This window comes from Erinaceus europaeus, chromosome 1 (genome assembly GCF_950295315.1).
Source record: "Erinaceus europaeus chromosome 1, mEriEur2.1, whole genome shotgun sequence".
In the NCBI taxonomy this organism is placed as follows: Eukaryota; Metazoa; Chordata; class Mammalia; order Eulipotyphla; family Erinaceidae; genus Erinaceus; species Erinaceus europaeus.
The window spans coordinates 38,653,926-38,722,906 of record NC_080162.1 but is presented as its reverse complement, the minus strand read 5'-3'; the positions used below and the strand labels follow the sequence as shown (position 1 = coordinate 38,722,906).

Below are 68,981 nucleotides of genomic sequence, written 5' to 3'. Positions count from 1 at the left end.
ACATTCTGGAAATGAAATGACAAATATGACAGTAACAGGTCAACTGGCTGTTGTGGGCTGAGGGTAAGTGGGATGTTAGGGTGTTGACAGTGCTTTCTGGCAAGACTGTGGTGATGACCCATGTGACCTTATTTGTTAAAGCTCAGAGAATTGTATAGTTACAAGGGGATTTTACTGTGAGCTAGACCTCAAAAAAAAAAACAAACAACCAACAAACTTTTAAATTATGTAAATTATGATAGTCTGTGAGAAGTAGCAGTGAGCTAGAAAGATAGCAAGAAGCAATAGTTATGCAAGAAGACTGTCATGCCTGGGGAACCAAAAGTTTCCAGATTCACTATAAACCAGAGATGAGCAGTGTGCTGGTTAAAGATGAAAAAATTATAACCAAATCCATCTCATTTAGATAAAAATGTGTTACTATTAAATAATTTTTCATTCTAGCATATGAAGACTCTTCCCATAATTAATTTCTGGTGCTCCATAGAATCAAACATTTATTTATTTATTTATTTATTTGCCTCCAGCTTTCTCTCTGGGGCTCAGTGCCTGCACTATGAATCCACTGCTCCTGAAAGCCACTTTTCCCATTTTGTTGCCCTTCTTGTCTTTATTGTTATTGTTGTCATTGATATTGTTATTGTTGGATAGGACAGAGAGAAACGGAGAGAAGAAGGGAAGACAGAGAGGGGGAGAGAAAGATAGACACCTGCAGACCTGCTTCACCACCTGTGAAGCCACCCCCGCCCCCCTGCAGGTGGGGAGCCGGGGGCTCGAACCAGGATCCCTACATTGGTCCTTGCACTTCGCGCCATGTGCACTTGACCTGCTGCACTACCAACTGGCGCCCCCAAACTTTTAAAAAAATATATAAGTATGTGTTCACATCCCTCCATGCCAGATGAGGCAATGCTGCTTGTCACAATTGACACAAGACTAATTTTTAGGGGTCGGGTGGTGGCACACCTGGTTGAGTGCATGTTATAATGCATAAGGACCCAGATTCAAGCCCCTGGTCCCCACCTGCAGGGGAAAGCTTTGCAAGTGGTAAAGCAGTGCTGCACGTGTCTATCTCTCCTGGCTGTCTCTGTGAAATCAACAAAGATAATTAAAAAAAATGTTTTTTTAAAAAAAGACTAATTTTTAAGAAGAAGCTGTTCTTTTGTACCTTTCAGCAACTTTCCTATTACTAAATTTCCACTCTGGAATGAATATCACCACTTCTTCCTTTTTCTTTTTTTTAACCAGAGCACTACTCAGCTCTAGTTTATGGTGGTGCGGGGGATTGGACCTAGGACTTCTCAGAGCCTCAGACATGAGTCTCTTTGAATGATCGTTATGCTATCTACCCCCACCCAAACTCACTTCTTAAAGTTATCACTTCTTGAATGTGTAATTGGATTCTTTGGGATACTTTTTCAATGCATTAGCATCAATATTTGTAAGATCAATTAACAGTCAGCTTTTCCCCTTTTCTGAACCAGGTCTGTCTGTGTTGACTTGAGCTGCAGTCTCTTGCTGACCCAGGACAAAACCAGTTTGCAATGTGGGACAAATGCATCGCCAAGCTGTCTGTGCTCTGCGTGACACCTCGACTCAGCCTGGACGTGACAGTGCAGGCAGCAGGTCCAGAATCTTCTCTGTCTCCCCCTCGGCCCTGGGTGACATTCACTCGCAGTCACACAGACTCCTGAGCATGAGTATGCAAGTTGCAGAAAATTCCACAGCTTGGTCACATGTCTTTTCAGAGGTACTGTCCCCTTCCATTCTCCCTGGGACAAAGACCAGCAGAGAGATGCTGTGTGACTCTTTGGAGCAAAGCTACCTGGAATGAGATGCAAGAGATTTCCTAGTGACTGAGAAAAATCTTGTCCCCCCCCCCCCCCAACACACCAAACATTCAGGAAGGCAGCACAAAAACCCATTCTGATGAGTGAGTGACCCCAAGCGGGTCACCTCATCTGGATGACAGGAGGAAGTGAATGTCAGGTAGGCTGTATGAAAGGTTGACTGTACAGAAGGTACAACTGAGGCTGCAAGAGTAACCAAGTGGCTGGCACAGTGCATAGCGCAGCGACAGTGACTCCCTGCCAGCAGCCTGTGGGTGCTCTGCAAGATGCCCTGGGGCAGGGCAAACCAGCAGAGGATCAGTGTTGCTTGTGGATGTGTGGGGTTATCTCCCATTGCTGTAGATGGGGCAGGCTAGGCTGGGCCCTCCGTCTGTCCATGCCTCTGATCTCTCCCCACACACCAAAGCCTCAGCCTGTTCTTTAGGGGCACTGGAACCCCTTTTCTGGGCTCTCATTCTTACACTCTGTCATGGCATTGACAGCAGGTTGGCAGAGATGAGATGGATTCACACAAGTGATATTGAATAGATTGTGTCTTTGGAAGCATGTTCTAAAATCCAGGTGCCCAAAGTGGGAAAGGCATGAGGTCAATGATCACGACCATTCAGCGGGGACATGGCTCAGGTTCAAGATGAAGACCATGATCCTGTGGCTGCAGTGTCTCTCCTAGGGTAGGGGTGGGTGTGGGGGGATCTGTTGCAGTTTCTGACTTCTCAGTGGGGCATTGCAGTTGACGATGAGGTTGTCCAGCCTTCTCCAAAGACTCCTGCCTCCTATTCAGAGCTGTTTAGGGAGCCGGACAGCAGGCTGGCTCCCGAGGCTCTGAGGCTGGAAAAGGACAGCCACATGCCAGTCATGCACCAACAGTGAGTCTGGCTGTATCTGTGTACTGAGTCCTTTATTGTTTCTGCTTAACACTAATTCCTCAACTAACAAAATAATTGTTTATCTAATCAAGATACTATAGAATCCTCTCCCCTTTTTTTCTGTTGTCATCTGGGCTTCACTGATCCAGCCTAATATTTTCAAGTAAAGAAAGAGAAACCAGAAAGACACCATTAGCACCAAGGCTTCCCTAGGTGGGGTCAGAATTAAACCCGGATTGTGTGCATGACAAAGTAGGAACACGATCCAGGTGAAACACATTTCTGGCCCTCCCTTTTGTCTTTTTATTTTATTATTTATTTATTTATTTTTATTCTTTTTTAAAAAATTTTTTATTTAAGAAAGGATTAATGAACAAAAACATAAGGTAGGAGGGGTACAACTCCACACAATTCCCACCACCCAATCTCCATAGCCCACCCCCTCCCATGATAGCTTTCCCTTTCTCTAGCCCTCTGGGAGCATGGACCCAGGGTCATTGAGGGTTGCAGAAGGTAGAAGGTCTGGCTTCTGTAATTGCTTCCCCACTGAACATGGGCGTTGACTGGTCGGTCCATACTCCCAGTCTGCCTCTCTCTTTCCCTAGTAAGGCGTGTCTCTGGGGAAGCAGAGCTCCAGGACACATTGGTGGGGTCTTCAATCCAGGGAAGCCTGGCCAGCATCCTGGTGGCATCTGGAACCTGGTGATTGAAAAGAGAGTTAACATACGAAGCCAAACAATTTGTTGAGCAATCATGGATCCCAAGCTTGGAATAATGGAGAGGAAGTGTTAGGGAGGTACTCACTGCAAACTCTACTTCTGCTTTCCGGTATATATTTTGCAGTAGTTTATGGATACGTGTGAACATAAGCTCTCTCTCACAGAAACTGGTGTATATCTAGGTTATGGGACTTTGTTAGAAAGTGAACTACCTGAGATGAAATTAGAGTGTACTATAAAAGGAAAGGTCTCACCCGAGTAATGAAGCCAAAGGGTTGTCATTCCACATGTGAAGTCTCTGGACGCAGTCTGAGGTGAAGCATGTTGAGGTGGCAATCGTTGCGCTGGTTAGGTTGTGATCGGCGGATGCAATATTATTTGGTTTGGATTGGGAGAGGCATACGGGAAAGTGGGCCCTGTCCAAGGGTTCCAGGACTGGGGGAAGTAGGGGCTCTATAGTGGAGATGTGAGGTTCCTGCTGTCTTAGGGTTCAAAAGACAATCGATAGTTAATGTTATCATCACATTATTTGGTAATTGGGTTAACTTTGAAAAGTCCTTTTGTTATGGTTTGCTGTACAGTATCCAGTATCTTGTATATAGCTGTGCTATTGGATGCTTCTAATCTACTTGGTCTAGGCTTTTGAGAGAGTCCGCATATCAAATACACAGCCTATATATTAAAAAGATTCAGTTTGTGTTTTGAGAAACTTTGAGACATACAACTGATTTTCCCCCTCTCATATTAATTAACTACTGATTTATATGTCTACATTTTGCTAGGAGTGTACATACACACCATTCCCACCACCTAAAGACTGTGACCCATCCCTCCCACCCACTCCCACCCCCCACTGGCCCAGGAAGATGCATGTCTACCCCTCACCACAGGGTTTTTACTTTGGTGCCCTACTTACAATTTGATCAGGTCCTGCTTTTAGTTTTTCTTTCAGATCTTCTTACTCAACTTCTGTTGATGAGTGGGATCATGCCATACTCATCTTTATCTTTCTGACTTAGTTCACTTAACATAATTCCTTCTAGCTCTGTCCAAGATGGGTCAGAGAAGGTGGGTTCATTGTTCTTGATAGCTGCATAGTATTCCATTGTGTATATATACCACAGCTTTCTCAGCCACTCATCTGTTGTTGGACACCTGGGTTGCTTCCAGGTTTTAGCTATTATGAATTGTGCTGCTATGAACATAGGAGTACACACCTCTTTTTGGTTGGGTGTTATGGAGTCCTTGGGGTATAACCCCAGGAGAGGAATTACTGGATCATACGGAAGGTCCATGTCTAGCCTTGTGAGAGTTTTCCAGACTGCTCTCCACAGAGGCTGTACCAATTTACATTCCCACCAGCAATGTAAAAAGGGTTCCTCTGTCCCCACATCCTCTCCAGCATTTGTCGCTGCTGTCCTTTTTGATGTATGCCATTCTTACAGGAGTGAGGTGGTATCTTAGTGTTGTCTTAATTTGCATTTCTCTGATAATCAGTGACCTAGAGCAGTTTTTCATATGTTTGTTAGCCTTTTGGATCTCCTCTGAGGTGAATGTTTTGTTTATATCCTCTGCCCATTTTTGGATGGGGTCATTTGCTTTTTTGGTGCTAAGTTTGCTGAGCTCTTTATATATTTTGGTAATTAGTTTCTTGTCTGATGTCTGGCATGTGAAGATCTTCTCCCATTCTGTGAGGGGTCTCTCTGTTTGTTTAATAGTTTCTTTGGATGTGCAGAAGCTTTTCAATTTGATGTAGTCCCATTGGTTTGTTTTTCTTTAGTCTTCCTTGCAATTGGGTTTGATTCATCAAAGATGTCCTTGAGGTGTAGGTGGGAAAGTGTTTTACCAATGTTTTCCTCTAAGTATTTGATTGTTTCTGGTCTAACATCCAGGTCTTTGATCCATTTGGAGTTGATTTTTGTTTCTGGTGAGATAAAGTGGTTCAATTTCATTCTTCTGCATGTTTCAACCCAGTTTTCCCAGCACCATTTATTGAAGAGAGTCTCCTTCTTCCATTTAATCCTTTGGGCCCCCTTATCAAAGATTAGATGCCCATAGGTGTTGGGCCTTTTGTCTTTTTAATTCTTTTTCTTGAGAGATTGAGATAGAAGAGCACCAGTCCATTTTAGGAAATGCTGGAGTTGAACCCAGATCTTCACACATGCAAGATAGGAATTCTACCACTGAGCCACCTCCTAGGCCCTTAGGTTCCCTCTTAACAATGTTTTGTGAAAATTCACAGAGGATTTCAGCACTGCAAGCTCATTGATTTGCCTATTTATTTATTTTAACTAATGCCATTGCTCAAGCTGTGACTTATGATGGTGTCAGGGTTGAGTTTGGGGATTTTGAGCCTCAGTCATGAGTCTTTTTGCATAACCCTTAAACTATCTTCACACTCCTCTCAGTGGGTTTTTTTTTGCAGGGGGGTGGGGGGGACAATTTACATGCTCTGTAACACTGGGTGATGGGCTTCTCCCCCCAAACAAGAACATGGGAAATTTCAAAAGGTTATTAAGTGAAAACCTTCCCTGGAAAAAACTAGCAGACTTGCCTGTCAATATAGCGATGCTGAGTATTGACTCCAAGTGACTGATTGTCTAGTACTCTATCTTCTGTTCTTGCTTTATAATTTCAGGAAGTACAGGCCATGGAATAGAATAATAATCATTGTGTGTATGTGGGGGTGTCTGGGGGGATCTTTTACTAAGTGACCTTTAGGCTCATATACAAGCCATTATCTTCATTAATAGCATGTGGCAGCAAAGTACAGGCCCAGCTCACTTGGATGCTCTCAAAAGGAATGGCTCATGGTGACAGCTACTGGCAGCCTCCCTGATCGTCACTGGGGTTGCTCCCAGTCATTGTGCTTCAGCTGCAGAATTTATCTTCTCACACTTTTTGTCTCTGCAAGCATAGGGAATGGAAGACTCAGTCTTCCTCAGAGCCAGGGTGATGGCTGAGTGATGCAACATTTGACACACCACAGGTCCCAGGATCAATCCCCCAAGAGAAGAGGAATGCTTTTAACACTCTAAATGTTTGGAGCACATGGATAAGCTAGAGAGTGAACTTCTAAAAAAAAAAAAAATCAAAATAATTTTAGGCATACTTTGAAACCAGGACAACAGGTAGATTGCTGGGCTGGAAATCCTGAAGTTCTAGTTTCAAGCCCTATTCTCCCAGTTTGATGTGATTAAAGCTGGGGTCTGGGAGTCCCAGCCCAGGGTAGAGGGGGTCCAGAAGGTCGAGCGAGTCAAGAAGGTAGAGGCCCTGTGGGTGCACCCAGACTCTATGACATTTGTGACTTGCTATATCTGCGGATACTATGTGGACTCTGAAACTGCTCAGAAAAATAGGCATTTGTGTGCCTTGAAAGTGACAGTAAAGCACACTTTCTACAAAAGACAGTGATTTATGGAAATGAGATTTTTAGTCCAAGCTATGTCTCAGAAATGTTACAAAAGCAATGAAAGCAAATGTGGCTGCCACTTGTGATTTGTTTTTTCATCTTATACCCTCAATTAATAATAAACTGTACTAAAAGGAAGGGGAAATGTAGACAACTGATTCAATTAGCCAAATGTCCTAAGGTGTCATTGAACCAGTTTAAGACTAGAAAACACTGCCCACTAAAGATTGGTTATCACAAAAAATACATTCACAGGGTCTCAACAGTGGCTATGAGGGGGAAAAAAGTCTGTTTATATAGGAAATAATATTTGGAAAAGAACTCATTCTTGCTATTTCCAAAAAGGTAGGCAGTCAAGTTTTGTAACAGAAAGGGCTTTGGTTTCATCAAGATTGGCCCATAGGTCTCAGTCAACCTTTTAGTGACCTACCTCAAACAATAGAGCCATCAGTGAGGTCTCTGGGTTGTTTAAAAACATCCTTTATATAGTATAACTGTTGTCAAACAATAGTGTAATTTAAACACCCTCCTCCCTAAACAGAGACGTTAAATTGTGCAAGAGGTATGCCCGCCAAAATTATTTCCTGTTGGATCACAAAGCTATTTTAAACCAAAGCATTCCAAAGGTGGCTCACTCCCCAGGCATTCTGGAACTCAGAACCCACAGAACGCACACTCCTAACAGGCTTTGTCAAGAATGATTACTGACTTAGTAGTCTCCACTGCAAGCAATCATTCTATCACCATGAAAGACAAACCAAGTTGTGTTTATCTTATTATTTACGAAGTTAATAAAAACTTAATCCTAACTTGCCAAGTTTTGTTCCACCTCGTTCTTATTATATTTTCAAATAGCTGGGCATGTCTGTCTCCATGTTCAAAAAGGAAGCAAGGGCCTCCCTCTTGTGGACATCATTGTCATTGCATTAAGTGTACTTAACACTCTTGCTCTTGGGGAACAAAGGACTTCCTCTTTTTTAGCCAGGTGCTTGTTAATAGTCTGGGGACAAAACAGGATCACAGTCAACCATCTATCTACCTTTCATCTTGCAAAATATCTCATCCAAGCATTACACATACAAAACTGTGTATTGCTATAAATAAATAACTACTTTGATAGGTTTGCATTTTAAAATGCTTTTTGTTTAACTTTTTTTTTGGTAAGAAATTTAATCATAGAAAAAAAATTTGTTGTTGTTGTTGTTATTCCTCATCCCTGAGGTCTCACCACTCTGGGTTGACTTCTTCAGACAGAGAGAGACAGAAACAGAGACAGAATTAGAGGCAGAAGACACCACAGCACTGAAGCTTCCTTCAATGTGCTAGGGATCGTGCTTAAACCTGGGTTGCACTGATGGCAAAGCAGGTACACTATTTAGATGAGCTATATTTTTGGCCCTACAAAATACAACATGAGTGTATGGGCCATCAGCGTTAAGTATATTCACAGTGCTGTGAAACCCATCTCTGGAGCTCTCTACCTTATAAAAACCTTTCACTTGAACCTGTTATACACCGGCTTCTCATTCACTGCCTTCTCCTTAGGCCCCAGGAACCACCATTCTATTTCCTATCATTATATGCGACTACTCTATGGACCTCATATAGCTGGAATCCAAGAGTGTTTCTTATTGTGACTGATCTCATTTTGCATGATATCCGCACAGCTCATCATCCATGATATAGCAGTGCTAACATTTCCCTCCCTTTCCAGGCTGAGTAATATCCCAGTGTGTGGCTAGATTATGTTTTGCTTACCTGCTCACTAACTGATGGACATTTGGATTTCAAATGTGGGTTGTAATAAATAGTGTTGCTATAAACACGGGTGTGCAAATACCTTTCTGACACTGTGCTTTCAATTTTTTTCAATTATATCCTCATATTTCTGGATCATATGATACTCTATTTTCTGAAGAAATGCAGTTTCTGTTTCCCACAGAAGCTGCACCATGAGCAGGGGTAGATAGCTTAATGATTATGCAAAGAGACTCTCATGCCTGAGGCTCCAAAGTCCCAGGTTCAATGCCCTGTACTACCATAAGCCAGAGCTGAGCAGTGCACTGGTAAAAAATAAAAATAAAAAATATAAAAAAGGAAGCTGCACCACTTTACAAGCCCACCAACAGCCGACATGGGCCTCCATTCTTCCACATTTCTCCCAGACAGAAAAGACACATTTAAGAACCATCACTGACATATTGCAAGGATATCAATTGAAATCATTTCATTTTATTGAGATATGCAAAAGATCTTTAAACAAGGCAAAGATTAAGAAACTATTATAAGAACTCAAATAGTCACAATGACAGCATACAACAGGCCATAGAACCTAAGACTTACGTGAATTCAATGAATTTGCTGGCCTGAGAGGACTAGAGTGCCCTTCCTGCTGGGAAGTTAATTTCTCATATTCACCTACTATGGGGAGTCTGGACTTGGAATATTTTTTTAACAGCAGACTAGCACTTGAAGAATTTGAATCTAGTTAACTGGACAGGAAGGAATCCTTTCACAATGTAAATGTACATCAAATCACTGGGAAGTACAGTTTAGGTATCTTAAAAAAATGTTATTGTCAATGTATATTTAGGACCTGTAAACAATTTTTAAATATGGGGAGAAAAACTGACAGCAAAAGCAGTTGTTCTCGGAAAAAGAGGGAAAACGACTCCTTGTAAAGAGAGGCACTAGTCAATTTTAAGGACTACCAAGGTTTTTCACAGACTGCTCAAAGATGGCAAAAAATCTCACCAACTAGGAAAAGAAATAGTTACTAATTATAGGCAGGGCTATAAGAAAGAAAAAAAAGATCAGTTCCTTATATGTACATTTCATCATCAGATGTTGTGTTTCTTCTTACTCTACAAATTATTAAAAATATAAAAGTAGTTTTGGCAAAGCAAAAGGGCGATGGACAAAGTAATATACATTAGCAGTCAGGGGATAGAAGCAGGGGAGCATAATGGAGAAGGGATACGAAAGGCTAAAAGCAAACCCTGCTCATCTGCCAAAGTCAAACAGAGTCGGCATTATTTTTCTAGCCTCACCTAGTGATTTTTTAAGCAGTTATTTTCATAAGCCTAAGACCTTTTATCCTTGTATTCGGAACTAATTAAAAACATTCTGGTAGCTTTAAATTTTATGGAAAATTCATTTGTATAAAAGAGGATACAAAAATAATCTTTGCTATTTAAAAGTCCTAATATTAAAAAATATCTGGGGAGACAAGCAATTCAAAGCTTTCCAGCCTTGACTGTTTGCTGAAACACTATATTGGCTACACTGCTGCTAAAGTGGCTTCTACCCCAAAAATAAAAATCATCACTCATTCATGTGGTCCCCCCTGGCCAGTATCAAGTGAATACAATTCATAGATTTGAGCTCTTTCCCTCCAATTCAAGAATTAGAACAACACCTTTTAAACAACACCTGCAATGCTTTGTGAAATGTCTGGTTAAAAGTAAGCGAACAACTCATAAACTCTGGAGTGTGTGACCATGGTCATGAACTCAACTGCCTCAAAGAAGAGGTGAAACTAGACCCGATGGACTGCTGCAGAGTGAAGTGCTGGAGCAGGGAGCCTGGCATCACTTATCCATCATGTCAAGGATCATCTCGCAGGTCATGTTTTCTTCCAGGTCCTGGTCTCCGGCTGGGGCTTCCTGGAAGTGGACGAGCCCCGTCTCCCCTGGGAACTGCTCTCCCCTCCCTGCGGTGGCATCCACAGTAGCAGTAGCAGTTGCATCTTAGAGGGGTGGGGGTGGGGGGGGAAGGTAGAAGGTGAGCTGGTTGAAAACAAAGCTGAGGAATCAGAATGGATCAACAGCAAGTGTGTTTGGAAGACCATCTATAGCCCAGCAACAAGCATTTTAGGACACCGCCTTTCTATCTGGAGGTTAAGACAGACATTCTGCCCCCACCCCCACTGTGTGCTATGAGTCACGGGTGCTCAGCTTCTGTACTCCAGACACTTAGGGCTGGGCACTGCAGGGCCTGAGCTGTGCATTGGAGGGTATTAATTTGTCTGAAGCCAGGGCCTCACACATGCATAACTTCATCTCTTCCCGTCACTTTTCCATTCATCCATTCATCCAGATAGAGATACACAGAGACAAAGAGGGAGAGACAGAGACAGACATTACAGCATTGGAGCTTCCTCCAGTGCAGTGGCCCCTCTCATTGTGGAGCTGTGGCTCAGGTAGCTGTGGCTGAGCCACGTGCATGGAAAACATACACCCTACCCAGTGAGCTATCTTTCTGGCCCTGGAGGTTGTTGATTCAACAGCATCCCAACCTCCACCCACTGCTGACAGGAGCACACTCCTCTTTCCTGTTGTTTCCCCCATGTGACAAAGTCTGACCTTCCACCTTCTGAACCCCATAACAATGCTGGGTCCATACTCCCACAGGGATAAAGAATAGGAAAGCTTTCAAGGGAGGCGTTGGGATACGGAGCTCTGGCAGTGGGAACTGTGTGTAATTGTAGCCCTCTTATCCTATGGTCTTGCCAATATTTCCATTTTATAAATAATTTTTTTAAAAAGCATGAGGACTGAAGAGAGCTCACTGGGTGAGGTACAAGACTTGCCACACTCTGAGTGGAGTATGCAGCCCTGGCACCACGTGAGAGGCACCATGGCATGAAGAGAAGTTCTGCTTCTATCTTTCCTCCTTTCTGAATGAAAAGGCATCCTGGGCTGATAAGATAGCTTACCTAGGAGGGTGCCTATTTTACCATGACCACAACCCAAGTTGGAGTCCTGGGCCCACCACATTGGAGAAACTTCATTGCATTGCTGTAGTCTCTCTCTCTAATATCTGTAATAGTTGGCCTAGAGTGATGGCATCATTGCGAAAAAGAAAAAGAGGGGAAAAAATGTATGGGGAGTGGTGAAACCATGCATGAGTCCCTGTTTCTTCACAAAAATAAATAAATGAATTGAATTTAAAAAAAAAGGAGTATCTCTAGACAAGGCCACATGTCCTCCGGGAGGCAAAACTGTTCCACAGGGAGAACTGGCAGCACAAGATGAACTCAATCCTGCAGAGCTACCTAGGACCCAACTGCTTGCCTGTCTTGTTCTGGTGCCCATGGAATGACACTGGCACATGGAAGAAACCAGCTGTCGTGGCACTCACCACTCTGTCAGCAACACACACAGAGTCAGTGCCCAGGCAGGCATGTTCTGGGCACACAAGGAGCCGTGCCTGAGCCATGCCAGCCCTGCCCACCCTGTGGAGACTACAACACCTGGGGCTGGGAGGGGAGTTGCTCAGAACAGAAAAGAACTGCAAGTGGACCCATATTCAATCCACTATCTATTTTCCAAACTGCTTCCCAAGAACGACCACAAACTTCTTCAGCTGCTCCTGGGAAACAGGCAGAGCTTGACACCCAAGGATGAGTCCAGCTTGCTTCAGCTCAAAGTTGATGATATCCATGCTTTTGGTTAGCTCATGGAAGAGGAGAAAAACTCCCATTCTCACATGTGGGACATGTATACGAAGGTCCTAGGCATAAATCCCCAAACAGAACCTTGCAGAGATCTGCCCGAGAACTGGCAGGTGACCTGGGCTGATCTCCAGGAAAACAAAAGTGAAATGAGGCAATCATCTGGGTGAAGTCCATTAAGCAGCCCCCAACTGCAAACTGAACGGTATCTTTGTAGAATATAAGAGGGTTACTTGTCTCAGTTCACAGTCTGCTTCAGACCCAGTAGCTCATCATGGGAGGTAAGAAAAAGGTCTCGCGCAGGTGGCGCAAAGCACAAGGACCGGCATAAGGATCCCGGTTCGAACCTCGGATCCCCACCTGCAGGGGAGTCGCTTCACAGGCGGTGAAGCAGGTCTGCAGGTGTCTATCTTTCTCTCCTCCTCTCTGTCTTCCCCTCCTCTCTCCATTTCTCTCTGTCCTATCCAACAACGACAACAACAATAATAACTACAACAATAAAACAACAAGGGCAACAAAAGGGAATAAATAAATAAGATAAATATTAAAAAAAAAAAAAAAGAAAAAGGTCTCACTGTCTCCTGGCTCACATATTCACCCTGGGAGTACGTGCCACAGACTGGCCTGTTCAGGACCCCTCCATGGCTTCATCTCAAAGAAGGTTTTTTTACCAAGGTGTACTGAGTGAAAGGGGGGAGAAGAGTAGAATGGGACCACCTTAGTGGGTCAGCACTATTTTATTTATTTATTTATTTATTTTTTGGCACCAGGGTTACCACTGGGGCTTGGTGCCTGAATGACGAACTCACCACTCCCAGTGACCATTCTTTTTTCCCCTTATTATTCTTCCTTCTTTTCTTTTATTGATAGAGGCAGAGGGAAGAGATAGACAGACAGACAGACAGAGAGTGAGTCAGTCCTGGGCGGTAGTGCACCGGGTTAAGCACACATAGTATGAAGTAAAGTGTAAGGACCCGTGCAAGGATCCCAGTTGGAGCCCCTGGCTCCCCGACTGTAGGTAGGTCGCTTCACAAGCAGTGAAGCAGGTCTGTAGGTATCTCTCTGTCTCTCTCCTTCTCTATCTCCCCTCCTCTCTCATTTTCTTTCTGTTCTATCCAATACTTTTTTTAAAAAGACCACTAGGAGCAGTGGATTCATAGTGTTGGCACCCAGCCCCAGCAATAACCCTGGAGGGAGGGAGGGAGGGAGGGAGGGGGAGAGAGAGAGAGAGAGAGAGAGAGGGAGAGAGACATGGCCCTACAGCCCTGCTTACCATTCACAGGGTCTGTTCATAGTACTTGGGGCTGCAGAGCCCTTTCACCCCTCTGTCCTCTCCAGCAGGTGAGCTCACTCTGTACTGGTTCTGCCCTTACTCTGGGCCTTGGGGGAGGTGCAACCAGGCCCACCTTTAAGGGGTGCATATGCTAAAGAATCAGTTATACATGATCCCAAGTGTGTGGGGGGCAAACCAGAGGCACCTGAGGGAGCTGGTAGAGGAAGAAGGATTGTCAGAACTGAGCTGCCGGGGATCCATGAAATTTCCGGGGAAAGGAGGGGGGTGGTCTGACCTAATAAGGGCTGAAGGTTGGTGTCCAGGGCCTCAGTGGGTGGGATGTGCCTGACAGTCCAGAATCTTGGTACATGGACCTGAAGATGAGGATGCAGGGGCCAGAGATGGGTGTGAATGATGCCTACTGGGAATGGAACAGTCAGTTGAATTAACTTGTTTTCATGCACAAGGACCTGGGTTTAAAACTCTGGTCCCTACCTGAAGAAGTAAGCTTTATGAGCAGTGAAGCTGCAGGTGTCTCTTTTTCTCCCTCCCTGTCTATCTCCTTCTCCCTTCTCCATTTCTCTGTTTGTATCCAATAAAGAAAATAAATGTATGGGCAGAGGGTAGATAGCATAATGGTTATGCAAAGAGACTCTCATGCCTGAGGCTCCAAAGTCCCAGGTTCAGTCCCCCTCACCACCATAAACCAGAGCTGAGCAGTGCTCTGGTAAAATAAATAAATAAATAATTAAATAAATATATGTATAAAAAGGAAGGTGCCTACTAGCTCAGGGGTGGGACTGCCAGGGTGTGTCCTGGGTCGAGTGGAGGATAAGGAGGGAACCTCAGTTCAAGGGCTCATGTCTCCAGTCAGGCAGCTGTCAGATGTGTCAAGAAGGAGCATCTCTGTGAAAGGAGGTTTCATAGCACAGCTGTCTTATGGGTCAGAGTCACAAGCAAACAGCCTGAGGGAGTTGATGGGGGCAGCACAAGACCCTAGTATCTCAGTTTTGGATGCACTGGAGGTAGTTAAGAGGGCAGTCAGCTAAGGACTCAACATGAGACTGCAGAGGCCAATTGGGGGCCATGGCCCCAGATCACCAGATCCCCACCTTGGGAGGACAGATCTGTGTGCACAGGTGTGGGTGTGGGCACAGGTGTGGAGTGGGTGCAGCCCTGGGTGTAGTACAGGTGTGAACAGGGCACAATGATAGGCTCTATGGCCTCCTAGAGAAGTGAAATACTATGGAGGAGACAGGTGGAAGCTGTGGCTGAAGAGGAGGAAGGAAGGATTGATAGAATGTATAACCGAACTGAAGGAGGAAGCATTACAAATGGCAGAGGAAGGGAGTTCAAGTAACGGAGCTTCTGCAGAGCTGGGTGGCACACTGGGCAGGAAGCCAGGAAGGGCAGGGGTACAGGTATAAGAACACAGGAGGCTGGGCAGTGGTGCACCCAGTTACGCACACTTAGTACTATTCACAGGGACCCACCCAAGGACCTGGTTTGGAGCCTCCGGCTTCCCACCTGCAGGGAGGATGCTTGACAAGCAGCAAAGCAGGTTTGCAAGTGTTTATCTTTCTCTTTCCCTCTCTGTCTCCCTCTCCCCTCTCATTTCTCTCTGTCCTATCTAAAATAGAAACTAAAAAACAAATAAGTAAATAAAATAGAAACTAAATAAATAAACAAACAACAGGTATAGAAGCACAGGACCGGTGGGGCCAAGTGCTACAGGTGTCTGCAGATCGCTTATTTGAAAACAAGGCTGTCAGGATGGAGAGCATCCTGGGTGTCCCAGGTAAGCCCTAAATCTAAAGGTTAAAAGATTTCATAAAAGATGGAGAAAGGATACAGATGGAAGACACAGACAGAGACTGGAGGGATGCAGCCACAAGCCAATGGGAGGAGCAGGGAAGTGCCCTGCAGGCTGCAGAGGATGTGCCCCTGAGAACCTGCATTTAGGCTTCTGGTCTTCAGGCTGCGAGAGGGTGAACCACTGAGCCTTCCAGTGTGCGGCCACCCATTGCATAGGCTGGCTCACTAACAGTGCCCAGCTGTCTATTAGATGCAGTGACAGTTTATCCTCTGGGCCCGAGAGAACACAGAGCAAAAGGCATTGGACTCCCTGATAGGGTGTATATGTATGTGTGTGCGTGTGTGTGTGTGTGTGTGTGTGTGTGTGGTGCACTGAGCACTTACATGCACTTCCCTACTTGCCCCAACTGTAGTTCTAGCTGGAGGGTAAAATCACCTCTCCCTTGATCAATAACCAACTGAGGCCAAACTAAAGTGGAAATCTGCCCACACCGAAAGCAGTAGCAGCAACAGAGCTCTGGGCTGGGGACCTGACGGCCTGGGGATGGCTGACCTCTGCACAGGAGCCCACGAAAACTTTTAAGGAGAATGTCACTGTCAATTTAAAACCAAACTGGTTTAAAATGAGCTACCTTTTTCCATTTCTGCTTCTTGCGGATTGGTTTGCTTTTTCTTTTTCATTCTTTTTCCTGAGTGAGTCAGCTTTTTGTCCTCCCCGTCACACTTCTCGGAGTGTCTCTGCATGTTGTTCTGTGGGAGAAACAGCAGAATATGACGTAAACTTGGGAAGGATACCAGCTTGCTGAGTTCAGTTCCCAATGCTCTGGAGGAAGTTTCAGGGCTGTGATGTCTTTCTCTCATGTGAGCTCTCTTCCTATCTGAAAAAGTTGGCCCAGAATGGTGGAGTCCCAATGATGAAAAGGAAAAAAGACACAAACTCTAGGAAGCAGGTTAACACTAACCTTTTAAAATATTGTAAATAAAAGAGAGACAATTTTATTTATTTATTGATGAACGACCTTACTTTTTAAAGATGACCCTTTCTGCTATATTTAGGTCTAGCAGAAAAATAGCTTATGTAAAATGTTTCTAATAAACAGAATTAATGAGAAGCCAGTATTTATTTTTTTTTCTGGAGGAATATTTCTCTCTCCAAAGTAATACTTAATGTACCCGTAAATTTCATTAAAATTAATACCATTTAGGATAACATTAAGATTCCACTCTCTTAACTTCTTTCCTGCACTGACTACATGTGGAGTTATTAAAAACTGTACACAACAGAGAAAAGTCAGGAAAAAAGTTGGGACATTTCCCAGTTAAGACTATTAGGTTACGCAGCAAGTCCTCATTTAACTTCCTGAGTTCTTGAAATCTAGGATTCTAGTGAGACAATGGACAGCAATAGCAATTTGACTTCAGGCTAATTGATAGAAATAGAGCATTATCTCTGATTATAAAAACAAAGATAAAGCCACTGCACATCTAAAAATAAAGATTCAAAATCCTTCAAGTATGAAATACTCATTTATATTTGTTTACTCTTTTTCTTTTTAAAAATCCTAATATTTTAAAGATTTATTTATTTTGAGAATGAGAACGGAGATGATAAGAGCACTACTCTCAGCTCTAGCACAAGGTTAGGGACTGAACTTGAGGCTTCAGATCCTTGGGCAAGCAAGTTCTGTGCTCTAACAAGACGCACTGTCTCCCCATTACGTGCTTTCATTTTCCAACATGTTTATTCCACCTCAGGGTCATGCATGGCCCAATCCTACCCCACCAGTTTGGGACACAAAGAACCAACCCTGGATGAATACTATATTCAACTGTGTATCTTTGATAGTGTAGTGTCTATCAAAGGCTTTCGCCAATTATTAATTTGGGTTATTTGTTTTCTTGCTGTTAAAATATTTTTTAAAATTTGAGATTAATAGTAGGTTATAAGATTGTAAGATTACCGTGTATAATTCCACATCACACCCACCACCAAAGTTCTGTATCCCTACCCTCCCACCTCCCAAAGACAACCACCATAGTTATTAGAAATAGTTTTCTTGCTTCTGTTTTTTTTTTTTTTCATCTGTCAAGTCGGTCTTGGATAACAATTATTTATCGGATATGATATTTGCATATACTTTCTCAGTCTGTTGCTTGTCTTTCTCTTGACATTGCCTTTCACAGACCAGAAATTCACATTTTAATTATGCCCCACTTATCAGTTATTTATTCCTGAATTGTGTCTTTGGTTTATCTAAAAAGGTACCACCTTTTCCAAGGTCATATAGGTTTCTCTCTTATTTTTTTCATTTTTATTTTTATTATCTTTATTTATTAGGTAGATACAGCCATAAGCTGAGAGGAAAGGGGGTGGTAGAGAGATAGAGAGACATCTGCAGCCCTTCTTCACCACTTGCAAAGTTTTCTCACTGCAGGTAGGGACCAGAGGCTTGAATGCAGGTCCTTGTGCATTGTAACATGTACACTCAACCGAGTGCACCATCACCTGGCCCCAAATATTCAGTCCTGTATTTTTTTTTTTTTAACCAGAGTACTGCTTAGCTCTGGCTTATGGTCTTCTTCTTCTAGCGTTTGCCCTTCTTCCGTAGCCAGTCAACAGCGTCAGGTTGAGCCTGATGTAAAGTTTCGAGACCTTCTTTGAATCTGGAGAGGTGGCAGTTGTTGACTATGTGGGTCATAGTCTGTCTGTAGCCACAGGGGCAGTTCGGGTCGTCTCTGGCTCCCCAGCGATGGAATATAGCGGTGCACCGGCCATGGCCTGTTCAATAGCGATTGAGGAGGGCCCGATCATAACGTGCTAGGTCAAAGCCGGGTTGACGCTTGTAGGGGTCTGTGATGAGGTGTTTGTTCTTTACCTCAGCTGACTGCCAACTCTGTTTCCAAGAGTCTGGAACAGAGAAGTTCAGTGTAGGCATAGGGGACCAGATTGGGTGACGAGACGTCAAGCGTTGGACAGGGTGGGCGAAGATATCCGCGTATATTGGCAGGTCCCGTCGAGTGTAGACGTGGGAAATGAACTTAGATGATGCCGCATCCTGACGAATATATGGCAGGGCGATGTTGCTAAGAACTGGCAGCCATGGAACCAGGGTGGAACAGATGGTTCCAGAAATTATCCTCATGGAGGAATATAATTTGGAATCGACCAAGTGGGCATGGGGGCTACGGAACCATACTGGGGCACAGTATTCTGCAGTAGAATAGCATAATGCCAGAGATGATGATCGTAGTGTGGAAGCGCTCGCGCCCCATGAGGAGCTGGCCAGTCTTGCAATGATGTTATTCCTCGCGCCCACCTTTGCTGCAATTTTTATGAGATGTTCATGAAATGACAGAGTGCGATTGAGAGTAACACCAAGATAGACTGGCTGGGCTTCATGCCGGACTCTCGTATCACCAAGCTGCACATTAAGCTCACGCAAGGCCGAGTCATGGTGTAGATGGAAAACAGATGATACCGTTTTTGCAGTGCTAGGGATTAGTCACCATTTTTTACAGTAATCAGATATCAGAGACATGTCTTTCGTGAGTGTTTCCTCGAGGATGTCGAACTTGGATGCCTGAGTTGCACAGCAGATGTCATCGGCGTAGATGAACTTCCTGGGAGTTTCTGGGAGGTCATTGATGTAAATATTAAATAGCGTAGGAGCCAGAACAGAGCCCTGGGGGAGGCCACTTGAGACAAGTCTCCATCTGCTAGACTTGTCACCCAGATGCACCCGGAATCTTCTGTTTTGGAGAAGAAACGATATAGTGTTGGCCACCCATGGAGGCAGGCATCTTGAGATCTTGACTAGGAGACCACGGTGCCAGACCGTGTCATAGGCTGCTGTGAGATCAACAAAGACAGCACCCGTCTTTAAATTCTTCTGGAATCCATTTTCAATGTAAGTTGAGAGGGCCAGGGCTTGTTCGCAGGTAGATCTTTCTGGGCGGAAACCAGCTTGGGCGGGTGATAGGAATTTCTCTGTAAGATGAGAAATACGTGACAGAAGCAGCCTCTCAAGGAGTTTGTAACACACGGAGAGGAGAGAAATTGGTCTATAGCTGGCGGCCAGTGTTGGGTCTTTCTTTGGTTTCAAAACTGCTATTATCTTCACACGACGCCAAACTTTGGGCATAGACTCAGATTCCAAGATGTGGGACAGGAATGAAGCGAGCCACTTCTTTGCGCGGGACCCAGCTTAAGAATGAGTTCTGGGGTGATGTTATCATAGCCAGCAGCAGTTCCCGGTTTAACCCTCTTCAAAGCGTCTTCCAGTTCAGACAGTGTAAAGGGAGAGAGTTTTGGAGATGGACAAGATAACCGGAAGTGGGATGACCACTCGTGGGAAATTTCTCTTTTCCAGACTGGGTCGATCTTAGCACGTCCAACTTGAGTTAGGTGACTGGCCACTGAGTTTGGAGATACGGTAGGATGGGAGACGGGAGGGGGTTGGCTACCGGCACCCAGTCTGTGAAGAAGCTTCCAGGCCTTCCTACTTGAGTGGGTGAAGTTCAGACTTTCCGTGAATTGTTGCCAGCGTATATAAGCCTCCAAGTGCCTCATGGGATAATGAGGTCCTGCCTAGCCCGAATCACCCAGCCATTTACGTTGGAGACTTTAATAGTCATCACCAAGACTGGGGATATTCCTCCACTCGTGCTGATGGCTCTATCTTAGCCGACTGGGCTTCAGCGAATGACCTCTCCCTATTATACGATCCCAAACAGCCAGGCTCTTTTCACAGTGCTAGATGGAATAAAGACTCGTCACCCGACTTGTGCTGGATTAGCACAGTCAACGGCCAAGCCTTTCCCGCTATGAGACAAGTTCTCAAGATCTTCCTGCACAGTCATCACTGCCCAGTTATCATCCACATTGGTCTCCAGCTCCCACTGATTCTGTGCTCAGAGAAACTAAGATGGAACTTTCGCAAAGCAAACTGGCATCTGTTCAGTGATCTTACCAACAAATCTATTCCTGCAATTCTAATTAACTCTATCCCCTCTGAAGATTCCTACAGGCGCTTCCGCCAAGCCATCTTCAAAGCAGCTTCCCAAGCCGTTCCTCGTGGGAGACGTGCTAACTACACGCCTTGTCTTGATGCTGAATGCGAGCAACTACTAAAGCAGTACGATGAGTCGGGCGACCCAGATGTGGCTGACCATCTCATTGCCTCCCTGGATGGCTTATGGTGGTGCAGGGGCTTGAACCTGGGACTTTGGAGCCTCAGGCAAGAGAGTTTATTTGTATAACCATTATGCTACCTACCCTCCACCCTCTCCTCTTATTTTTAAGACAGTTTATAATTGTGTGTTTTATATTCAAGTCTGTGGTCCATTTAAAATTAATTTTTATGGAGGCTGTGAGTGGTGTCTAGATTCACTGTTTGTATGGGGATGTCCCATTTTTCCAGTACCACTTATTGTTTAGACTATTTCTTCTCCACTGTATTTGTTGCCTTTGTTTCTTTGTCAAAGATCTGTTGACTATACTTATGGGAGTTTGTCAGTGGCCTTCTATTCCATTCCATTGCTCTAAGTATCTGTTCTTTTGCCAATATTACAATGTCTTGCTTATTTCAATTTTCAGTCTTGATATTGGGTACTGTTGATTTTCTGCTTTTGTTCTTCAATAAGTTATTCATTATTTGGGGCATGCCTGCCACATCACATAAACTTTAAAAGATTATGCTCAGTTCTGGCACATGGAGTGCCAGGGATAGAACCTTTGACTAAAGATATCTACTTCGCTACAAGTACTGTTTTCATTGCATTCCCCATGTGTTGATTTTTTTTTTTACTTTCATAAATAACATTTATGAAATATTTAAAAATATTTTTAATTTCTCTTGATATTTCTTCTTTCACCTGTGTTTTAAAAATACAGTTCATTTTTTATTTCTTCTAAGAAACAGACAGACAAATGAGAGCACTACTCCACCATTTATGATGTTTGCAATAATTTTTGTTATGTGATGCCAGGGGTCAAATTCAAGGCTTCACACATACAAGACATATGTTTTATCACTAAGTCACCACCCAGAAACCTATTAGATTTATGTTTAATTTAGAAACACATTATTTAATTTCCATAGATGGGGGGGGCTCTGTTAATGATTTCTAATTTAATTTCACTATGGTCTGAGAGCAGCTTATGACTTCTATTGTTTTAATTTTATTAAATAAATTTGTTTGTTTTATTATATTTTACATCTATATGGCTTATTTGAGGTTGGAGAACATTTACCAGAAGCCAGGGCCCTGAGATGCACTGGAAGTAACTTTCGTCACCATATAGTTAGTGTGGAGGGACAGCATCAAGATGGGAGAATATCAGGTGCACCAGTGATCAGAAACAGTGGTTCTTAGTTCATTCACAAAATCATGACAACTGTCACCATAATTGATTTTGGAATATTCTATAAAGAAATTCTGAAGCCATTCACAGTTACTCTCCACCCTGATGCTCTCTAGCTCCTGGCCACCACTAACTTACTTCCTGTCTCCGTGGATTCACTGATGCTAGACATTTCCTACAAATGGAATCATGTAATATGTGGTCTTCAGTCCCTGGCTTCTTTCATGGTTCATGTATTGTAGGCTGTATCAATATTTCATTCCTTTTGATGACAGAATAGTACTCCACTGTATGGCTAGAGCATACTTTATCTGTGAGTTTATGGACAATTAAGTAGTTCCCACTTTGGTAGCATTGTGAGTAATGCTGCCATGAACATCTGCACACATATTTTTGTGTGACTATACGCCTTAGCTTCTCTAGCGTATATAGAGAATTAGTGTGCTTATCTGGTAACATGAACTTTTTTTGAGGAATTTCTAGCTTGTTTTTCACAGCGGCTACAAAATATCCTGTGAGCAGTGTATGAGGGCTCCAATTTCTCTATATCTTTTATTATTTGTTTTCTTTGATGGTAGCTAGTCTAATTCCTTTTCCTGGAAGAATTCATATTTTGGTTGCATTTCCCAATGCAATCAACAGTGAATGGTGCCAAGGATCTTTTCTTCTTAAATAAAATTTGAAATTTGTATTTATTTTATTTTTAAAAGGATTTATTTATTTGTTCATGAGAAAGATAGAAGGAGAGAAAGAACCAGACATCACTCTGGTACATGTGCTGCTGGGGATTTGAACTTGGGACCTCATGCCTGAGAGTCTAGTGCCTTAGCCACTGCGCCACACCTCCTGGACCACAAATTTGTATTTATTTTTTAAAGATTTTTTTTATTTCAGTGTTTGTGAGAGAGAAAGAGAAAGAGGCTAGAATGTTGTTCAATTCAGGCTTATTATTGTGCAGGGGACTGAATTTGAGAACAAGAGACTTCAGAAATCAAAGTCTGGTACATGACTGCTATGCTTTCTCCCAAGCCAAATGTTCAGAATCTTTTCATTAGTTTATTGGCCATCTGTACATTTCCTTTGGAGAAAAGTCTACTTCGACCTTTGACTCACTTTCAGTTGGGTCTTTTTATATTGGGGCTGTACGAGCTTGCTCTATATTTTGATTCAAGTCCAATTAATTTTTCTTGAATGGAAGAAAATGTTTCAAGATTTCTGATCTTATGTTGGGAAAAGCTCTGTGAAACCAATTCATTCTTTTTCTGCTTACTTGTTTCTCACACCAATGGATGGCTTCTTTACAATGTTAATTAACTCTTTACAGGTTTAATATAGTGTGAAATACAATTATTGCATTTCTGCAACCATCTGCATTTGAAAACTGAAACTAAGAGCACCAACACTTCAGAAGTATCCTACTATGAACCTACCAAAACTAAACCAAAAAAACATAGATACTCTCCTTTTGTTTCTTCAGCAAAGTAGACAATTTCAGATCATTCAAAACTTACCTAAGGGATCTAGCTAATCATTTATGGTGAATTTAAAGAGTTGGCAAATTCTCTGACACTCTTCCTTTCAGAAGTGACTATATCTACTATCCCATAAGTGTGGATCTGGATAAATGATTCATTTATTATTATTAATTATTTTCCTTCTTATTATTATATTAGAGCACTGCTCAACCTGGCTTATGGTGTTGCAAGGGGTAGAATTTGGGAACCTCATAGCCCCAGATATGAGTCTTTTTACATAACTGTTATGCCCTAGTTTTTCATTTTTAAATAGAGACAGAGAGTAGAAAGGAAGGGAGAGTGTGAAAGAGGGAGGGTGTGAAAGACGGAGGGGAGAAGGGGTGGGAGAAAGGGAGTAAGGGATATAGATAGGTAGGTAGATCAGGGAGAGATCAACTGAGATTATGGGGACAGACTTGAACTTGGGTCATAGGCTTGGCAAAGCAGCACACTATCCAACTGAGCTATTCTGCTGGCCCTTGAGTGGTTCACTTCTTTTCTTTTCTTTCTTTCTCTCTTTTTTTCTTTTTTTCTTTTTCTGCCTCCAGAGTTATATCTGGGGCTTGGTGCCTGCACTATGAATCCACTGTTCCTGGGGGCCATTTCCCCCATTTTGTTCCTCTTGTTGTAGTTGTTATAGCTGTTGGATAGGACAGAGAGAAATGGAGAGAGGAGGGGAAGACAGAGAGAGGGAGAGAAAGATAGACACCTGCAGACCTGCTTCACTGCTTGCGAAGTGACGCCCCTGCAGATGGGGAGCTGGGGGCTCGAACTGGGATCCTTACGCCAGCTCTTGCACTTTGTACCATGTGCACTTAACCCACTGTGCTACTGCTGCCCAGCCCTGAATGGTTCATTTCTAATGAAGAGAAATCATGTTGTGTCATTGTGTGTATGTGTGTGTGTGTGTGTGTGTGTGTGTGTGTGTGTGTGTGTGAGAGAGAGAGAGAGAGAGAGAGAGAGAGAGAGAGAGAGGTTTAAGACAAAAAGCTCTATGGCTTTCTTCTTGTTTTCTCTCTTGCTCTGGATCATGGAGACACTCTAGCAGCCTGACAGAGTGTTCTATGGAGTAAGGAACTGAGATGTCCTACCCACAGTGAGGTGATGGTATCATCTTGGAAGATCTTCCAGCCCTGGATAGAGCCTTTGGATGATGCAGTGCCAGCTGACATCTTGATAGCAATCTTATGGAAAACTCTGACCCAGAATCAGTCCCAAATTCCTGCCCCACAGAAAATGCTGAAGAAATGTTTGATGCTTTAAGCCACTGTGTTTTGAGGCAGCTTACAGTGCAGTAATAGACAAACAATACAAAATCAAACCAAGCCAAAACTAAACAAACAAAGCCAAGAGCAAATGTTTCCTAGCATCCTACCAATAGCACTGCTCTAAGAGTTCCCCAGAATTATCTGCAAGATTCTGTTTGCAGGATTGTCTTTTTTCCTTTTTCCACGCAAGAGGAGACCACACTTCAGTAAGATTTTCAAGAGTTTTGTGACTCCAACAAACTTATTAATAACCACTTTCCTTAATCACAGTTGATGCTATCTTAGTCCTGGCAAGCTCCTATAATCGGTTTACCCTCCACTCCCACGCTGCTGTGCTTGTGAGATAGAGGGATCTTTTCAAGAAGGATTTACAGAGACTTAAGTAAGCTTACCCAGCGGGAAAAGCCTCTGCCACACGTGGGGCATTCATAAACAGTTGGGATGAAACTTGTATCATGGTATTTCCTGAAGTGAACATTTAGAAGTTGCTTCTGCCGGAAACATTTATTACAGGTGAGGCAGGAAAACGGTTTCTCTCCAGTGTGGGTACGTATGTGAACTGTCATATGGCGTTCCTAAAACAGGAAGAGAGGGGAGGAAAAGTAATTTATCAACTGAAAGGAATGTTTTAAGGATTGGACATTACTTACTGTGTAACACCTACTTTTGTCCCTTTCCAAGTTACACATGTACAAAATATTGTATTTTACTGTCGACTATAAACCATTAATCCCCCAATAAAGAAATTTTAAAAATAAAAAAAGAATTATAGCACAGCCATCCCCACAGGGCACAGCCAGAGGCTGGGGAGGGTCACCTATCTGTGAAACACACTGACTCACAGTCCCTGCCACCATATTACAAAGTCCTCAGAATAAACCCCCAGCTGGTCCTCCAGTCCCATGCCAGTGTGATAGAATATAACTTGGGGAGTGAGATGATAACCATTTCCCCTTCTCAAAGAACTCGTGTGTCTTGAGCCCAACTTGTAGAATGATTTGTAGATAAGTAAATAATACATAAATATAGCAAATACATCATAAATAAAATAATAAAATGTAACGTGAACATTTAAGGTCCACAGGTGTTTGGGGCAGGAAGTATGTCAAACATTCAAACATTTTTTCCTTTTACTTCTTGAAAGTATGGTGATGCTTTAATATTGATTTAAAGGCATCATTGTTAAGCTTAGAAACAGTCAAATGTGGTGCATAAGATTTATATGAGCAAATAATCTGGGGAATGGGGACAAAATATGGATAAAGCTAAGCAGAAGTACATAGTTTATTCGAAATGTTAGGATTATTTACACTAAATGCAGAGGCACTGCTGAATCACTGTTAACAACCTGATTTTCAGCCTTCCTGTCTTGGTCTCATCAGCCTCACTAAGCACCTCTTCCTCAGACACTTATGTTTTTAAATTTTTTATTAGTGGTTCAATACTGATTTACAAAAGTACATGTCATCAGGGGTATAATTCCACACCATCCCCAACACTAGAGTTCTGAATCCTAAGACCCTCCATTGCAAACCACCACGGTTCTCCCAAGGTTGCAGACATGGGTTAACTGTCATCTCTACAACTATCTGTCTACATCTGTACATATTTGCCCACTCTTTCTTCCAGGTCCAGTCCTGTCTTCCCCTCCAAACCACAAATAACACTATTAACTACATCCAAATCTCTCTCCCCTTTTCATCCTCTCTCTGGGAACTGGTAGAGCTGGAGTTCAGAGCCCTCTTACCCTCTTCCTCCTATCACTTCTCCCCCACTGGGAATATGGGTCAAAATTGTTTTTGGGGTGTGGAAGGGAGGAATTATGGCTTCTGTAATTGCTTCTCCTCTGGTTTTAGGCATTGGCAGGTCAATCCATACCCCCAGCCCGTTTGTACCTTTCCCTAGTGGGGTAGGGCTCTGGTTCCTCAGACACTTGTCATCTCATTCATCCCTTACACCTGGGAGGCAACCCCAGTCTCCAACTGGTGGTGCGAGGGGTGGGGGTGGGGGTGGGGCCAAGTTCTAGTTTTCTTGGACCAAAGAGCTTCAGAGCTGCCAACAGTGTTTCAGCTTCAGAAACATCCTGTTTCCAGGTACCTTCTTTCTGCTCCTGAAATCCCTTGGGTGTTACTCTCCCCAGGGTTATTCCTCCACCTCCAAGCTTTAATCATCTTCTAGGAAGGGTTCTTAATTCATTTAAACAAATTTGTGCCTGAGGCCTCAGAATATTTTATGCTCAACATCTACTGGAAAAACTCAACTCTTCTTTGCTCCAAGCATCTGTGGTTTATAGCTCACACGCTGAAGCACAGTATGCAGTAACTTCCACTCTTGGACACTGGTGGCAGTACAGTGACAGTAGCATGTGTGCAGAAAAGCACAGTTCAGTGTTGAAATTCTGATGTTAGGGCCTGTTTACATTCTGAGAAGGCTGACAGTTAGGTTGGAGGGTGAGGAGTCCTGACACCTATCTTGGGGAGATAAGGAGCTGTACCCGTGGGAAAGCAGCAACCCTATAAAATAACAGCTCCTCCATAAAGTGATCTTTTTAAAAAATATATTTATTTATTTCCTTTTGTTGCCCTTGTTGTTTTTATTGTTGTAGTTATTATTGTTGTTGTTATTGATGTCAATGTTGTTGGATAGGACAGAGAGAAACGCAGATAGGAGGGAAGACAGAGAGGAGGAGAGAAAGACAGACACCTGCAGACCAGTTTCACTGCCTGTGAAGCGACTCCCCTGCAAGTGGGAAGCCAGGGGCTTGAACTGGGATCCTTCTGCCGGTTGCTTTGCATGTGTGCTTCACCCGCTGCACTACCACCCGACTCCCCATAAAGTGATCTTAAGAAACAAATAAAAAATAACTGATAATTCCAAGGAGATTTTGTTTATGTGGATAATGTTTATTAATAATGACTATATTTTAAATTAATGTTATGAAAATTTTAAATATTAAAATAATTTATTTTTTCTCTAGTACTTAAAGACAAACCAACTATACATTATCACACTCCTGTAAAAACACTGTACCTAATTTTGTAAGCAAAAATTTTTTTGCATTTGGCTTAATAAGATTCTCAGTTAAAATACAGGCTACACTACTGGGGGCGTACTTTTATATAAAGTTATTTGCTGCCTGTCTTTAATTCTAACTTCATGGGTCATCTGGTATTTTTATTTGCCAAAACTGGCAATCTCGCTGGAAAGAGAGAGGTGTATCCTCACCTCTCTTCTGTCTTCAGTCTGCTGAGTTGTGTTGTAGCTAAAATAGATGAAGAAAATAGATATGCACTTGGAAAAGGAAGCAGAATTTTAATAGCCACTCAAATAATTACAGACTCTTCTCTGACATTGCCCCAAAACTCAGCAATAGGTAATTTCTTAAAACATTGATTAAAATGTAAACTCTAAAGCCATAGATCTATCTTCTACTATATTTGTACTCTGAATGTGCCTCTCACCCACACAAGATTTTGTAAGATAGTGCTTTAGTAGAGAGAGGGATCTATTTGAGATCTAGGCCCATCATATCTATGTGGGAATCCAATGATACCCTGACTAGAGCCCCAGATGATGAGGTGGCCTGGTAGTGACCACAAGGGCCATCATCAAAGTGTACCAGTCTCTTGCCCTTATCCAGCTTTTGTAGTCTTTTCTTTACTTGACAAGGTAAGACTAAGAGTGATTGAGGGAAGTGAAGTAAGAGGTAGGAGAGGAGGGTATCTAGGCTTAAGTAGAAAGTATATGATTAAGTACTTTATGGTGTCTTTTTTTTTATGTCTTTCCACTTGCTTGCTGCACTTCTTGAGTCTAAATCTACTCAGGAACATCATCGTAAGCCTCTTTCTGGGCCTCTATAGGACCTTGTCCTCAATGTATAACAGCAATGGTAGGAACACCCCCATCCCATTCTCCAAAGGGAGGGTGGGTTAACCTACTCTGCCACTCAAGGAAGACTAGTTCTGAAATCAGTGTGGCCTAGAATGTTCCTAGCTGTGACCATGGACTGTGAGCTCAGACTGACAGGGATGTAGAGGTTACACAGGCTCTCGTGCTAAATATGACTAGATATGGGGCCTAGGCTCAGATCGATGGGGTTTATAGTTAACAGAATTTTACTTTCCTCATATTTGGGAGCTACTCTCTGCGCTAATCCAGCTTTCTAGTCCTATTCCTAACTCTGACACCATCTTCCCAGACAATACTTTTAGCCCACCTGCATGTTAGCTATCAGGCTCAGACAAAAACTACTAAAGTCATGGACCCCTTGATATATACCTAAAATAGACCTACTAGCTTCTTCCCACACAAAGATCCTTAGTTCTATCTGCTCCATTCTTATCTTTAGGCTCCTGATTACTAAAAAATTTGTTCTGCTTTATTATCTCACTGCCTTTCAGCCAATATGTTGCAGATGCTGCTATGGTACCAACTTGATTCCCTGAGCAGACGACCTCACCAATGTGTCCTGGAACCTTGCCTCCCCAGAGCCCTGTCCGCTAGGGAAAGAGAGAAATAGCCTGGGTTAATGGATCTGCCTCTCAACATCCATGTCCAACATAGGAGCAATTACAGAAGCCAGACCTTCCACCTTTTTTACCCCATGATAAACCTGGGTCCATACTCCCAGAGGGATGAAGAATAGGGAAGCTTCCAATGCAAGGGATGGGATACAGAATGGTAGGAAATTATACCCTTCATATCTTACAATCTTGTTAATCATTACTAAATCACTAACAAAAAAATAATGCTTTTTTTATTTGGAAAATATACTTTAAATGAGTTATGGAGAGCTTCTAAATATTAACACACTTTGTTACACAATATGAAAAATCGTTTCCTTAAAGTCACTCCAACTTCATTAGAAAATTCATAAGCACTGGAAAGTTGTTAAGCACATGGTGGTTGATGTAAGTTTTTCAATTTTCAATTTTAATTTTCTCTTGAAAGCCGAAATCGTATCTCTGACAACACACGTTTTCTGTTAAGTGATAGGTCACTTCATTTACTTTCAAGAAAACATTTGAAAAATGTTCAATAATTGAATAAGAAGAGTCTGTCACTTTTTTTTTTCAAGCCAAAGTGGTAGTTTGGGGAGTTGTGGTTAGCTGAGCTGGTAACTCCGTCCTTTGGGGGCTTTTCCTCCAAGTAACTGCCACACTTCTCTACACAGATGTGGTCCTTTACGTCAACTTCCTACCTCATCACACAGGATATTAAAAATATGAGTACTCGGAGTCGAGGTTGAATAAAGTCATTAAATTTTGTTACCTCATCAAACATACTCTTTAGTAGAACTACCCTAGTTTTTGCTGCCCATGGCCTGAAGGTGAAGAATGCAATGGTGGTTAACTTCCTGGGTATCTTCCTGAGATGCCTCCCTTGACTTAGCATCATCAATGCCAATACCATTTAACCAAGGGCAAATAACACAACAGTTTTGAGCACCCAGTCCTGACTGATTTCAAGAACTCTAGGGAATTGTGAACCATACTTTAATAACTGTTGCTTTCATGACAGGCTTGTGGCTTCCTTTTTTTTTTTTTTTTACTTTTTATTTTTTTAAATTTTTTATCAGAGCACTGCTTAGCTCTGGCTTATGGTGGTGCAGGGGATTGAACCTGGGACTTTGAAGCCTCAGGCATGAGAGTCTCTTTGCATAACCATTATGCTATCCACCCCTGCCCATGGCTTGTGGCTTCCTTCTGGTTATTCAGAACAGTTTCTTTTATTAAAATATAACTTTTCACCCCAGATCAAATCGATAGGGTTTATAGTTAACAATATTTATATATTTCCCCCATATTAGGGAGCTACTCTCTTCCCTGATCCAGCTTTCTAGTCCTTTTTCCAACTATGACACCATCTCCCCAGACAATAACCTGGGTCCACCTGCATATTAGCTGTCAGGCTCAGGCAAAACCTAGTAAAGTCATGGGCTCTTTAGGATATTCCACCTTCTGCAATCCACAAGGACCCTGGGTCCATACTCCCAGAGGGATAGAGAATGGGATGGGATATGGAGCCCGGGTGGTGGGAATTGTGTGGAGTTGTACCCTTCCTATCCCACGGTTTTGTTAATGTCTCCTTTCTTACATAAAAAAAAAGAATATACCTAAAATAGACCTACTAGCTTTTAACAAAATGGAGACCCCCCCCAAATCTTCATCTGCAATATTCTTGCCTTTAGGTTCATGATTGGTCAACAGTTTGTTCTGCTTTATACCTTAACTCTTTTTCAACCATCAGGTTCCAGATGATACAAACCTGACTTCCCTGAGCAGACGACCCCACCATGTGTCTTGGAGCTCCACTTCCCTAGAACCCCACCCCACTAGGGAAAGAGAGAGACAGGCTGGGAGTATGGATCAACCTGTCAATGCCCATGTTCAGTGGAGAAGAAATTACAGAAGCCAGACCTTCCACCTTCTGCACCCCATAATGATCCTGGGTCCATACTCCCAGAGGGATAAAGAACAGCAAAGCTATCAGGGGAGGGGATTGGATATGGAGCTTTGGGGGTGGGCACTGTGTGGAAATGTACCCCTCTTTCCTGTAGTCTTATCAATATTTCCATTTTATAAATAAAAATTAAAAATAAATAATAATGAAAACCAAAGGGTATGTAGCAAGTGGAGACTTAAAGAAAATGATTCATTTCTTAAAAAAAATAAAAAAAAATAAAATATAACTTTTTCTAAGATATCAAAGGAACAAAGAATCCCAGCCCAGCCTTGTCTCCTTCCATGGCCACTGCTTCCCACCTCCTCCCCAGATTAACTGAAACACAATACCTGCTTGCAGGCATAGCCGCAGTGCTCACACTTGAACCTTTTCTCATTTTTGTGAGTTTTCTGGTGCTGAACGAGGGAATAGCGTTCATGGAAGCTAGCAGAACAGTAGCGACACTTCATCTCTGCTGCCTTGTATGTGTGCTGGTTGCGTAGATGCACACCTAAGGCAGAGACAGAGCATCACATGTGTGGGAAGAGTATGCCTTTCTGTTAGATTAGTTTTCCCCAACCAGCTAAGTTAGGCTTTCTCAACCTTGGTGCTACCAATGTATGAGGCTGGCTAATTCTTTCCTGTGTGGGGAAGGGGAAGGTGGGCATTCTATAAATATGGTCAGTTTGGCAACATCACCAACCTTTACCCACTGGGTTCTGGGAGCATCCTATTCTCCCCAGATGGAACAACCACTATGCTTCCAGAAATTGTCATCTCTCTCCTAAAAGGTGAAATTGCCTCCACTTGAGAACTTTCATTTGAAATGAGCAGCATACTGGTTCATCATGCTACATAAGGACATTCTGGGACAAACTTCTCTGAGGAACTTAAGATGCGGGTGGATTTTTAGGATATTAAGGTAATTTTATAACTATTACCTTTGCATTTTTTATTGTGTATATGAGAGAAAGAGACCCAATCACTGCTCTGCTATTTAATGCTGTCCTATTTGTTTTTGCTTCACTCTCTCTTTCTTTTTCTTTCGGTCATCATGTGGTATTGAAGATCAAATCTGGGGTCTCATGAGCATGTGAGCCACTGTTGAGATACCTTTCTGGCTGACAACCTTTATATTTTAACTTAAAAGTCTTGTTCTGTTATGCTAAGAGTCAACACATTATTATTATTATCTCCCTCATAGCTCACTTGAGACATATGGTAAACTGGCTAGACATGAGCTAAGATAATTTCTATTTCAGTGAGTCTAAAGCATGGCGATAATACTTTGGATAAGAGGTAACAAAAATTAGCAAAAAAAAAAAAATGTCATGTCTTCTTCTTTTATGGTGGAGTTATATGCTACATAGGAAGGCAACAAGCAGGGCCTGATTTCTTATGTGAAAGAAGATACTTGTTTATAAAGCAGCTTGGGAAAAGTGCTTTGTTGTTTTTTTAAAAAAAATCTATTATCTTTATTTATTGGATGGAGACTGTCAGAAATCTAGAGGATAGGGGGAGATAGAGAGGGAGAGAGAGAGACATCTGCAGCCATGCTTCACCACTTGCAAAGCTTTCCTCCTGCAGGTGGGGACCAGGGGCTCGAACCTAGGCCCTTGCACATTGTAACATGTGTGCTCAACCAGGTGCGCCACCACCTGGCTCCTGGGAAGGTGCTTTGTAAGGCATGCTATATTGAAAGTACCATTCACCAGGTGGGATAGAACTTGTATTTCCTTGCTGTGAGGTTAACAAAAGTCTTGTGTCCTTTCAAGGCAACTAAGTGACCCTTGGGCCCTACTGAGTCCCACTGGGCTGGTAGATATAGTAGCATTGATAGAATGTTCTGGATGAGAAATTAAAGTTAAGGCACCGTTAAACCCTCTGTCCTTTCAGAAATGTTTTTAAAACAGTGCATCTCATTGCCAGAACTGTTCTGGGCAAACTGGTGTCTTAAATTTTCGTATGTATTTTGAATATCACAGTGGTATGTGTTTGAGAAAGATAAACGTTACTGGCAAACGAGAAGCCTGGAAATCCTAAAGCAAGAAGAGGGGCACGCTTGCTCATTGGTGCGGCCAAACACCAGCTGGGTTTTCAAGCATATGGAATAAAATCCAGACTCCTGAGTCTGGCACAGAGTCCTTCATGACTCAGCTCCCACCTTTTACCCCCTCCGAACCTCACCTCCAAGACCCCATGTTTCTCTGGTCTCATCAGTAAGGCATATGATACCAGAACAGACATTTCACACCTGCCGTCAGCCCTTCCTTCCCTTCCTTCCTTCCCTCCTTCTTGTCTCTTTTTTTTAACTGGAGACTTGATTCCTTACAAGAAGAATCATGTCTTCTTTCTTTTGGATCATGAATTTTTTTAGTATCCCAACAGGAGTTTTTTTTTTGTTTTGTTTTTGTTTTTGTTTTTAAAGTGTGCTGAGTATCATAGATGAAGACATGAAATAACCAGACCACTTATGCCTGGGGCTCAAGATGCTCGTTTTATCTTTGAACTCAATTTCATTATGTGTTAGAACAACAAGCTCAATGTGGATTAAATTAATATTAATGAAAGTGCTTTATGAATTATAATGTCCACTAGTATTAACTGCATGTGCCTGCTCAGGCTATACATGTGCATAGAAATGCATGTAAGTTGTCCAACCACTAGATGGCACCATAAGACTTGCAGAAAAAAACCCTCTGAGAAGACGTTCCTGCAGAGTGGCTGTTTCCCTGGCTCTACAGGTTTCTTTCCAACTGTGCTCTGAAGATCCAAGTAAACAAAGTTCAAGTTCATGAAGCCAGATACTCACGCAGGTCACTCTTCCTGGCAATGGTAGTGGCACAATGTGGACACTGGTACTTGGGGACATTCTCGCTGTGCTTCTGTACAATGTGTATTTTCATGGTGCCCCTCTGAGTGAAGCGTGCATGACAGATGTGACATTCATAGGGTTTCTCACCTAGGATGCGGATGACAAAAAATGACCCTCAGTGATCATGGTTTCACTCTCACAAGCCTGATTTCCGACAAAGGACATCAGTGTCAAAACTTTTCCTTTTGTTCCCAAGACCTTCTTTTCAACTCTCTTTTCCTTATGCTTAGGCCCTCAGTTGATATGAGATTTCTAAATCAAGCCGGATTAAGGTACTACAGCTGCTACATGGCTAGGATGGGCCCTTCTCTTAATGTCCAGAGGCTTCTCAGCTTCAAAGCAGATGACAAGTTCTTTGCTACAAACAACCAAGAAGTACAGGCAAACACATACTTGACACAACAAAATATAAAGTAAGTGTGTTAGGGAACCAGCATACTTTGTTTGAATGAAAGAGGAATGAAGAAGCCTATTTGTAAGTATCTGAAAAACCTAAGGGGGGTGAAGTGGTAGCGCCACTAAGGGGGGTGGAGTGGGTTAAGCGCACATGGTGCGAAGCACAAGGACCAGCATAAGGATCCCGGTTCGAGCCCCCTGCTCCCCACCTGCAGGGGGGTCACTTCAGGTCTGCAGGTGTGTATCTTTCTTTCCCCCTCTGTCTTCCCATCCTCTCTGTCTCCGTCCTATCTAACAGCAATGACAACAAGGACAACAAAATGGGAAAAATGGCCTCCAGGAGCAGGATTCATAGTGCAGGCACTGAGCCTTAGTGATAACCCTGGAGGCAAAAAAACCAAAAAAAAACAAAAAAAAAAAAACTGTGAGGGCAAATATTGTATGGAGTTTTACACTTCAGTATTGGTACAGTATATACGTGGGTCATTTAAAAAGATATATATTTATTTACTTACTTTATTGATATAGATAGATACAGAGAGAGGGGAGTGGGCATGAGAGCACTGCTCAGTTTGGGTTTATGGTGGTGCTGAGGATTGAACCTAGGACGTCCTAGCCTCAAGCATGAGAGTCTTTTGCATAACCATTATGATATCTCTCCAGCCCTATGTGGGCTGTTTTAAAGTAAAAAAAAAAAAAGCAAGTAGGAATTCACCTTGATACTTGAACTTAATTTTTGCCACCAAAGAGTAATTTTCACAAGTTCATTTCTCTCTCTCTCCTTTCCTTCTTTCCTTTTTTTTTTTTTTTAAAGATTTACTTGTAATTGGGTTAGCAGAAAAGCCATGATGCATTTTGCATAGAAAAATGCATCATGACTCTTCCGACAACCCAATATATGACAGAGGAGGGAGGAAGAGAAAGAGACACCAAAACACTCATCAGCTATGGTATCAGGTGGTGCTGGGGTTGAACCTGGGACCTCTGGGGCCTCAAGCATGCACACTGATATACAAGTTCACTTTCAAAATGCAACTAGGCTTTACTCACTGGGCCATACATGTGAGGAGGCTTTACCTGAGTGTGTTCTCATGTGGCGTTTCAGCTTGTAGGTGTCTTTGCTGGCATAGCTGCAGAGACAGCACTGAAAGGGGCGTTCACCTGTGTGGGAGCGGATGTGGCGCTTCAATTTGCTCGCCTAATAAACAAACAAGAGGCATTTATCGCAATAACAACTTAAAAGTTATGGGGTCTCTGATTTATCAGCATTATAAAAGATATAAAAAATAGCCAGATTTTCTTCCTTAAGCATCAGAGCATATTGTACCCACTGAAAACACGAAAAGGACATTGCTTTTTATTTTCCGTTGTGAATGATGTATTTTTTTTTTCATTTGATCTATGTGAGAAATTTCCTTAGGGGGTAGTGAATGGCAGTTTCTAAAGACTTTTGTCTTCAACTTCACTTTACAAAGAGGAAATGGAAATCCAGTTGTACAAAGCGACATGCAATTTGATTTTCATTTCAGGAGTTGTGAAGTTGAGGTCATACTGCAGAAGCAAGAACACCTGTTCCCATAAACAGAGCAGGAACTGGAAACACTAGGCCTTGTTGCAAGGATCTGTATAGATCACAGGACGTTTCAAGTTCTGTGAGTTCAATATAGTGCAGGAGTGCAGGAAGGCCTTCTGCATCATTAGGGTTCTATAGGATTCAATGTGTTCAAAGTTTCTCTACGTGAAAGTAGCTTTCAAGAAGAAGGGGGAAAATCTGATTTAATTAATCACATACCCCAGGAAATCAGTTAAAAGGCAGGTAACATGCTACCCCTCAATTCTTCTCTCCTTCTCCTTCTCCTCCTTCATTTTATCACCTTTTAGGACTTTTCTTACTGTGTCTTCCCTTTCTGTGGGCCCTTATCCACCTCAGCGGAGCAGGAGATAGTCAACCACTCAGGCTACTGGTGTGAGAAAACCCAAGCCAGTCCTGCTTTCGAGCCAAGGGAAACATAATCAGTCTGGTTCCTGAAGTTCATGGAGTGCACAGCATCCTGAAGAACTCTCAAGAACAAAAGAGGACTTAGGGTGGGAAAACAAGATCCAAATGGAAAGATTTAGAGTTTTGAGAAGTATAGCACTAGGAACTTGAAGAGCAGGAGAAAGCACAACAAAAGGGATGTTTGTAATCCGAGCATGAAAGGGCTGCTGGATGAGTGGCGTGGTTGATCAAAGAAGGCTGAGTGCAAAACTTTCTCTGGCTGGCTTTGAAATGCAGGGGACAAGGTGGCTCTGAAGCCAGCCACAGCTGTACCTGGCTTCAAGACATCAGCCGGCTTGCATGTAATGGGTGGTGTGGTGGTGGTGGGCAGTAGGCTGCCCCATGAACAGCAGCCAGCACGGCAAGACTTGGAAATGGCAGCGATGGGAGTCAAGGCAGCAGCAGAGGGACTGAGGCTGACTTTGCCTCAGTGGTGCACTTCCACAGGAGAAGCCCCTCAGCAGACCTGAGAGAGGCAGGACAGTGCCTAAAAGTCCACCCCAGGCATAGGAATCCCAGGTGGCCGCTTTTTGTAGACTGTCATCTTTTGTTTTCATGCTATAGTCATAACCTTTAGCTCAGAGGAGAAATCATTTTTAAAAATAGTAATTGCAAAAAGAAGTTCTTGGCATCAAACTCCGCTCTGTCTGTGAACTTTCCTCATTTATGAAACCAGGTTGCATCATTACTGTATATAAACTTTCACTGAGTTCCAACCCAGTGTATCATCCGTCTCTACTGTTCTCAAAACCAAGCCCCTGCATGTGTCCTGATGCATGATGGGACCGTCAAATTAGTCACGGAGAAATGAGTTCTGAAAGTCAGAGTGCTCATTGCATGTCTTTACATTTATATGACTGTATGACCTATTAGAAGGCATAAATAAAACCAACAGTCTCACTGGCCCCTGAAGCAAATGATTTTAATCAGAAGTGTGGGGTCTGTGAGTGGAAACAGCTTTGTTAGATCTTCAATCCAACCAGGTGTTACTGAACAAAGCTCGAGGATTTCACAAATATCCATATTGTGTCCCCAGTCTCCTTTTTGAACAACATTGAGACATATTTTTCAAGTACCCCAGTGACTGTATTTCTAATTTGTGTGTCTTTACATATTTCTTTTTACCAATTGATGATCACAGGGAAAGAAGTAGAAGTCCTATTTTATACTATAAAATTAAAAAAAAATGAGTATTATTATTTTAATGTGGCTTTAGGATCCCATTCATGCTTTATATTACTGTCAAATGAACTCCTGGTCTTTTTTTTTTTTTTTTATTTTTAGAGCTAGAATCTCACACATGTATGACCTCACCAGGTCCATGCTACTTTTCATTCAAATAGAGAGAGAAAAACAGAAAGGCAGTGACAACACAGCACCAGAGCTTCCCTGGTACCATGGCACCTCTCATGTGATGCTGGTCTCAAACTTGGGTCATGTGTATGGCAAGGTAACTATCCTACCAGGTAAGTTATCTCTCAGGCCTCACTCTGGGTTTTTTGTTTGTTTGTTTGTCTGTTTTGTTTTGTTTTTTAGTGTGGAGAGAAAAAGGGAAGAAAGGGGGTGGAGAAACACTACAGCACCATTCTACCATACTTGGAGGTCCCCCAGTACTGTCTGTGGTGATCCCATGTGGTACTGAACCTTAAACTCAAGCCTTTGAGCATGCACCTTACTAGGTGAGCTATTCTCTGACCCCTAGAATGAGTATTATTTCCTACACAGAGTTTTGTACGAATAATATCTTCAGTAAAAGCTATTTCATAATTGCTCTTATGTTATAATAGTTTAACTGAATGTAACTTTCATGGCAACTTCTTACTAAGACACCAGGAAGTTCTAGGCATAAGATAACTTACTTCTACACTGGCATACTTGCACATGGAACACTTGAAGGGCTTCTCATGAGTATGTCTGTAACGCCTATGGCGGACAAGCTCTCCACTGGTGACAAAGGCCATATCACAGTCGCCACATTTATATGGTCTGGTTCCTATAAAAATCACATAATTCATCCTTTAAACATATAATTTGAAGACAGTATTTGCTAAGATTTATATCTTATATGTAATGGTGTCAGACTTACTTTAAAATTCCAGAAGAGACTCTTTTTTCTTATACTGTAGATACTTATTTTTTCAGAGATGTGTTTTCCCATTATTTTCATTTTTGAAACATTTTATTTATCTATTTATTTATTTAATGAAAGAGATATATAAAGAAGGATAGATAAATAGATCAGATCACTGCACATCTCTGGCTTATGGTGGTGCTGGGGATTGAACCTGGAACCTTAGAGTCTCAGGGATAAAAGTCCTTTTTACATAGTCATTATGTTATCTCCCCAGTCCCAGAAGAGACTCTTCAAGCTAGCAATGTTCCAAAGAGATGTGAGAAAAATCTTTGTACCCGACAAGGTTTTTAAACCAAAATTGAAGGCAGAAAGGCAAACCCCAAGTCAAAGACAATTCCTTAATTTAACTCAGAGAGAGGTGAATTGTAGGCTTATCTAGGCTAATTTACCATACACCATTTAAGGAAACCTCCGATTGGTAGGCTCACCTGTATGGGTGTTGATGTGATTCCGCAGAAGTGTGACAGTACGGAAAGCTTTCAGACACAGGTGGCACACATATGGCTTCTCACCACTATGTGTTTTCATGTGACGATTGAAACTTGAAATTCTGGAAGAGGTGAATGTGCAGACATCACACTGGAAAGTTCGTTTCACTCCTACAAAAAAAAAATAGCACATTAATAATTTATAAATAATCCTTGACTTTTAAAATGCCAAAGTTAACTTGATGTCACCCCCCCCCTTTTTTTTTTTGTATCCAGGGTTATTGCTGGGGCTCGGTGCCTACACTACGAATCCACTCCTCCTGGAGGCTATTTTTTCCCTTTTGTTGCCCTAGTTATTTATCGTCATTGTTGTTATTGCTGTCATTGTTGTTGGATAGGACAGAGAGAAATCCAGAGAGGAGGGGAAGACAGAGGGGGTAGAGAAGGATAAGACACCTGCAGACCTGCTTCACCACTCGTGAAGCAACCTCCCTGCAGGTGGGGATCTGGGGGCTCAAACTGGGATCCTTATGCCGGTCCGTGTGCTTTATGCCAAGGCACTATGTGGGCTTAACCCGCTGCGCTACCACCCACCCACCTTTTTTTTCTTTAAGCTAATGTTGTGATCCAACAACAGAATGCATTATTTACATTTACCAACTGGTGCAAAAAGTTCATGAGAGCATACTCTTAGAGGACAAGAACGGTACTTTCATGACTATAAAAACCAACTTCCTAACTGATCAGCTGACTTCAGTGTCTAGTCATCTGGAGGCCCTGCTTATCATTCCTTCTAGGAATCAACATGCTAGAGTTAGAGGGATGTCTTAACATTTCAGACTTCCCTATAGCTTCAAGGGACACAAGACAAAGTCCAGTGCCTGGCCAAAGTGAAGAATCCAAGAGATTCTCTCATACAGTTCAGAACTTATAAGCAGAGATTCTCTGTAAGAAAACTCTAGCCAACCCATGCTTCTCCCTTTCTTCCTTCAGTTCAGTCAGTGAACCACCAGAACAATCAACTAGGATGCTGCTGCTTGAAACCCCAGTCACCATTTATGTGTGAGTACTTAAACTGGGATTTAAGATCATTAGAATAAAATAAAATATTATTTCCTCTGTTATAAGCTATGTTTCAACTAATCAACAGTCTCCTCAAGCTAGTGGCTGAAGACCTGAATAATGTGGATTCAGAATATACCCATCATCACAGAAAGTTCTACTGAACAGAGCCAGTAGAGAACCTAGGTCCAGATAACAAGGTGGAAAATATTCTACCCACAGAGAGGTGACTGCAAAAAAGTTCAGTGCCAACTAACATTTCTGAAGTAGGCCTGAAGTTGTTTAAGCTTAAAATAGGCTTAGGGAGATAGCATATTCCTGAGGTTCCAGTGTCGTAGGTTCAATCGCCAGCACCACTATAACCCAAAACTAAGCAATTCTTTGATAAAAACAAAAACAAACAAACAAAAATCCCCAATTTAAGATAGAGTCAGATCATAACTTCCTGGCAAAATGAATAGAAATTGTTCTTTAAAGAATCCATTTTAATTTCATGCTTCAAAGAATTGACATTGACAATATTAAAAAAAAAAGTTTCAAAGTAAAAACAAGGCACTAAAGCAAAAGCCAGCAGAAAAACAAACATAGCAGACCCACATAGACGTAAGATTTAAAATAGTCAGGTACAGAGGACATTGTGACATAAATACTAGCAGTGAGCTTCTAAAATCCTTCCCTTTGTGAAATCAATGAAACAAATAAACAAAACTGTGAGAAAGTAGCCAAAGATCTGAAGTAACCAATTAATACTTATTTGAAAGCAAAAACCTGTCTGAACACATTTGGGGACTGATCAGTGGCACTCCTGGTTGAGCACATTACAATGAACAAGGACCTGGTTTGAGCCCTTGCTCCCTTGCTCCTTGGGTCATTTCACAAGTGGTGATACAGTTTTTCAGTTGTCTACTTTTCTCTTTCCCTCCCTAACAATCCTCCCATTTCAGATTCTTTCTGCTCTATCAAATAAAATAGGGAGGGGGAGAAAAACATGACAATCAGAAACACTGGATTTGGAGAGCCAACACCAAGACCCTGATTGCAATTAAAAAAGAACAGCATCAGAAACTTGTAAGACATTATCAAGCAAACCAAGCCCCAGAAAGTCAGGAACAGGGGGAATAATGTAAGAAATAATTGATGTGTGTTTCCCAGATTGTGATGAAAAACACTAGTCTACCTATCCCCAAAGCTCAATGATTTTTTTTTTTTTTTTTTTTTTTTTGCTATCAAGTTTTTTGATGAGTGGCGCTCAAGCTCAGTGCCTACAATGACTTCACCATTTCAGGTGGTCATTTAAAACTAAAAACAATAACAACAAACAAACTTTCTTCTTCTTTTAATAGAGACAGGCATAAATAGAGCAGAAAAGAAAAAGGGTGGGTAGAGAAAGAGAAATACTTGCAACCCCACTACTGCTTGTGAAGTTTCTCTCCACAGGTGGTGCTGAGGAACTTGAACCTGGGTCCTTGCTCATGAAAACACGTACATTCTGCATACCTGGATCCAGCTCAGTGCAGCCCTCCATACCAACATACATTATAATCAAAACATCAGTCCTTCCTAACACTGAAAAAGAGTACGGAACAGTTCCTAATTCATTTTATGAGGCTATTATTACTCCAATACTAAACAGATATAGTAAAATAAAACTACAGAGCAATATTCCTCTTTTTTTTTTTTTTGCCTCCAGGGTTGTCGCTGGGGCTCAGTGCCGGGATTATAAATCCACTGCTCTTGAAGGCCATTATTCTTTTTCTCTTTCTCTTTTCTTCTTTCTTTCTTTTTTCCTTCCTTCCTTCCTTCCTTCCTTCCTTCCTTCCTTTCTTTCCTTCTTTCTTTCTTTCTTTCTTTCTTTCTTTCTTTCTTTCTTTCTTTCTTTCTTTCTTTCTTTCTTTCTTTCTTTCTTTCTTTCTTTCCATAGCACTGCTTAGCACTATGGAGCCTCAGGGATGAGAGTCTCTTTGCATAACCATTAGGCTAACTACCCCTGCCCCCATTTTTTTTTAATTAGATAGGACAGAGAGAAATTGAGAGGGGAGGGTTAGATAGAGAGAGACAAAGAGAGACATCTGCAGATCTGCTTCACCATTTGTGAAGCCACTTCCCTGCAGGTGGGGATCGGGGGCTCCTTGTGCAGGTTCTTACACTTGGTACTATGTGCACTTAAACCAGTGTGCCACCATCAGCTACCAGATCAATATTCCTTATGAGCATAAAAGCAATACATTTCAACAAAGTACAAGTAAACCAAATCCAAAACATATTAAAAGGATAATGCACCAAAGCCAAGTGAAATGAATGTATAGCTCAGTACATGAAAAATTAATCAATGTAAATCACCATATTAACAGAACAAAAGGAAAATACACAGCCATCTCCCCAGATGCAGAAAAAGTGTTTAAAAAAATCCAATAGTGCAGGCATGAAGCCTCAGTGAAAACCCTGGGTGTAAAACAAGGGACTGTCTATGGCCACACCATCCTGAACACACTGATCTCACCTGAAAAACAAGCAGTCATTTTTTTTCACCATTTCCTGATGAAATTTTAATAAATTTGGAACAGCAAGTTTATGGTCAGATTGTATTCCCCCAAAAGATATGCTGAAATCCTATTCCAAATAATTATAAAGGCAACCTTATTTGCAAACAGAGTCCTTGTAGATTTAATAAAGATAAGATGAAGTCACTGAATGAGGGTGGGTCTTAATCCACATGTCTGGCATTCTATAAGAGGAAAAAACATACAAAAAGAGACACATTGGGAGAATTCCATGTGGCAACAGAAGCAGAGACTGGAGAGATATATTCTCAAGAGAAGGAATATCAGGGCTTCTGCAAGCAACACCAGCAACTAAGATAAAGGAACATACTAATTTCTAGAGAGTTTCTAGAACATACTAATTTTTAGAGAGTTCCAAGAGACTATGTCCCTGCCAACACCTTGGTTTAAGACTTCCAGTCTCAGGGGCTGCATAGTGGTACAACCAGTTGAGCACACACATCACTATTCCCAAGGACTCTGGTTCAAGCTCCCTGGTCCCCATCTGTAGGATGAAGTTTCTAGAGTGGTGAAGAGGTGCTGCAGGTGTTTCTTTTCCTCTCTGTCTCCCATTTCCTCTCAATTTCTCTCTACTCTATCAAGTTAAAAAAAAAGAAAAAAAAGGAAAAGAAAGGGGGAAAAAGAAAAATGGCTAACATGAGTGGTATTCATCATGCAGGCACTAAGTTCTAGTGATAACCCTGGTAGAAAGAAAGAAGAAAAAAAAAAACTTCCAGTGTTCAGAAATATGCAAGAATCATTTCTGATGCTTTAAATCAGCCAGTTTCTGTTATTTTATTACAGTGACTCCAGGAAATTAAAACAGGCACCAATGAAAAAATAGGCAAAGGATGTGAACAGACCTCTCTGGAAAGATGATGCACAAATAGTCAAATGAAAACATATTCCACATCATTATTCATTACAGAAATGGTAATCAATGCCACAATGAGATTCCTCTTCACACCCTCTAGGATAGTTATAACTTTTTAAATGAGAAACATGATCTGATATGAATGAGGAGAAACTGGAGCCCTCATAAACTGCTGGTGGGAATGTAAATTGGTGCAGTTGGTACAGAAAACAATTTGGCAGTTCCTGAAATACTGAAGCATACAACCTGTGATGCCACTTCTAGGGATACACTCAAAAGAAGTGAGAGGAATTGTTCAAACAAAAACTTGCTCATAATTGTTCGCAGCAGCACCATTGTCAACAGTTAAGAGGAGGAAACACCCTCAGTGTGGATCGGTGGATGAATGGATAAACAAAATATGGTGTATCTATGTAATGAAATATTAGTGAGCCACAAAGATGAATGAAGTACAAGTATAAGCTAAAACATGGATGAACTCTGAAAACATATGCAAAGTCAAAGAATTCAGACACAAAAGGCTGTGCCATGTGGATAACTGCATACATATGAGATATCCAAATGAAAAAAATTTATAGACACAAAGTTGATTGATTAATGTCGGAAACTGAAGGAAAGGGAAGTGGGCAGTAACTGCTTATTGGGTGTATATTTCTCTTCTCTTCTTTGCCTCCATAGTTATTGCTGGGATTCAGTGCCAGCACTACAAATCCACTGCTCCTGGCAGCCATTTTTTTTCACTTTTTTTTTTTTCTTTACTGGCTAGGACAGAGAGAAATTGAGAAGGGAGGGAAGACGAGACCAGAGAGAAACCCTGAAAAGGAGTTAAGGGTTAGAAATTTGAAGGTACAATCTCTTGACTTAAATACATCAGCTACCAATATACAGCAATGGTTTTAAACTCAACCACCCGGTGAGGGCAATGGCAAACAATGTAAACAGAGAATTTTAATCACATCTAAGAATGGAGAATAGGGGTAGTAGCATGGCTTTCTAAACAGAACTACCTCCCAGATTGGTTATCTGTTGCTGCTGGGAGGAAATAGTCAAGTTCCAGAAATGTCCTTAAAAGGAGCTGAACATTAAGATTTGGGTTTGAATAAACTTTTAATTTAAATAAGTGAGAAATTTACATTTCTTTTTCAAAGTAAGGCAAACTTTTTCAGAGTCAGATTTTTTTCTATGGGCTCTGAGAAACTTGGGTGAAAAAAATTATTATTTTGAGTTTAGAATATAGGATAATGGTTATGCAAAAAGTTTTCACGCCTGAGGTGCTGAAGTCTTAGGTTTAACCACTTAATAGCACCACTATAAGCCAGAGCTGAGCTCTGTTCTGGCCTTTCTCTCTCTCAATTGTTTGTGTTTCTGTCTCTCATTAAAATAAATAAACAACCCAACCAATGTGTTCTGGAGCTCTGATTCCCCAGAGCCCCACCCTACTAGGGAAAGAGAGAGGCAGTCTGGGAGTATGGATTGATCAGTCAACACCCATGTTCAGCGGGGAAGCAATTGCAGAAACCAGGCCTTCCACCTTCTGCATCCCATAAATGACCTTGGGCCCATACTCCCAGAAATAAAGAATAGGAAAGCTATCAGGGGAGGGGATGGGATACGGAGAACTGGTGGTGGGAACTGTGTGTAGTTGTATCCCTCTTATCCTATGGTTTTGTTAATGTCTCCTTTTTAAAATAAATAAATAAAAATAAACAAATAAACAATAAATATATTTATTATTTTAAATAAATAAAATATAAATAAATAAATATTTTAAAATAATTGTTTTAATGGCAGTAGCACTGATTTATGTATCATACTGCTATATAGAGCAGCATGTGTATATACTATACTGTTTAGTCCCACTTGTGTATGACTTTGCATGATTAAAGATCTTGCTAATAATCTGACTAGGTCTATTTTTTGAGACCCTGTACACAAAGTTCTCCTGGGGCAGTAGACATGTCCAGCCTTATTTAGAAGTCCCGAACTGCCCCTGCGGCTACAGACAGACTTATGACCCACATAGTCAACGACTGCCACCTCTCCAAATTCAAAGGAGGTCTCGAAACTTTACATCAGGCTCAACCTGACACTGTTGACTGGCTACGGAAGAAGGGCAAACGCTAGAAGAATTTAGAAGTCCCACTTCTGTAGCTAAATCTACAAATCACTTCCTGCTGCCTGGAAATGGTGAGCTCACTTAAAAAAAAAGAAAAGAAAATAGACATTGTTTTTCCTCCGGGGTTTTCACTGGGGCTTCATCGTTGCACAATTCTACCACTCCAGCAGTGTTTGTTTTTTGATAGAGGGTAAGAGTCAGGGATGGAGAGAGAGGAAGAGAGAAACCAGAGCACTACTTTACCACTTGTGAAGCGTTCCCTTTGCACAGTATTCTCATGTGGTGGCCTGGGGCTCCGGCCTGGGTCCTCATGTTTGGCAAAGTGTGTGCTCTACCTAGTGAACTATACTCTGGCCCTTATTATTATTATTAAAAGATTTATTTATTTACTTATTTATTATTTATTTATTGTGGAATTTCCTATATGAGATGAACTGGCCTACCCTCTGTCTTCTGTGGGCTTTTTGTAGCGTCCGCTTTCCCAGGCTGTGACTGACCAGATGCAGATATATCTTCGGGCTCTTCCACGCTCAAGTTTGAAATTGTTAAAACAACTTCATTGCTTCCTTCCTCGCCTGCGGTGGCTTCCACAAGAAAGAGCTGCTCCCCTGGTGTCCTAACGAATTCTCCTCCAACCAGATACTGGGTCTCCTCCTCACCTTTCTTAAGCTGTTAAAAACCAAAAGTCAGTATTCAAATAAGTATGACACTGGCAATTTCAATCAAATTAATCTCTTCCTTGATAAGACCATAGAAAACACAAAGAAAAACAATAGTCAGGGGCTGGGCTGTGGTGCACCCAGTTAGGCAACACGTTACTGTGAATAATGATTTGAGTCCCTGCTCTCTACCTGCAGCAGGGGAGAGGGGGGGTACTTCATGAACTGTGAAGCAGGTCTACAGGTATCTACCGTTCTCTCTTTCTTTACATATCTCTCTTCCTCTCCCCCCTTAATTTCTCTGTCGTAGCAAATAAAATAGAAAAAGAAAAAAGAAAGAAAGGAAGGAAGGAAGAAAGGAAGAAAAAGAGAGAAAGAAGTGGCTACCAGGAACCGTGGATTTTTAGTGTCAGCACTAAGGGATATAACTTGGTAGAAGAAAAAAAGAAAGAAAAAATAATTATTTGAATGACAGTGACAAATTGTAGAAGCAGTAGATATGAGCATACTTTGGAAATATTTCAATTATTTTAATGGAATTCAATGTATTGATACTTTTACTCCATTTTTTTCAAATCAGGTTTTAAAATTTTCTAATTTCAGGTTCACTAATATTTCCCATATGATTTATTCTAGACATTTTGTAGATTGAGCAGTTAATATATGATAAATGCAATTTTAATAAATATAACTATTAAGGCCAATAGATTTAGTACAGTAAATGCATTTTGGATTTATGATATTTTCAATTTATGATGGAATAATAAAGAACCAACACCATTGGATATAAAGAACCTTGTTCCAAGATTACTTGTGGAAATTCTGTCATATCTAATAATACTGTTAGATTAGTTGAAAATTAAAAAAAGAAAGAAAAAACAATTAAAGTAGCACAGAATATTCATTACAACCCATATGCATAAAGCCATGCATATGGAGCTTGGTGGCAAAACATCACATATTTTTTTCTAAAACACAATGCACTTTACAACATTTTAATTAGTTTAGCTTTTTAAGTTAAAAAAAAAGAAAAAATATATTTATGTGAGAGAGAGACAGAGAGACACAGGAATACTGCTTAGGCATATGCAATGTCAAAGATCAAACCCTGGGCCTCAGGCATGAAAGAAACACTTTCTACTGCGGAGCTACTTCCTCGACCACTTAAAACGAAAACTTCTAAGACGTGCAAGTTGAACTGGGGAAATAACACAGTGATTATGCAAAAAAGATTTTCATGCCTGAAATTCAAAGGTCTTTTTCTTACTTGTAAAGGGTGGAGGCATTAAACCCAATTGTACCTTAATCAATCTGGTGTTTTCAGACAGGTTCACCACAAATGTATTCTCACTGGTTTCAGCCCTGCTCTCATCCAGAACCTGGAACTCCATCAGCTCCACCTCTTGCACCGAGTAAACCTCTTCCTGGAGGCTGATGGTCACATAGGGGTACAAGCTCTGCTGGGGCTCCCCATCCACCCACAGCAGGGAGTTATGGGCCTGGTGCACAAGCACCTGCACCCCTTCATGGGACTGAGGTGCCGGCCGGCCTCCACGTTGCAGCTGGGCTTCCTCAGGAGTGAGCTGCACTGGCTGTAAGGCGAGGATGCCATTCTCGCTCCCCTCTGCTGGGCTCGGGACAAGCTCGTGATTCCCTACTAGGATAGGGCCCTGGGCTCTGTGGATGTGCTGGGCGTCTGGCTTTCCCAGGCTGCTACATTCTGTGACGCCACACACCCCATCTTCCTTGTCCTGCTTCTCTGGAGCTGTTTCCAGTGTCAATTCCAGTTCTTTGATTTTGGTGAACTGCTCAGAAGGGACTGGATTCTTGGAGGCTGCCATCAGGGCGGGGCCTGTTGGAACAAGCAGCAGACAATCTCAGTTGGGCACCCTGTGGTTTGGATCTAGCAGATTTTAAAGCTAACCAGGCCTAACAAGGTTCTGATCCCCAAAGCTTTGGGCCTTGTAAGGATTAGAACCAAGCTGACTCTACTGAGGCCTAGGAGGTATAGAGTGCAAGCAATTCAAGTGAAAAAGAGGGCTTGTCTAGAAGATTCTAGAAGAAATAAGTTTGGACCTCAACAGGTTTTCACGAAATGCATATTTCAGGCCTAAAAGGTAGGATTGAGCAAGATTTGAGCCAGTGGGCATTTCTAGGTCTATAAGGTTCCTGCCTAAGAAGGCTTGCAACAAATGAACAATCTAGGCCTATAAGGAAAGGGTGCAGACTTTCTACCATTAGGGTCACTAAGGCTTGCAGCCTAGGGCCATGCAACCCCTCTGGAGCTTTCTGCCATCCTTCCAAGCTTCCAAACCCCGCCCGCCTTCCCACCCCACCCCACCCCACCCCACCCCAGCCATGCACCCCACCCCACCCCACCCCGGCCATGAGAATCTCCTCCCACCCCCCCAACACACACCCATGTACAAAAGCCAACATTGACCCAAGTCTCAATCTGGACTCCAAGCCTTCTCACCCAAAAGGCGGAGCCTGGGTGCCTGGCCTGCCCTGTGCTGCCGGGCTCCGCCTTGCACCGCCTTGCACCGCGTGCTGACCACCTCAGGGACTGCTCAAGAGGGTAAGGGCGTAGGCTTAGCGCGCAGGCGCAGACTGGGACCCAAAGCAGCGCGTAAGGGGCGGAGCTAGGGGAGAGGGGCGAGAACACGTGCATGGCATGGCGTTGAGAGACAAAAGGTGAGAGAAAGTGCAAGAAGAGGGAAGGCAGGAGCGGCCTGCAGGGGGCGCTGAGATCTGGGGGGCAGGGATGGACGAGGAGGAAGATGGGAAGAAAGTCCTGCAGGGGTTGCTGGGACTGGAGATGCACGAGGAGGCGTGGCCTAAGGGAGGTGTGAGAGGCAAATAGAGAAGGGGGTCAACAGGGGGTGCTGCGACTTGTGGGGGAGATGGAAGGGGAGGACATGAGAGCATGTAAGGGCTTCCTAGGGAGTCTAGGTGGGAGAGCGACGAGGTTTGGAAAGCTGGAGCAGGTGGGATGGATGGGGTCATAGAAAGAGAAGGAGGGACCCCGTAAGAGATTCCCAGATCTGAGAAGGAGATAGAGGAACACAAGGTGGGGAGGCAAGGAAAGAGGGATATGTGGACGTGATGAGGAGGGGGTCCCAGTATACTGGTGCAAGCCAAGGGGATAAGAGAAGCTGCATGGTAGAAATGCTTTTTGAAGGGTAGAGGAATAGAAGAAAGAAACAAACTGTATGAGTGTGTGTGTGTGTGTGTGTGGGGGGGTGTTGTTAGGAATTCAGAAGCATATGGAAGAAGGAGTGGAGCCACCCCTGAAGATTAATGCTTTCTCAGGTTTTAGAATTCCTAATACTCTGAAGAAGAGAATGTAAAAATGTCACTGAACTTTAAGTATTAAAAGTTTACATTTCTGTTGTGTGAATTTCACCACAATAAGTTCATTTAATGGAGAAGAATAAACTGGTGGCCTTCAGGAAAAGTTAGATTCATGTCTCCAACTAGATACAAGATAAATCCTATTTTTGAGTCAACAAGTGATTAAAATTGTTTGCTATTCATGGATATGTATTTTGTTTGGGTTATTTTTGTTGTGGCCAGTGCTCTATTTCTTCAGGCTGACTTTTTCAGATATGAGAAAGACCGAGCAAGAGATGGAAAGATACTACAGCACTGAAGCTACAGTGAAGAAGCAGGCACACTAGCCAGGTGAGCTATTTTGCCATTACAGATGTACATCTTCTTAAAGGGTAGTTTACAGCATCCCAGGAAATGGTCTAATTTTGCAACTTTTCTGTCAAAATGCTAATGGAATTTTCTTGATTGCTTGCAGAAAAATAAGAACCCAGACAACTCAAAGAAGAAAACAATGCCTTTAGAAAGAGGTTGAGGCAGATCCTCAAGATCTCAAGGAATAGTTGGCACTTGGCCTGCTTTCATGGTCTCTTCTCGCACTCATAGTCAGAGAACTTTCTATAGGCACAAAAGTGCATTCTATACATTTGCTCATTCATTCCCTCCAGCTACTTTTTATAACTCTTGATATTTTATTTCATATCCTTATGCATAGTGCAGACTCAGATAACATTTTTCTTCATTTTTGATAGCACAGAGGATACAGCTAAAAATCACTCTTAAAAGAAACTCATGTACCTGCAGTGATGCATTTGTTAGTTAGCTTCTCAGATCAGTGGTTTTAACATTGTGTCTGGGGTTTCCATTACAGAATGTGTACTATAGAGAGAAGATAAATATTTGAAGGTCACTGGGAAAATAGTGTGTTATAATAACTTCTTTTAAATCATTTAAATGAGTTTTTCTGCATGAACAATCACCACCTATTTAATGTCTTCTCGGGCAATTTTGCATTATTGCTTTAACATTCATACAGCTAGAAAGTTTTGCCCATGTTTAGATTATGAGTTTGTGTTCAGAAGCTTCAACTACTGATTAAAAATATATTTTTAAAAGGAGATAAAAAGGCAGGGAGAGAAGAACATGGAATGGGGATACTGAGGAAACATGGAAGGGGGGGATGTAAAGTGGAGAAGGAAAAGGAAGAAATGTGAAGGAGATAGTTGAACAGCCTTGAAGGATGACAGGGAAGAAAGGACTAGTGATGAAAGGGAGATACAAACCTGTAGTTTTCTTAGCCTTGATTCTGATGTGGAAAGTTGCACCAAACTAAGCTTCTCAGACATTGAAGGCAGCCATCTTGGTACTCTCTGAGAAGTCTCTAAGGTACCTTTTTCTGAGATGGAGAAGGGAGGCAAATACAAGTCAAGTGCTCACAGGCAGCCCTCTGACCAGGAAAAGGGAAGGGAAAGCCTTGATATGCAGGTTATGTAGAAAGAAAGTTGTGTGATATTGTGCAGTGTCCATGAAGTGGCTAATCTTGAAGCAGTGCTTTTGTGCTAGGCTGCTTCCCTGGCCATCACTGTGGGTGGGTTCAAAAGAGCTCAGTGATATTCTTTGGAGCCCCTCTGTAGGCCAAACTCAGTGCAAAAACTGGGATTATCTGATAGTCTCTGGAAGAATCCAGTATGCCAAGGCCAGCTCTTAGCCATGCTTAGCAGAGAGCTCTCCCTCTGTCCCATCTATCTCTGTATGTGTGTCTTTCAACTACCTACATGTTTGCTCATTTTTGTACCAGTCTGCGATAGGTACAGACCTAGCTCTATTTTTGTATCTCTGATGCAGCTTTTAACCTACCTATCATAGTATCTTGTCTATCTATACATATATCTCTGTGCCTGTCTATGTTTTTAGCTCTGTAACTGTCTCTATCTCTGCCTCTAACTATCTCTAACTCAGTATTTGTCTCCTCCCTATCTCTCTCTCTCTCTCTCTTACTAGAAAGCTCAAGGGCAAGGATCTTTATCAGTTTTGTGGAAGATTGCATCTAGATTGTCTGGGATAGATGGGGAACTTGACAACATACTTGTGAATCTGCCAGATGTGGAATAGCCCATTACCACATAACCATTCTCTTTTACTACAGCTCAAGAATACGAGAAGTGTGCATTTGATTTTTACAGCCTTCAAATTTACATAAATAAATGTCATGGTGGTTTTCTCACACTGCTCTGCCATTTACCTGAACTATTGAATGACATCTCTGACCTCTTTATTTGAAGGAAACTTTATGGATTTTTTTTTTACTTTAGCCACAAATGTTCATCCAGGCAATTGGTATTCATAATTAATTGCAATAGATTCCCCTGTTGGGAAATAGAGTGCTTAGAAGGTCTTCCTGGAAAGATAATTTAGTACCCAGAATTCCCTACTTTGACACTAGATGTGTCATTTTCCAGTGCAGACTAAGAGTCTGCTTTAAGATAAAGAGAAGTTAAAGCAGGAGCCAGGTGGTAGCACACCTGGTTAAGCACACACACTATAGTGCACAAGGACTCGGGTTCAAGCCCCTGGTCCCCACCTGCAGGGGGAAAACTTTGTGAGTGGTGAAGCAGGGCTGCAGGTCTCTTTCTATCCCTCTCTCTCTCTCCTCTCAATTTTTTGCTGTCTCTATAAAAGAGAGAGAGAGAGAGAGAAAGAGAGAGGAGAGAGGTTTAAAGCATAATAAGCAAGTAAGCACCCTGAGTACTAAGATGTGTTTTCTTACCCTGAATGTGTCACTACAGTCTGATCTATTCTAGATAAATGTAGTTGAAAAATTATTACTACTTTTCTTATAGTCTGAATATAAGAGTTGGAATGTAAACAGCAAGTTCTTCTGCATGGCGGATTGCTCCTGTACTTAGTAATCTTTTGAGGCCTGATTTTTCTCTTTTACGTGATAAGTTTGGCTCATTTAAGCATCGTAAAGATAATTTGTACCCAAAAGTACATAAACAGTGTAACTCTCACCTAAAATGTGATTGCTCTCACTCTGGTTTCAGCCAATGGGCTACAAAGGAGTGTCCATTTTCAAACATGCCAGTTAACTTGTTGGGCAAATGTTTTTATACAGATCATTATACTTTGAACTTTGGTATGGACATGTTGAGAATGTACTTTTATTTAATAAGCAATTCAGCAATGCCCATGGACTTAGCCACAGGGCTGAGGAGATTGAAGACAAATGAGGCACAAGAGAGAAGCCTTAAATCTGTTTAGACTGTTATTGGAGGGTAGCGGCAGAGTACAGGCGTGGACATTTGTTGTGCAAAAGCTAGGCAGTCCAGAATTCTTGAGGAATTCATCATTGTAATCTTGTCCTCATACATGAAGACACTTTTTTTTTTCCTTTTCCTTTTTCCTTATTGCCACTAGGGTTATTGCTGGGACTTGGTGCGGACATTAGGAATCCTGACAGCCTTTCCCCCCACACCCATTTTTCCTAATTTTTCTTTTTTGCCTCCAGGGCTATTACTGGGGCTCAGTGCCTGCACTATGAATCCACTGCTCCTGGAGGCCATTTTTTCCTTAAAAAAATTTTTTTTATTATTTTTTACTTATTTATTGGATAGAGACAGCCAGAAATTGAGAAGGGAGAGGTGATAGAGAGGGAGAGAGACAGAGAGACACCCACAACACTGCTTCACCACTCACAAAGCTTTTCCCCTGCAGGCGGGGACCAGGGGCTTGAACCTGGATCCTTGCACATTGTGGCATGTGCCTTCAACCAGGTGCACCACCACTTGGTCCCATTTTTGTTTCCCCTGTTGCCCTTGTTGTTATTATTGTTGTTATTGCTACTGTTGTTGTTGGATAGGAGAGAGACAATCGAGAGAGGAGGGGAAGATAGAGGGGGAGAGAAAGATAGACACCTGCAGACCTGCTTCATCGCTTATGAGGTGACCCCTGCAAGTGGGGCGCTGGGGGCTTGAATTGGGATCCTTACACCGGTCCTTGTGCTTCATGCCATATACGCTTAACCCATTGTGCTACCGCCCAACTCCCCCCCAATTTTTTTTAAATTTTTTATTTAAGAAAGGATTAGTGAACAAAAGCATAAGGTAGGAGGGGTACAACTCCACACAATTCCCAACACCCAATCCCCATAACCCACCCCCTCCCATGGTAGCTTTCCCATTCTCTATCCCTCTGGGAGCATGGACCCAGGGTCGTTGAGGGTTGCAGAAGGTAGAAGGTCTGGCTTCTGTAATTGCTTCCCCGCTGAACAAGGGCGTTGACTGGTCGGTCCATACCCCCAGTCTGCCTCTCTCTTTCCCTAGTAGGGTGTGACTCTGGGGAAGCTGAGCTCCAGGACACATTGGTGGGGTCTTCAATCCAGGGAAGCCTAGCCAGCATCCTGGTGGCATCTGGAACCTGGTGATTGAAAAGAGAGTTAACATATGAAGCCAAACAATTTGTTGAGCAATCCCCCCCCAATTTTTAAAAAGATTTTATTTATTTATTAATGAGTGAGTTAGGAGGAGAGAGAGAGAAAGAAACAGATATCATTTTGGTACATGTGCTGCTGGAGATTGAACTTGGGACCTCATGCTTGAGAATCCAGTGCTTTATCCATTGTGCTACCCCCCGACCACACTTCCTAATTTTTTTTTATTAGAGAGTACAGAGAGAAATTAAAAGAAGAGAGAGAAATTGAGATAAATTGAAAGAGAAGGACACTCGTGAAGTTGACCCCCTGCAGGTGGGTCCATTTTCAGGGGGTCTAGAACTAGGATCCTTGTCCTTGGTAATATGTGTGCTTAACTGGTTGTGCCACCACTGAGCCCGGACACATTTTGTAAATAAAGTGACAAACTGTAAAATCCTTATTATAGTTAAACTGATGTATACGGAGTCTGGAAACAAACATCATGGAAGAATCTAGAAGTGTCTTCTCCATTAATGTTGTTAACCAGGGGCTAAAGTAAAGGATTCCTTTTCCTTCTGTGCACTTTCTTTAAGTAATTCACATAACTAGTGAAAAAAAATGAACAACTTATTTTTAATATTTATTTAGTTACTTATTTTGGATAGAGCCAGAGAGAAAATGAGAGGGAAGGGGGAGTTAAAACAATAGAGCAGGAGAGGAGGAAGAGGCTTGCAGCACTGCTTCACTGCTCCTGAACCTTCAACCCCTCCAGGCAGGGACCGGAGGCTTAAGCCAGGGTCCTTGTGTAATGCGACGTGTGTGTTCTGCCAGTACTTTCCCACCTGGTGCGAACTGCTTATTGACAGGAAAAATGTCTTGGAGATCACAAAGCTTTCTTTTATTAAAAATTAATTAATTGTGGTTTTTGTTTTTATTTTCATAAGACAGAGAAATTGAGAGGGGGCAGAGGGAGAAAAAAAAGGGAAAGAGAAAGAAAGACACCTGCAGGCCTGTTTCACTGCTTGTGAGGCTTTCCACTTGCAGGTGGAGACCAGGGGCTTGTACTCAGGTCCTTGCACATGGCCATGTGTGTGCTCAGCCTGCTGTGCCACCACCTGGAGCAGAGATCACAAATCTTTTTTTTTAAAAAAAAATACTTCGGGAGTCGGGCTGTAGCGCAGCGGGTTAAGCGCAGGTGGCGCAAAGCACAAGGACCAGCATAAGGATCCCGGTTCGAACCCCGGCTCCCCACCTGCAGGGGAGTCGCTTCACAGGCGGTGAAGCAGGTCTGCAGGTGTCTATCTTTCTCTCCTCCTCTCTGTCTTCCCCTCCTCTCTCCATTTCTCTCTGTCCTATCCAACAACGACAACAACAATAATAACTACAACAATAAAACAATAAGGGCAACAAAAGGGAATAAATAAATAAAATAAATATTAAAAAAAAATACTTCAAGAATTTAGGAAGTGTGTTCCATTTGTCTCTACATCCCAGGCTTCCAAATAGCATTCTTCATCAGGGACATCATACTGTGATAGTAAAAATGTCACATACCACCCCTGCTATGGGGTCTTCTACTGGTTACTCACTCTTTCTGAGTTTACTGTTTCCCCTGTTGCCCTTGTTGTTGCTGTTATTGCTGATGTTGTTGGATAGGAGAGAGAGAAATAGAAGAGGCGAAGACAGAGAGAAGGAGAGAAAGATAGACATCTACAGGCCTGCTTCACTACCTGTGAAGTGACCCACCCCCCACCCCTGCAGGTGGGGAGCCGGGGTCTCGAACTAGAATCCTTATGCTGGGCCTTGCGCTTTGCACCAGGTGTGCTTTTAACCTGTTGTGCTGCCCAGCCCCCCAAGCACCTTAATTCTAGTATTGTGAGAAAAAAAATAGATTATCTTTACCAAGTGCTTAAAAACAGCACAGTAAAGTGGCAGGAGTAGATAGCATAACGGTTATGCAAAGAGACTTTAATGTCTGAGGCTCTAAAGTCCCAGGTTCAATCCCCCTGCACCACCATAAGCCAGAGCTGAATTGTACTCTGGTTAAAAACAACAACAAAAAGCAAACTAAACAGAACAGTGCTTAATCTATAATAGATGCAAGTCAAATGCTGACCATCTCATTATTTTTTTACTCATTTATGCATTCTTTATAATGAACTTACTCTATGCCACTGGGAGTCTTCAAGTCTTTCAAACTTCACTTCTGAGATTTCTTTTGCTAGTCTGAAATTAAATATTCTTTTATGAAAATGACATCCCTAAATCTTCTGGTACAGAACAGACGAAAAGGTGTCATTTTACATTTTTAAATTTCTCTATTTAGCATTAGGAAAAAGTCTAAATTCAGTGGCATGGTTAGATCATACTTAGATGCTTATTAGTGGCTGATAATACTACTTTTAAACCCAAGAGGATGATGTTTGATATTTCCCAGTGCTGAGGGTAGTTGGGTTTGCCCTGCATTTTGAAGAGCATAAACTGTTTTTCTTTTCTCTCTTCTCCTCTCCCCTCCTCTCCTCTCCACTCCCCTCCTCTCCCCTCCCCTCCCCTCCTCTCCCCTCCCCTCCCCTCCTCTTCCCTCCTCTCCTCCCCTCCCCTCCTCTCCTCTCCTCCCTTCCTTTCCCCTCCCCTCCTCTCCCCTCCTCTCTCCTCCCCTCCTCTCCTCCCCTCCTTTCCCCTCCCCTCCTCTCTCCTCCCCTCCTCTCCTCCCCTCCTTTCCCCTCCCCTCCTCTCTCCTCCCCTCCTTTCCCCTCCCCTCCTCTCTCCTCCCCTCCTCTCCTCCCCTCCTTTCCCCTCCCCTCCTCTCTCCTCCCCTCCTCTCCTCCCCTCCTTTCCCCTCCCCTCCTCTCTCCTCCCCTCCTCTCCTCCCCTCCTTTCCCCTCCCCTCCTCTCCCCTTCTCTCCTCTCCCCTCCTCTCCCCTCCCCTCCCCTCCCCTCCCCTCCCCTCCTCTCCTCTCCTCTCCTCTCCTCTCCCCTCCTCTCCTCTCCTCTCCTTCAACACCCCTCCCTTCACCTCCCCTCCAGGCCTTCCCTCCCTTCCTCCCCTCCCCCACTCCCTTCTTCCCCTCCCCCACTCCCTTCTTCTCCTCCCCCTTCCCCTCTCCCCTCCCCTCCTCTTCCTCTTCCTCCCTTCCTCTCCTTTCCTCTCCCATCCATTCCCTATCCCTCCTCTCTTCTCCTTTTCTCTCTCTCTCTCTTTTTTTTTTTTTAAAAAAAAACAACTAGAGAACTGGTGGTGCTGGGGATAGAACCTGTAATCTTTGGTGCTACTCTTCTTGTTTTTTCAAGATCAGTGGTGAACTCATATTGATCTGTGCTCAATGCTCAGTCTCATCTTAATTAGCCTTTCTAGGGTATTTGAAGATGTTGATGATTTATATCTCTTTCACATGCTTTTTTGTTATTATTTATTTATTTATTTACTTCACCAGAGCACTGTTTAGCTTTGTTTTATGGTGGTGTTTTATGGAAATTGAATCTGGGACTTCAGAGCCTCAGAGGTGAATTTTGTTTGCATAATTGGTGTACTACCACCCTGGTCCTCATATGCCTTCTTTTATTTGTTATTTTTTTATTGGATAGGACAGAGAGGAATTAAGAGGAGGAGGGGATACAGGGAAAGAAAGAGAGACCTAGATAGCATTGCTTTACCACTTATGAAGCCTCCCCCCACCCCATAGATGGGAACTAGGAACTTGGACCCAGGTCCTTGAGCCTGATAGGTGTGCTGAACAAGGTTCACTACTAAATAAGGAATTGATTTATTTAACTAGTGAGAGATAGACACCAGATCATCTCCCAGGCACATGTGGTGCTGGAGTGGAGCCTTAGGTCTCACACATGCAAGTCCTGTACTCTACTGCTGAACCATTTCCTAGCTACGTGTGTGTGTGTGTGTGGGGGGGGGTGCAAGCAAAATAATGCCCTCCCCTGTGACTCTATATCCTGGAACCTGTAAGTATGTTAAATTATATGACAAGGTGGAATATAATTTTATTTTATTTTTATTTTTAAGGGATTAAGTTTTTTATCTTTATTTATTGGATAGAGACCTCTAGAAATCAAGACAGAAGAGGAGATGGAGAGGGAAAGAGACAGAGAGACACCTACAGCACTACTTCACCACTCGAGAAGCTTTCCCCTTGCAAGTGGGGCCTAGGAGCTCAAACCCAGGTCTTTGTACATTGTAACATGTATGCTCAACCAGGTGTGCCACCACCTAGCCCAGGGGAATATTCTTATTCCTGGAGATGGAAGTCTAGGCTGAGAAAAATCTATACCAACAGACCTCGTTAAAAACACCACTTTCTGGGCCAGCAAAATAACTTACATAACTGCTGTGTTAATGTGTGTAAGTAACCAAGATTTGAGCTGAACCTCGACTACACTGAGGGTAGCTTCAGTGCTGTGGTTTCTTTCCCTCTCTTTCTCTCTGCTTCTGTCAAACTATTAAATAAACAAATAGTATGTTTTCTTCCTAGGGTATCCCTATCTGTGTCAGTTACTTTAGTTTTCTCTTTCTCTCTGGTCAGTTGGGCATATACACTCTTAGGTATGGTCACTCTACTAGGGTTTCAGCTTCCTATGTATGTGTAACAACCTATGTTTTTCTCTTGTTAATTTTCTGCAGGCCCCACTGGAGACCGTAAGAGGGCAGAAGGAAATTTTCGCCTCCTCCTCAGTGTTCTTGTTCTTGGAATGTCCTGGTCTTGCATGGTATGTGACTTTTTCTTTCACCTCCTGCTCATCCTTGCTTAGCACCCCCTCCTCTGTGGCTTTTCTGACCTCTTTACTTAAATCTGAAGCTTAGTGTCCCTTGTTGGCTAATTTCCCTTGGCATTTCAAAGCTTTAGATGTTTATTCCCAATATGGTGGAATTCTTGTGGTCCACTGACAATGAAGGTAACAAAATGCACACTCTCCTAGGACAAGGGTTGTCCTGTGTCACTGACTGCTCTTTGTTAACTTCCTGGTACTCAATGCTTGGCACCTCCCAGGCTTTCAACAAGTGTCTCCTGAATGAATGAACCTGAAAGACTCATTATGCAATCACTTTATGTAATAATTTTACCTGGCTCTTAAGAGCTGAGTGTTCAAAATAAATGGTTGATGGATTCGGTTAACCTCTAAGCTTAGCTGTTTGTATTCATTTAGCAGAACATGCCCCAAGTGTTTCTTTAACTTCTTTATTTGTAGACAATCTAAAAGTATATGCCACAATAAAGCAATAAAAATAAATTCTCCAAAATAAAGCTGAAAATATATCTAGTTTACTTTTGCTACCCAGAGTGCCTCTGCCTTTTTGAAATACATTCCAAAACAGATCTTTTACAGAATTAAATTCATTATTTTTGAAAGGGAAAGGGACAGTTTTCTTTTGGAACAAGGAGAGACCACTTCTAGGGTGATGGGGAGTTCAGGAGAAAAATTTTTAAATCTCTTTATTGGGGGATTAATGGTTTACAATGGGCAGTAAAATACAATGATTTGTACATGCATAACATTTCCCAGTTTTCCACATAACAGTTCAACCCACACTAGGTCCTCCTCTGCCATCGTGATCCAGGACCTGAACCCTCACCCTCACCCCAGAGTCTTTTACTTTGGTGCAATGCACCAAATAAAAAAATTTTTTCCTTCTGTCATTGGAAGATACCTTCTGAGTTGTTGTTCTAGCAGAGCATACATTCTTCTCTCCATTTGGGTTGAGGCAGGGGGAAGTTCCTCAGGGATGTACATGGGATGGGCCCAAAGAATGTCTGTAGGATAGGAGGAAGGAAGGAGAGAAAAAGAGTAGAATGTAAGAAGGGAAAGGGAATGGAAAAGAGGGAGGAAGGGAAAAGGAGCAGGCTGAATAGCTAACTAGAAGTCCTAGATGAACTAGTTATACCCACCCTCCTTCCCACCCCATTTCTCTGACCATAAAAATTTGATCCCTATCTGAACTGGACAAAGTTGTGTGCAGGACATTAGATTTTCACACCAGACTTGGAAAGGGTGAATCATGCCTATCTGATCTAGATAATAAAGATTATCTGGGCTTCTGTACCATAACCCTGGAACTCTGTTGGTGTCACTGAAAAGGACACTGAATTAAATCCTACAGAGTTTATATTCCAAAGTCCTCTCGCCTCTCCAAGTCAGTGTTGCACAACCTTAGTCTTAGGTGGTGAACAGCTTCCAACAGGGACAGAAAAAGCATACAAGAACTTGAGTTATGAGGAGTCCTTGAGTACAAGGGGTGTCTCTCTAGGCTGGGAGATAAGGCATGGGAAGGTATGAAGTGCCAGGGTCCTGATTTATTATGTTCATTTCTCTTTCAACCCTAGGATCCTCCTCAGTACCTGGCAGCAGTGATTACTGTCAATGAGGGAGGCATTCAAGGGTGCCCATATGATGGGCAAGTCATATGCTTTCCAGTCTCATGCAAATATGGTAAAGACACTGGTCTACAGGCACCAGGCAAGTCCCTGCCTGCAGCAGGAGACACAATGGGTGTCCTCCTCCCAGAGAACCAAGGCTCCTTGTGCCACTCAACTATAAACACAAAGAGATGCATTCTTATAATTTTTCTAAAGAACCCAGGGCATGAATTTTAAACAGCAGGAGTCAGTGAAAAGGAATGTTGAGTCTTCTTGTCAACTACACAAAAAAGCCAGTGGGATGACTGCTCTCTGGGATGTTTTCCCATCCCACTTGATTGAGACACAGAACAGGAAAATACAGGAGGAGGGATTTGAACAGTTGGCACAGATGATCATTCTGATTGTACCTGTAAGCACCTTCATAACTTATTAAGCCACTGTTTTTCTCGAGTGAGTGCTCTGGAAATTATAATAACATGTGTGCAATTCATTAAGGCTTACCAAGGTGATATTGGTGAATGCTTCCTTGACTTACCTCCTACAAGGCCGGGGGTAGTCAGTGCTAACTTGCTTGTGTGTAGTTCCAGGGTGAAGCTGTGACAAAGACTTGAACTCAAACCTGGCTCTAGTTCCATGCCAATCCTGTGTGTGTGTGTGTGTGTGTGTGTGTGTGTGTGTGTGTGTGTGTGCGCGTGCACATGCACGAAAGCCTTCTACACTGTTAGCCCTCTTTCCTGGGGCTTCCTCTCCTCAAACTCTTCCTGAAGAAGAGTTAAGTTTTCCTTGCCAAACATTTCCAGCTATCTCCAATTGATCTTAGTCTGGAAAAGCAGCCATCAAGCCACAGAACGTGTCCACACTCTGTAAGTGTGAAGTCAAGACACTAACCAGTGGTTTGCTGGTCAGTTTCAGTGCTATGTTCTTGTGGGGTCTATCTATCTGGGTCAAGGACCCTCCACGTGTCTTGTCCATAAGTCACAGCTCCTTTGAAGCAGAGCCCAAAGTGAGACTTGGGTACAGGCAGTCCACTTGGGTGGTGTTCCAGAAAGAATCAAAGAACATAGAGGATTACACACAGAAAAAGGAAGTGTCAGTGGAAGTGTGAATTATTGTATTCATTCCTGCCACACATGGAAGTTCCATTTCTGGAGATCCCACATAGCTTGTGGAATCTGTCCCAGAATATCCACCTGAAGGCTGTTGTGTGTGGAGTGCTATTCTTACAGGCGTAGATTATTTTGGAAGGGTGTCCCCTATATCCTACTATTTGTGTGCCAGCTCTAAGAGTGGAGGACACTTTGAGTGAGGCACTTAAGCAGAGGAGAGGGAAGGCTGCTCTGAACTCTTACCAGGACCTGGGGAGTCTTGGCACACTTGAAACTGTTACTACAGGTGTCCCCGGGATCAGGGCAGATGTGAAATAGTAAAGGGCTTCTGCTAGAGCCCTCAAATGCACAGTAATTAGTACTTCAAGAGTACTAGCCAAAGAAATGGTGTTCTTTCCAACTTGGAGGAGATGCTGGCTATGTTGAACTTTTGTGTGAAAATTGAGAGGTTATTGCAGTTTCTTGAGGAGTATTTATGTGGAATTTAAATTACATGTTATTTCAGTGGTATTCTGGAGCTAATCCTCCTCTTAGCCCTCTAAAGCACCACATAATGGCCTGTTGTTTTAAAAAAAAAACCTGGGTGAAGTGAAAGGAAGTCAGTCTGTGGCTCTTAGGCCTTGAGAATTGGATTTAGAAGGAGGCCAGGATGCTGGGTCCTTGTTTTCAGATGGCACTGCCACACCCTTGCTTGTGCATGGAACCCATCCAGTCCCTGCCAGTGGTTTTTCTGCCTTCACTGGCTCCCCCAACCCATGCTCCCCAGCCACCCACCCTGAGAACCCTTCTTATGTGTGGATGTCAAGTTCATGCCCACTTCAGGGCCCATTTCATTAGATGTAACCATAATTTGCTCTTCTCATAGAAACCTTACATTCCCTGACTTAATTCCCTTTTATTCTTAGTGGAACAAGAGCCTCTTGCATGCACTTCAACAACTCTGGACCACATTTCTTTTATCGAGACAGAGAGTGATAGAGAAAGGGAGAGATGCTACAGTATGAGAGTTTCCTCCAGTGCTGTAGGGCCTCCCACATAGGGCTGAGGTTTTAACCTGGATCACTGGCATGGCAAGGCATATGCCGTACCCAGTGAGATATCTCTCCAGCCCTGTAACTGCTCTTTTAATTTTTATTTATTACTGGATGGAGACAGAGAGAAACTGAGAGGGGTAGGGGAAACATATGGAGAGAAACGGAGAGGCACCTGCTGCCCTACTTCACCACTCGTGAAGCTTTTCCCCTGTAGATGGGGACCAGAGGCTTGAACTGGGATCCTTGTATACTATAGTGTGTGCACTTAACCATGAGCACCACTGCCTGGCCCCTTGTAATTGCATTTAGAACAGCTTTCTAAATACAAATCTCTGTCACTGTTGCACATTCTCTCATGCCTTTTGCATCTTTCTTGACAGATTTACTCATTTGTTTCTCCTCAGAACATGGTCTCCTAGAGAGTTTTTCTGCCTTGAGCTTTCATCTGTTCAGTGACTCCCAAGAGTTTAAGTGTCAGTCATTTGTTGATAGCTGTTTAGGTTGCTTCATTTCTTTGGTTTTTGTGAACAGTGCAGCTATGAACATAGGAGTGCATTTGGCAGACTACTCTGCAATGAAACAAGATAATATTGTGTCCTTTGGGTAACTCAGTGGGTTAAGTGCACATGGTACAAAGCACAAGGGCCGGCTTAAGGATCCCGGTTCAAGCCCCCAGCTTCCCACCTGAAGGGGGTTGCTTCGCAAGTGGTAAAGCAGGTCTGCAGGTGTTTTTCTCTCTCCTTTCTGGCTCCCCTCCTCTCTCGATTTCTCTCTGTCCTATACAACAACAGCTATGACAACAATTACAATAACATCTATTACAACAAGCGCAACAACAAGGGCAATAAAATGGAAAAATGGCCTCCAGGAGCAGTGGATTCATAGTGTAGGCACGAAGCCCAGCGATAACCCTGGAGGATATATATATATTATATGTTATATATTAGTATATATTATGTTATATTATTATATATTATTATGTATATTATATATTATTATGTATATTATATATATTCTTTTGGGACAAAATGGATGGAACTGGAGGTGATTATGCTTAGTGAAATAAGTAAAGGAGTGAAATAAAGCTACTTTTTTAATGGGATTCACATATGCAGAATTAAAAAAACTAAAACACATGAACTTGAATAAAAAAATAATAGCTTAAAAAAATAGTCAGGGGCTGGGTGGTGTTGCACCTTTTTGAGTATACATATTACCATGCACAAGGACCTGGGTTTGAACTCCTGGCCCCCACTTGCAGGTGGGAAGTTTTACAGGTCGAGAAGCTGTGCTGCAGGTGTCTATTTCTCTCCTTCTTTTTCCTTTTCTTCTCTCTCCATTCCCTCTTAATTTCTCTCTGTCCTATCAAATCAAATCAAATGAAAAATAAAATAATAGTAATAATGCATTTTCCCTTTTTATTTATTTATTTATTTTTAAGTTATTTATAAAATGGAAATATTGACAAGACCTTAGGGTAAGAGGGGTACAATTCCACACAATTTCCATCACCAGAACTCCATATCCGACCTCCCTTGAAAGCTTTCCTATTCTTTATCCCTCTGGGAGTATGGACCCAGAATCATAGGTGGAAGGTTTGGCTTCTGTAATTGCTTCCATGCTAACCTGGGCATTGTCAGGTAGATCTATACTCCCAGCCTGTCTTTCTCTTTCCCTAGTGGGGCAGGGATCTCGGGAGGCAGGGTTCCAGTTCACGTTGGTGGGGTCCTCTGCCTAGAGGAGTCCGGTTGGCATCATGGTAGCATCTGGAACCTGGTGGCTGAAAAAGAGTTAAGATGTAAAGCATAACAAGTTGTTGACTAATCATGAACCTAAAGGCTAGAATATTGCAGTGGAAGATTTGGGGGTCTCCATTTTGGAAAAAGCTACTAGGTCTATTTTAGGTATATTCCAAGGGGCCCATGGCTTTACTAGTTTTTGCCTGAGTCTGACAGCTAACATGCAGGTGGACCGGAATTATTGTCTGGAGAGATGATGTCATAGTTGGAAAGAGGACTAGAAAGCTGGATCAGGGAAGAGTATAGCTCCTAAGTATGGGAAAAGTTTATAAATATTGTTAACTGTAAACCCCAATGATTTGATCTGGTGCCCATTTTCAGCACAGGAGCCTGTGTAACCTCTTCATCCCTGTAGGTCTGAGCTCGCATTCTAGGCTGCACTAATTTCAGGACCCATCTTCTCAAATGGTAAAGTATGGTGCCCACCCTCCTTTCGGAGAAGGAACAGTCCCTACCATTATTGATCCACATTGAGGGCAAGGTCCTTTAGAGGACCTTGTGTTGTTCCTGATGGAGATTACCAGTGGCAGTGGAGAAAGGGATCTATTAGAGGTTAAGGCCCATCATGTCTGTGTGGGAATCCCAGGACTCCTTAACTAGGGCCCCAGGTGATGTGGTGGCCTGGTAATGACCAAGGAGTCATCATTAAAGTATGCCAGTCTCTTGCCCTTATCCAGCCTTTGTAATCCTTACTTTGTCTGAAAAAGTTAGCTTTGGAGTGATTGAGGGAAGTGAAGTAGGAAGTAGGTGAGGAGGATATCTAGGTCTAAGTAGAAACTATTTGATTCGGGTACTTTGTGGTGTCTTTTTTTTTTTTTAAGGTCTTTCTATTTTCTTGCTGCATTTATTGAGTCACTGCAAAATATTTTGTGCTATTGCTTCAAGGTATATATATATATATATATATATTTCACCCAACTTATGGATATATGTGTACATAAGCCCTAGCTCATGGGCCCTGGTCTATATCTAGATTCTGCGGCTTAGTTAGGAAGTGAACCACCCGAAATGTAATTAAGGAGTTCTGTGATCTAGGAAAGGTCTCACTGGAGTAATGAGACAGTGGGGTGAGGTGGTGGCACACCTGATTGAGCATACATGCTACATGTTACAATGCAAAAGGACCCAGGTTCAAGCCCCCCATCTCCACCTGCAGGGAGAAAGCTTCATGAGTGGTGAAGAAGTGTTGCAGGTATCTTTCTGTCTCCCTCCCTCTCTGTTACCCTTTTTCCTCTCCATTCCTGTCTGTCTCCATCCAATAAGTAAATAAAGATAATTAAAAAAAAAATTTTTTTTTAAGTCTCAGTGTCAGAGCTTTTTCCAGCTTGAGTCTCCGCAGTGAACTGAAGCCAACACCCTGCTGAGGCCATGCTTTTGACAACATCAGACACAGAAGACAAACCCTTTTCACTTGGTCTCCTCTGTCATAATCCCGAACAACTCGTTCTACAAAGAGCTCTTTGTGACATGGAGTCTTCCGGATCCTCGAGGTGAAGGGCCCTGTAGTTAATGTGTACCAACACGCCTCTCATCCTCTTGTTTGCTTTTACACCATATGTCTGCCTTCGAGCTGTGAATTTTCCCTGGCTTCCCTCCAGCAATCTGTCAGGAAGTTAGAGTCTAGGCCACCATTCAGCAATTAGACTGGACTTCAGTGGTTTCTGAAAGATGAATTTAGAGGTAATTTTCCAATTACCAGCAGTCGTCAAATGAACGGAGACAAAGGACTGCTGCATCTTGGTCTTGGCATGGAGGGCCCCCGGCTGCAGTGGAGGGCGGGTTGCCGTGTCTCAATGATGGATGGGAAGAATCAGCAGCTTAAAAACCAATTAGCTCTCTGCGTCTTGAGTTAATGCGGGGATAGTGCTGGGCAGAACGTGGCTGCAGGAGAATGGAGTTTAAGCAGGGCCAGGCGTGGAAGTGAAGCTAGCAGAACTGATGACAGGAACAGGCTTCAAGGACATCAGGGCACTTAGCTAGATCAAAATGTTCATCTTCATTTGATGGAACACTTCTGTGTCTGAGTTGTCAGTACAAATGCGAGAGATGTAATAGCTATCGACACCTATTCTAGATAATAACTCCTAAAGATATCACTGGGACCTTTTTCCTGGGAGTTTTAATCAGCAAGTGGAACTTTCTGTCTACAGTTGCTATCTGCAAAGATGTGTTTGGCACACGAAGTATTTATAAGATGGTGTGGTTATATTTTTCTGCAATTCTCTGTGTAGCAGGTTGCCTTTGTGGTTGCATTTTGTTATAAGTTGATGTCACTAGTTAGTGATGTCATGGGCAGCTGAGGGTTACCTTGGAGCTGTGGCATGGGCTCAGGGCCGGGTTGGCAGCCTTGAAGCATTACAAATTTGATGCTGTCAAGACCCAACAGTGAAATTAACCGGACTCAGAAGGGACTAGTTTATCAACCAAAGTGCCAGTTGCTTAGCTGACAACAAAAACACTGCCATCCTAGTGAAACAGATTCAACTCTGCTTTCCAGAGCTTGTCCATTTTGGAGCCACCATGCCTGGATCGGGTTGTGATCAGGTGAAGACTGTGCTTCAGTTTCCTCATCTGTAAGAGAGCAGTCCTGCCACTTATGCTCAGGTTAGCTGCGAGGATTGAAGGGGAATGCATATGCATATGCAAAGTACTTGATAAAAAACAAACAGTGATTTCAAGCATTTGAATGCCACTAACAAGTGCAAGGCCAGAGTACAGACCTCAGAGTCAACATGCATATTCCCATCTCAGCTGCATCTCCTGAAATGTTGGGCTGTCAAAGAAGTCCTGAAGTATTTTTTTAAATGTTTTTCTATGCAAAAATACATCAAGACTCTTCTGACAACCCAATGAGTTGTTTCTCATTTTGGGATTCAGTTTCCTCCTCTATTAGGATCGGAGTGTGATCTGCCTCATAGATGTACTGTTGTATTGAGGAAGATGCCATGTAGAAGGTGTGTAGCACGGTGACCATGAATGATGCTCGGATCTAGGCATGGAGGCTCCCTTAGGAATAGTCATGGCTGTGATGGTAGAAACCAAAGCAGTTTTTGTGGTACAGGTAGCAACACAGGCAAAAAAAAAAAAAAAACTGGGAGATGAAGGTAGTTTAGTGAAGACAAAATCCTATGAAGAAGGGGATTGAGCTTCTCAACCCTGGCATTATTGACACTTGGTTCTTGATGACCCTGTATCTTGTGCATTACAGGATGCTTAGCAGCATCCTTGCCTTCCTCCTGCTTGATAAAATAGCACCACTCAGTTGTGACAACTAAAGGTAGTTCTAGATGCTGTCAGAGGTCCCCCATGTAGGAGATAGTCACCCCACCTGACAAGAACTAATCCAGAAGATTTCACCACCCCTCAGGGCACAGAGAAACCCGTGACCCTCCGCAGCAGATTTCTTTGCCCATACCTGTACAAAATCCTACCTGCCCGCTGCACTGCATTGGTTCTCTCTTTCCGTACTCTGTGCTTTCTTTTATCTACTTCAGGACAGATGCTCAGTGGTTCCGATGAACTAAGTATTTGGGTGACCATCTCTTAGAGGCACAAGTCTGGGTATCTGCTCTCAGACACACTCCACAGCTCTTCTGCCTTCATCCCATTCTCTCACCACTGTCCTAGACCGCAGCTTATTTTTTAAAAAATATTTTTATTTATTTATTATTAGATAGAGGCAGAGAGAAATTGAGAAAGGAAGGGATATATAGAGAGGGAGAGAGATAGAGAGACACCACAGCACTGCTTCACCGCTTGTGAAGCTTTCCCCCTGCATGTTGGGAACAGGGGCTTGAACCTAGGACCTTGTGCACTGTCATATGTGCACTTAACCAGGTGTGACAATTTCTGGCCCCAACCACTGCTTGTTAAGCCTCACTGCATCAAACCTGTAGTGACAAACTTTCTCTGCATTGCTTTCCTTCATTCAGGAGCTCACCATTTGAGCCAGGGCTAATGATTTGACCTTGGGGACATGAATGAACCAGCTCGCTGGATTGTAGGTTTCTGTGCAAAATGGGGACAGTGACATACTTACCTGAGTGGTCCTTGCAAATGAATCGGCTGATTCAGTGAGCTCTTATAAGACTTTTTCTTCACCTTTCAGATGATTCCAAATGCAGAGCAACCTAACCCAGATTCTTGATATTAACCACAAAGTGGTTTTTAAGGGCAGAGTTTAACTTAATATGTCTAAGCTTCTGAGTTTTTTGTTCTATTATCCCAAGGCCTATATTTGTCTGCATTACTGTCTAATTTTAAAAGTTCCTTGCCATCAGCTTGGTTTCTAAATCTCTATATCATGACCGCAGTAGTTTATTCCTTCATAATTTGGACTAATGTCTGAGGAGTGCTGACAGCATGAGTAAAAGTCCAAATTATTTTCCAATTAAAAGAAGATATTTTATTACTTTTGAATCAAGTGAGAACTAGGTTAGAGAAACTATGACTTAATAAAATTCTTTGGGGGAAATATTAAGTGAATAATAACAATGACAGAAAACTTCATCTAGTGAGCATTATATTGATCATTCATTTTATGTCCACTTACAGTGTCCACTGAGAGGTCTGTCTGTATATAATCCTGGCTTCACTTAATGTGTTTGAAAACACATTAAGCTTCTGCTTTTAAGTACTTTCAACAGTCACCAGAAATCTTGTTGACACTGTTAATTTGCTTAGCAAAGCTTTTCTTTAGAAATCTTAAAAAGTAAACTTTAACCTGACCTCTGTCAGAACTGCTGTTGTAGGCATACAGAATTGATGAGGTTTTACTTAGCTTACTTTCATTTTCTCATAGAGGAAAATCATCCCACCACATTTCTGGGAC

General features: G+C 42.5%; 1 protein-coding gene across 1 annotated transcript; it reads right to left on the bottom strand.

The window, feature by feature from the left end:
* Positions 1-9,057: 9,057 nt before the first annotated feature.
* On the bottom strand, positions 9,058-47,943 carry CTCFL (CCCTC-binding factor like). The gene is made up of 10 exons (XM_060184798.1): positions 47,404-47,943; positions 45,887-46,112; positions 38,852-39,022; positions 38,149-38,282; positions 35,329-35,449; positions 33,793-33,942; positions 31,331-31,491; positions 24,929-25,111; positions 16,023-16,140; positions 9,058-10,595 (listed from the first exon to the last, which is right to left on the bottom strand). The coding sequence occupies exons 1-10, from the start codon at positions 47,941-47,943 to the stop codon at positions 10,438-10,440; spliced, it is 1,962 nt and encodes a 653-aa protein (XP_060040781.1). The 3' UTR covers positions 9,058-10,437.
* Between the last annotated feature and the right edge of the window lie 21,038 nt (positions 47,944-68,981).

What these genes read in the sequence shown, in the direction of transcription:
- CTCFL (XM_060184798.1), bottom strand. Translation starts at nt 47,943, where the DNA reads ATGGCAGCCTCCAAGAATCCAGTCCCTTCTGAGCAGTTCACCAAAATC. An exon ending in TCACATCAACACCCATACAG is followed by an intron (nt 38,283 to 38,851) that starts GTGAGCCTACCA and finishes TGATTTTTATAG; the next exon opens with GAACCAGACCATATAAATGT. An exon ending in GCAAGTATGCCAGTGTAGAA is followed by an intron (nt 35,450 to 38,148) that starts GTAAGTTATCTT and finishes TTTGTTTATTAG; the next exon opens with GCGAGCAAATTGAAGCGCCA.